We start from the raw sequence: 61,750 nt of genomic DNA, 5'->3' as shown, positions 1-61,750 counted from the left end.
GAGGGGCACAATCCCCCTTCGCCGTGCTGGCCACACTGCTGGGGATGCAGCCCAGGGATGTGGGTGGCTTTCTGGTCTGCCAGTGCACGTTACTGGGGCATATTGAACTTCTCATCAACCAACATCCACAAGTCCTTGTCCTCAGGGCTGCTCTCCATCCGTTCTCTACCCAGCCTGGATTTGTGCCTGGGATTGCCCCAATGCCATTACCCAGCTGGGCAAAAGCATGACAGCACCCCATACCGGGGGGACTGGGGGTCTGCCTGCCCTGCACCCCCAGCCCCAGGCTGGGCATGGGAAGGGGATGGCAGCCCTTCAGATGCTGCGCTGTGTTGGGTTGTGTAAAATGACTACAGCCAGGTATTGGACATAACCAAAGTTCTGGCTGGGAGGGCGGGATGGAGGGATGGATGGAGAGAGGGATGCAGGGATGGATGGATGGATGGATGGATGGATGCAGAGATGGATGGATGGACAGAGGGATGGATAGATGGATGGAGGGACTGATGGATGGATGGGTGGATGGATGGGTGGATAGGTAGGTGGATAGGTGGGTGGATGAATGGATGGACAGAGGGATGGATAGATAGATGGAGGGACTGATGGATGGATGGGTGGATGGATGGGTGGATAGGTAGGTGGATAGGTGGGTGGATGAATGGATGGATGAAGGATGGGTGGATGGGTGGGTAGATGGATGGATGGACAGATGTAGATTGCTTTGCTCAAGAGGTAGCTGAAGCATCCTCTTAGAAAATAGCCCGTGGGCAAATTTAGTCACCATGAGCCTGTTTGACTGGTAGGGTTGGGTCAGGATGAAATCCAGTGTATTTCTGTCTCAGTCTTCTGGAGCCCCGATGCAATGTGACTACAGCTTCATGGAATAATTCCAGTGAAGTTTCAACTCTGTCGGCATACAACTGTCCGTCTCCAGAAGATGCTGTGACCCCAACCATATTTAAAGTTAATGATTCAGCACTTCAGGCCATCCTCTCTCTCACCCATCTTGGCCCACTAGGGACTTGCAGACAAGCAAAGGACACAGAAAAAACTCTCTGTGCCAATTTCCTTGCTTCTCCGCAGCCAAAATCCCGGTGGCAGTCTTACAAAACCTTAACTGATGCCAGCACGGGAGAACATGGAATAAAAAACCCTGTTAAAAAGGCTTTTGGGCACGTGTGAATGTGAGTAGCGAGATGCAAATAGCAGGCAAGCTGTGTGCGGGCAGTTGTACTTTGCATTAAAACCTCCACCGTGGGCTGTAAGTCCATAAAACACCCCGGTGTGCCCAGTGGGAGGTGTTGCCTACTCAACATCCTACAAGCCGCAAGGACTGGGGGGTTGTTGGTTTTGTCTGAAGGAGTCCCTGTGGCTTACATTTCCCTCCCAGCACTGGTTCAACAAGGGCAAAGGCTCTGAACGTGCAGGAAGGACAAGCTGGAGGGAGTCGGTCTGGTGAATACATTAGCTTTTATTTGCTGGAAGCACTCACATTAAGTTTCTCCTCTGTCCAGTCCATTGTTTTCCCCAACTCTGTCAGAAAGTGATCTCTTCGAGATGTTCTAGTGCTCCATCAAACTTAGTCGAAATTGCCCAAATAATTCAAAATACATAGGGGAGGGCAGAGGCAGCGGCACACTGTCTCACACACAGCACGCATGCATGCGTGCCTGCGCTGCCATCGTATTAATCTTGTTTCCTTAGGAAACGAGCCTAAAAATAACCTGAATTTGATAATACATTCGGAAGGCTACAAAAGTGAGGCTGCCCCAGGGGAATTAGCAGGAGGTTCCCCACAGAAAATGCTCTTCTCGCTGCCCTTGGCATGGTGGCATCCCTGCCCCGGGGCGGGAGCTGCGAGGCTGAAGGGATGGAGACCTTATTTTGGGGTCAGCAGAGTTATCCTGGAGGCTGTGCACCACGGTGCTGAGAGAGTTGGGGTGGGAGGCCAGGACAGGCAATGGTGAGAGGAGGACAGCAGGGAGGATGCTGGTGCTGAGGTCTTGGGGAGCTGTGGAGAAAACATCGCTTGCTCCGCCTTCTCAACGCAGGGCTCCAGGCACGACGCAAATACATCAAGGTGTGTATTTACCCCGTGTCTGTGCCACCACGTCCTGGAAGAGCAAGTTCAGTCGATCTCCTCCGGCTTCCCTTTGGGCCAGAGCGGTGAATATTAGTTGGCACTTTCCTCTCCTGTTGGTGTTCAGATGGATTAGCCTCATTCTGCCTGAAAATTCCTGTCCACCATCATCTGAGCAACGGTCCAGCCCGCCGCAATTCTCACACCAGCCCCTGCGCTCGTCTCGTGCAACGAAGCACTGCTGCCTTCAACAGACCTTCCCGTCCAAGTGAGAACGCGCTGTGCTGCCTCAGCGCTTTGTCCTCCGCGTTACCGAGACCCCGGTCGGTGCAAACGTTTTCATGAGCTGAAATAGAAAGCACCCAGGCCGCTGCTGACATGTCTTGCGGCAACTTGAAGCGTGATCTCCAGAGAAGGGGAAGATGTTTGGCACCGCAGAAGCGATGAGGGGATCTGGAAACTCAGAAGAAGATGCCAAGAGGTTTTATAAACCAGCATTTACGAGTTCTTCCAAAAAAGAACCCAACAAGAATTTGGGTCCCTCTCTGACTTCTGAAGACTTTTTATCAACCGCAACAGTAGAACGTGATTCATCCATGTCCCGAGAGAAGGAAGGAATGGGATTAATGTGTGTTTGTTTGTGTCCACTCTGTTATTACACAGAATGTGGTCTGGTGATTGCAAGGAAGGCGCTGGCATAGCTTCCTGGCTGCTATTTCCAGCTCCTCATGTTTTCTGAGCCTGGACACCACTCACTTCACCTCATGGCGCCTCGACCTCCTCATCTGCAGACTGGGGGGTCCTGCCCGTTCTCCGCTCACCACGAGCATTGCGAAAAGCCCCATTGTGCTGCTCCAAAGCTCTTTGAAAGGTGTTTAAATATGTATTCTTAAGGGCTGAAAGGACTATAAACTTAAAATAAGACACGAATTTTCCCATTGCCTGATTATTTTTTTTTTCAGCTGAAAAAGAAAAAGAAAAAAAGAAATCAGTTATGTGCCCTGCTCTGATGATGGTCTTGTGATACATCACGTTGCAAGGATGTTGTCACAGAGAAATGATGCTGCTACGTCTGCTTGATCGGTTTCTTATCTAGAGATAACAAGGAGAAATGCGTCTTGAGGGAGGAATATTTATTCGAGGAAAAAATCCCCTATTTCATGTACGTCAGAAGGGTCCAGCACACAGAGGTTCACATTCCACTGTGCCACTGTTACGGTTCAGGAATGAGGGCTAAATGCGGGAATCCTTCACCCTTAAACAAAGCTGAGCTAGTCCTAAAACGGCAGCAGAAGCCCTGAGTGCAAGACTCTTATGGGGCACTGCGTTATTTTTAATACGTTCAGGTCCTTATGGCTGTATCACCATCAGTCAGTGGGAAAATTACCCTTTACAGCATCTCTGTTCCTCCCCCGTACTCCCTTCTCTGTCTCCCTCTTCCCCATCTGCATTTCTCCCCTCCTCTTCCTCTGCGCAGTGTTTCTTTCAGCTTTCCTCTCGCCATTCCCTCTCCATGTGCTAATGGAAACCCCACCGTGGGGTTTCCCAGTGTCAGTGACACCAGCAGAGGGTCAAAGGGGCTCTCGCCCCTGAGTGACTCATCCCACACAGGCTCCTACATGCCCATAAATCAGCAGCAAACCCCTGCTGGCATCACTGAGACGTATCTCCGGCTCTTCTCCTTCATCTCCCTTCTCCAGGAGCCCTACGGGTCCGCCGGTGGGCACAGACCACATGCGCACGTGAAGTTAAATCGAAGCGACGGTTCCTTTCATGGCTCTGCCTAACGAGTAGCCTGGAAACTTCAGCCGCTGCCACCTTCTATAAAAAGTGGTTAATCTTCTTCTGCTCGGTGAGGAGCTCAGGTGGCTTTGCAGTGCTGGGAATGGAGGGGGAAAGCGGCCACTTACATCAGATCCCGTCTGTCGTGGTCCCGTTTGCCGCTTCAGGCTGGCGTTTCAATAATTTACTTATGCATCTTATCTTCCCCAGTTTTAGCAGCATCTGCCAACTTGCACTACAGTTGTTGTGTCCTTTCTGTGACAGATAGGTTTGGACACAGAAGGAAAAAGGCTGTGCTTAGTGGTGGGCTTTAATTGGCTTTTCATTATGAAAGCTTAGACGTCTCTGGAGTGAGTGCAGTTAGAAATTGGTAGCAGGATGAGGACTAGGCTGCAAACTCCTCCCAAAATGTGGCAGTTGCTGAGGATCAAGGGTTTGGTTTGGTGTCATCCATGCCAGAGGATTTCCAAGGATCCTCCTGGGCAGTGATGAAAGCGGCATCATCACCGCTGACTTCAGGGATGATGGAAATACCGCACCAGAGATCCGTTTCCATCCTGTGCAGTATTTGCTAACGGTAACGAGAACACGCGTATCCATTGATCTCATTTCACCATCTGGAGTCAGGAACTGGATGGCCACTTTGCAACTGCTCATCCCTAAAGCAGATGTCTCACGCAGCGTTTTCTTCATGACCTCTTTCAAGCCGGTAAATTAAAATCGTGACGCAGGACCGCAAACGCCGCTGCACTTCAGGCAAGCACCGTCGGAGCAAAGCCTAGTGGGGAGGGGTTCTGGAGCAGGTTTGGGGATATTTCACCATGTCTTTAGTTCTCAGAGGTCGGGGGGGTTAGGAATGGCCTTGGCCATAGCAGAAGCATCTTCTGAAAAGCAGCAGAGCAGCTCCGACCAAGCGTGACGTGGGTACACTAAGCACTCCCAATGTTTCTCTGCCTTGCGCTCACTGTGATCACTCTGGAGGACTTTTCACAGAATTCACAGAATTCACAGAATTGTTAGGGTTGGAAGGGACCTCTGGAGATCATCTAGTCCAACCCTCCTGCCAGAGCAGGGTCACCTACAGCACGTTACACAGGACAGCGTCCAGGCGGGACAAGTGAGTTCACCTCCGAGTGAGTTCTCCAGACCAAATTCTGCCCTCAGTACCTGCTGCTAACCCAACCAGTTCGACCTTCTGCTGAAGCAGCCACCATGGCCTTATCTCAATGTCACTCCCCTGTGGGTACTTGGGCACTCTCTGCAAAAGCAAACATCATGCCCACTGTGTTTCTAGGACGCGGGTCATTTAGACAGTGAGCTGGAAACAACCTGGGCTATAAAACTCTCCACATACACATAGATTTTCATACACAGAGGATATATTTAGGTGCTGTGCAGTATGACCCAAGCTTGCATCATCCAACAGGGAGACGTGATAAGAAGAAGAGGACCTCAAGTCTAAACCGAGGTAGGTGGCAGGCGGGTTGCAGGAGGAACCTATGTCAGCCTCGTCGCAGACGGTCTGTTCCTTGGGCTCTGCCAACGCAGTGCCCCAGGGTGAAGATGCCATCTGGCTCGGCAGAGCAGCCAGCCAGCGGACGGTGCTGGTGCAAGCGGAGGGGGATAGGAGGATCTGCTTCAGCAGATAGGAGGATCTGCTTCACCACATGCCTGTTTTAAAGCCAACCTTTCTGCAAACCTGACTGGCAGATCGCTCATCGCATCCCAGATTGGGCTTGGGGATGAATCGGGGTGGGGAAACGTGGGGGAAACCAAGACATGCCAGCCCATCTGCCCTCTGAAAACTTGGACCTGGAAACACCCAGAGTTGCCCTGGAAGGGAGAGAGCTGTTGTGAATGTCTCTGGACCGCCGGAGAAGCCTGCTGGCCCTGCACGCTGAGCAAGTCACAGCAATAAATCCAGAGTACCCCAAAACAATCTCTTGTCTCTGCCCTCCCCATACTCTCCTGCAGATGGGAGGGCTTTTGACCGCCGAGATTTCCACATCTCCCAGCTTAGATGAGTTTCTAGTAATGTACCAATGCCGAAGATGAGGAAAAAAATTCTCTTCGCTCAACATGGTATGAGGACACCCTGCAAATCACAAAAGGACAAGAGGAGCGTTTTCAGCATTCCAGAAAGCTCGCTTTCAACCTGGGGTGCAAAGGAAATGGCTCAAACGCTCCTGTCTCAGAGAAGGGAGGACCGAGGTGGTCCTCCAGCATGGGCGTGCCTGAAAAACTCTATCTTGGAAACCAGACTGTAGCATCAAACTCCACAGCTTTGGTCTGTCTCTGCCAGAAACACCGTCTCTCACACGCCAACAGCAATGCAGTGTTGTAAGTCTGCCAGGAATGTGGGCTAGAAGAGTCCTCCAAGATCATCTAGTCCCGACCTGTGCTATCACACCAACCTCATCACACAAACCATCTCCTGAATTTATCAATTTCCACCTAGAAAGTGGCCAGAATTTTTACCGCCAAAACTCTTTTTAGTAAAGAGAACATGCTGAGAGCCTTCTCATCTCCAGCCTAAATGGGTGCATGGCTTGTTCTCTCCACTTCTTCTCATGCCACCATAGTCTTCCAGTTGAGACAGATCTTGTCCCTTCTGCCACAAGTAGCCTGAAACAGAGAGGGAGAGAGACTCAATGGATTTACCACTGTCATAGCTCAAAGACAAGGCAGGACCGAGACACAGAGGAACCTAGGAGCCATGGGCTAGCACAAGCAGGAACTCAAGGTGTGTTAGAAACATCAGGGGGCTCATTTCCAGCCCTTTTGGCAAAGCAGAGGGGATTTACTGCCTCTGTTGTGCAGATGGAGAGACCGAGGCACCGGAGCGTCAATGTGACTTTGCCAACCGTGGCAGCCAAGGACCAGTTTTGGAAAGCATGGCCTTATTCAAGCGCTATGCCGAGGAGAGTTTTTGGCCTGTTTTCCTGGCGACGTGCCCCGCATGCCTCATGACTTTGAGTACACGGGTAGTGCCAATGCTCAGCAGAGAGGGACAGACTCGGAAGAGAGATTTCCTCCTGCTTAAAAGGGCGTTTGCAGCACGGCATGGACTTCTCCAGCTCAGCTGCTCAGATCTGACTCCAGTTTGGGAAAGCTCTTCCAGTGAGGCTGGTTTTGAAGACCAGAGCCCTGCTGGGGACTTGGAGACTGCCAAGAGCTCTTCAAGGGACTGCAGCGTGGCATGGGGACAGAGCTATGGAAGCTGCCAGGAGAAGCAGGAGCTTTCAGAATAGTCTATTTAGCTTTTAAAAGTTGCCAGATCAGAGGAAGGATCCATAGGTGACAGTGAACACCACGCGGTGCTGCGCTCGAGCAGTTCAAAGCCCAGTGCCAGGAGAAGGCCATGCATGCAGACCTTGCCCCAAGCGACAAAATGTCATTTTATACGCGCTCAACATTTCCAAGCATGTTTATCTACTGCTGATTGATTGTGAGGGACAGGAACTGATTAGAGTCTCTCAAGGAGTCGCTTTTAAGCAGAAAATCTGGCTGATTCCCCTCCACCTTCTTCCAAGATCAACCTGGCCTTCAGATGTCTGATCCGAACCTGCCTAGCTCCCCCCACGTCATAGAATCATAGAATGGTTTAGGTTGGAAAGGACCTTAAAGATTATCCAGTTCCAACCTCCCTGCCAGGGGCAGGGACACCTCCCACCAGCCCAGGTTGCCCAAGGCCACGTCCAGCCTGGCCTTGAACACCTCCAGGGATGGGGCCTCAACAACCTCTTTGGGCAACCTCTTCCAGTGCCTTACAACCCTCAAAGTGAAAAACTTCTTCCTAAACTCCTGCCAGGAGGCTTTGGAAGTGGGGAAAGGAATCGTTTTCTTGGGGGGATGCCTTGCAACTTCGCTCCCTCCTGTCCAGGATACCCTGTGGGTATTCTGCGTTTTCCCCCAAAGCTTTTGCTGGACATGATGCTGGGTTTGCTGGGGGAAGCTCTCTTGACCATGCAACGCAGCTCAGTGATCTTCCACTTCTTCCAATCCAACTGTTTCTGCGTGTTTGTGTCTAACTGGCAGCTGAGGGGTTTTTTTGGTGTTATTTGCAGGCTTTGAAAAACCATAGCCCCTGGTTTGCCGCTGTGGCTAGTTTTAAGCAAGGTTTATGTGATGTGTGAGTTTCAGGAAGACAGGCACAGGCTTTGCTTAAGCTGGCCCAGGATTTACTGACCGCTGCTTGGGTTACCAGGGGGTTTCCAGGAGGATGCTCAGGAAGAGGATAACAGAGGACTGGATCCGTCTCCTGCAGGCTGAGGCTGCTGGAGCAGTCGCACCAGTCTATACACAGTGGCAGGGAGCAAAACCAGATGAATTGAACTGGGCCAGTTCCTGGGTGGTTCCCAGCTGAAGGTAAAACTCAATTCTTATATTCCCAGTTTAGCCAATATGGCAAATCTCTCTCTCTCTCCGCCCTCCTAGACATGGTTTAATCTAATTAGTCTGATTATCTGTACAATCTATCACAAAAAGCAATGTTATTAGCTAGCTAAGTGTGCTGAATTAACAGATATTTATTAATATTCATTGTATTTATCACCATCTTGCTGTGCTGGAACTATGAAAATATAAGGAAAAAGAGTGATGAAAAAAAAAAAAGAAAAAAGCCCTTCTCAGCTTATAACTCGTGTTGGATCAAAGCTTTATCTCATCTCTGTGTGTATCATACAAAGCTCCAACCACTACGAAATGCAGGTGGGGACACACACACACACACACAAAAAGACCATAAACAGCTTGAGAGAAGATTCTAGACTGGTGTTGTGTGAGCATGGGAGCCAGCCGGGACCACGACCGCCCAACCTGTTTGCACCGTGCAGACTCTTCAGCAGACGCATTAAAAGGAAAAGCTTTTACAAACACGGTTTGTTTTTGGTTTTGATTTTGGCTTTGAAGGGCTTCCAATATCTGAGGTCACTTGTTATGCACTAAACATTGAATTGCAGGACAAGGTACACCAGGTGGGAGTCTGGTTGTTGTTGTTTTTTTAAATTTTATTTTCTTCTTTATTCCCCTTTTAGAATTATTCTCCCAGTACCATACCGCCAAAGGCAGAAGACAACCCCACATCTCTCAGCCCTTCCACTCCTGTGCTTCAACGCCTGGACAATGCTTCCTCCTATAGGCTGTTGTGTTAATTTTCGGCGTTAGAGATTTGGCACAGCCTGCCGCAGCCGTAGCCAATTTATATAGTGCCCTAAAGGTCAAGGAAAACGATAAACTTAACACAACTTTGACAACACTGTCCATCATGGCACGGTTACACCAGTGGTGTGGCTGTGAGGAAATAAGTAACGATGGACAGAACTTGGCTAAATGCTCCCGAAGGTGGCCTCAGGAGTGGTTGAGACCTGCCCTGCACTCTCTGGCCTTTAGAGCCGGGCTGGAGGGTGACTGTACTGCCTGGGACCAGCTCCTCATTTGGTGGCATTTTGCCTTTAGGCAGCACCAGTTTGGGGAGCTGGGGGTGGGCAGGGGACAGGGTCTGGCCGTGATGGGGACATTTCATTCACCGGCTGCTTTGGGAGTGTTTATCATCTCTGGAGTGACAATCGACTGAAACATCCCAAGGAGTGAGATGGGGTTTATTGCCTTTTTGAGTTTAGTGGCGGCTCTTTCTAACTGAGGTGGGCATCCAAGACAGCAGGACTCACCCACAGGACACTCCTGCGTCCCCATTGATGGCAGATGTTTCATCCACCAGCCCATGCACGCAGGCTCTGCTGCCAGAGCGAGATGTGCTGTCCCCTGTGAATCCTCCAGATGTGCAGTTCACCACTGGCAAAGCTCTGAAGAGAGCCAGGATGGAGCCAAAACATCAGCTGCTTTCCCTGGTGGAGCTGAACCATGGAGGAGCTGTGGTTGCTCTCCTGCCTTCCCACCCTGAGGACAAACAGAGGGGGGTGCGAGGGTCACAGCTGTGTCCCAAAGGTGGTTTCTACCCTGAAACCTCACAGCATGCTTCAGTGGATGAATCCAGGTGCCTTGTTTTCCATGGCACAGATCCTCTCTGCCAGCCTGGGTACAGGAGATGATAAAACGGTAGAGCCTCACCTCACCCAAGCCCGAACTCTGTTTTAATTCGCCCTTTCCCCATCCAAACATTAGCTTACTCCCCTTTGCAAAATGCGACTTAAGAGCTGTTTTACAAGTGGATTTAACCAGAACTGAAAAAAACCCAAAGTGATCCACTGAAAACATGAAAGCATTTGTTCTGTGGCCTCTCCTGACTACATGGCATTGTGTTTCCATAGAGAGCACGGTGACAGCAATGGCCATGCCACCCCTAGAAGAGGTGACTCAGACTTTGCCCTCACATTACCTGCTTGAAATGCTCAGCTGTCAGCCCTGCCATGTGTTTAGCTTAAATTATTGCCAGAAACGGTGCCATGGCAATGCTAGGCAACCTGCACGCTAGCAGAGCTGGAAAAATCTGCTGCAAATAATGACGGTGTTTAACATTCTCCATCAAAAAAAATGCCAAAGTGTTTTCCAGACCCAGGTTGGTGCCCTCTTTTGCCCTTGCAAACGAAAAAGTGGGGTCACCATTTACAGACCAAGGAACTTCTTGAAGATCCCCCATGCAATCTGCAGGACAGGTGAGGGAGGAGTCAGGAGATGGACACCAAAGCTACTAGCGTCTCTCCTGCATCTGTGACGTGCCCACTCCACAGTCCTGGCTGGAAATAATATTTTGTCTTTTTCTTATTACTTCCCTCCTTCTGAGCATCAGAAGCATCATCCAGGCAGAAGCAAGTCAACACTCTCAATATTTAAGGGAGTTTGAGGAGAAACACGCTTGATCGCATCCCCCTCCAGAGGAACGCATCAGGCGCCGGGCCAAAAGCACAACAGCTGTTAAGGCCACAAAACTGTGGCCAAGGAAGCATGAAAAAATGCTGAATGGACATAAAATCGGAGGCAGGAATTTAAAGAAGCTCACTGTAATAACCCTGCAACACATCTGGCTGTAACATATGGCTTTACCCTCCACCGTCATTTTGCTAGTGGTCTGACTCCTGACATACCCTGTTGGGTGGACTTTTGTCTTCTCTCCCCCATCTCAAAGTGGTGCTCACCTCCCTCAGGAGCATTAGTCACTGCTGCAGAGTGACTAGAAGCGAAACGGACCATCAGGACCGCCGTTCTCATCCTACAAATGAGGACCCAGGTCACAGAGAGGTGAGCGATTTCCCCACGGTCACACAAAGAGTGGCAATGACGAGGAAGGAAATGTCTTGCCAAGGACATAACTGAGGATTCAGAAATGTGGTTCAGCACTGAGCAGAAGCCAAGATGTTTTGGAGCTTTTCCCGTGCACAAGATATGAGACCTCCTCAGCCTGTACGTTTCAGTCCTTGATGTGAACCAGGCGTGGTAAGGACCTGTGCCTGGCTCTTCTACAGGTACGTGAGTCTTTGTCACATCCAAACTGCTGAGGCACCAGCTCTGTAAGGGTGGAAGGTGCCCATTTTGAGAATTTCTTCCACTTTGAGCCCATGACAGCTTCACCAGGGAGATGTCCCTCAAAACTGCTGCTCCGACAAAAAAAATGTTTTGGTGTCCATGACTCAGTATTGCCATTTTCTTGGAAAACTCCCAGCCGCCTCAGAAAATGGACTGGGGCCACCACCTGAGCCACAGGACTCTCTCCTCCTTCCCTCATCCTTTACCCTTCATTACCTCTTCTCTCATAAAGCTCGTCCCTTGCTGCCAATAAAGGCTTGGCATCGCGTCCGACCTACAGCGATGCCGATGGCAGCAACTGGATGGAGAAAGCAAGGACAGAGGGGTTGTCCCGCTGCAGAGTGACACGGTTTATTGCCCTCTGGCATTGCATGGACCTACTGTCAGCAAATGGCAAACCGGCTTCTGTCAAAGTTTTACGCCGGCTTAACGAGCAGAAGAAAAACTCTGTGGGTGGAATGCTGAATATTTCATGTGAATGGTAAGCAATGAAACTCATTTTCCCATTAAGTAGCTTTAAGGTAGATGTTATCTTTCAGTGCAGCTGCTGTGCAGAAGGAGTGATTGCTTAGCTGGGAAACATCTTGGGTCACGGCTGGAGTATTGGCATCAGTCGCGGCACATCCGTGCTCTCCCCTTGCCACGAGAAGAAGAGAAACATCCGTCTCTAAAATGCAGCAGGAGTACGAAGGGGTTTTGCAAAAAGGAGCCAGCAGTGAAGGACGTGTGTTAGGACACGTATGTCCTGCCGGTGCATAGCGGTCCCTGGGATCTCACGACTCGCCCCTGTGCTGTTGTTGTCATTAACGTGGCGTCAGGCTGGAGCGGACAGCCCTCAGCATGGTGTAGCTCCTGCGTCCCCGGGCAGCTGAGTGCAGGATCTGCCTCAAATACTCTACAAACATCTGATTAAGAACTGCCGGTGGCCAACAGGGATGTCTGCATGGAGCTGGGAAGTTGGATTTTCGGTGGGCCTGGTGTCCTCCATCATGCAGACATGGTCCTGAAGGCAGCACCGAGCTGAAAGCATTGCAGAATACTTGACCTGCATTAGAAGTGCAGTTTTAATGGCAGGAAAACACCCAGATACTGTCGTGGTTCCTTAAAGCACAGCTGTGTTATGGAGTGGAGTTTGGCAGCGTGGCCTCCTGGCATGGCCTTGGCCCAACCCGCAGTCTGGAGAAGGCCAGGTGTGTGGTCCCCACCACATCTGGGACTTCAGAGTAAGGTCAAGGATCAAAACTCCATCTCTGGTGGAAAGCTGGCAGGTGGCAGCTTCAAGCCAAACAAAATTAGTTCAATATTGAGAATGTGTCTTCAAACCGTGGGACCTTTGCTAGAGGGTAGTGTGGAGGCTGAAAATGGTTTCAGAGAGCGACATAAGTAGTTTATGGGAGAAGGATCCACCGCAGCTGTGACACAAGAACAGGCTGTCACCTGATTAGGAAATCCTTAAACTGGAGCCCACCAGGGATTATCTTTGGGTGGACAGAGAAATCACTACAAACTTGCCCTGTTCTTTTACCTTTTTGGGGGCAAGTAGCCCCATCCAGTGTTGGAGACAGGATACTGGGCTGAATATTTTGGGACTCCTTCAGAGCTGAGGTCTCTGCCTTTTGAGGCAAAGAGGGTCCCCTGGGCTGGGACGGTGGCATTGACATCCCTGAGCCATTCTGGCTCCAGTTTAAACTCCTGTAGGGCGAGAGATCTGCTGCTCTTCTGGCAGTAGCCTGCTGTGTGTGTTTCAGCCTGGAGACGAGAAGGCTCCAGGGAGACCTTAGAGCCCCTTCCAGTGCCTAAAGGGGCTCCAGGAGAGCTGGGGAGGGACTTTTTACAAGGGCATGGAGTGGTAGGATGAGGGGGAATGGCTTCAAACTGGAAGAGGGGAGATTTAGGTGAGATATCAGGTAGAAATTCTTTGCTGTGCGGGTGGTGATCCCCTGGGGCAGGTTGCCCTGAGACGCTGTGGCTGCCCCATCCCTGGAGGTGTTCAAGGCCAGGTTGGACGGGGCTTGGAGCAACCTGGGCTGGGGGGAGGTGTCCCTGCCCAGGGCAGGGGGTGGCACTGGATGGTCTTCAAGGTCCCTTCCAACGCAAACCATTCTATGACTCTATGATTCTATGTCCTCACAGCTCGCCCAATCTGTTTTGGGGCTGAATAAAATACTCTGGGTCGGTACAGGCTCTGAGCACCCAGGTAAGGGGCACCAACTTGCAGAAGAGGTGGGGCAAGGAGCTGTCGAGGGGCAGTTACACCTCCACATTGCTTGCACTGGCTCTCAGGAGCATATTAGCTCCATTAACGTTACGTTAATGACAGGTTAAGAACTGGTTGGTTTTTCCTGCAGCAGACATCCGCTGCTATGTGGATAAGATGACACGTGCTCACAAACCACCGACGAAAGCATCCCCGAGGCAGAAGATGCCTGGAGGAAGAGAAAGTTTGGCTTTACATCCAGCTTGTTTGGAACAGCGTTTTGAAAGGGCATTTTTTCATTCCTGTCAAAGGACTAGTATACATGTTTCACTCTCTGTTGCTGCAGATTTTGTAGATGGGAATTTAGTGCCGATGCACAGTTTATCTTCCAAAGAGATATCGCACAAGGAGGGTGTCAGCGTCCCACTCTGTGCGCAGCCCTGGGCTCTGGCCAGCCGTGCACCCAGGCATCCCTCCAGGGCATCATCGGCCATGAAGGGTGCTGCCTCAGGGAAGAGAAGTGCTGCGGGTTGGGAGGAAGATAGACACAAAATAGAACCCCCCCAGTTCCCCTGAGGACATCCATGTAGCTCTTGCAGGTCATGGGAGACCTTTAGGACCTATGAGTCTGTCTGCTAAGATGGTCCAGAGACGGGTAAACGCCTCCCTGTTGTTATTTGGTCACTGAGGTGGGGAAGAAACCTCTCACTGTCAGCTGTGCTGTAGGCTTTCGTTTTGCTGGAGGCAAAGTGAATTGAGCACGTGGCTGCCCTGTAATCCCCATTCCCTGCTTGGGCTCACTCTGTTTATTGTTCGTGTTTACTCAGGGGAAAAAAAGAAAGAGTGGGTCCATAAACTACGGATGGGCTTATTTGTCCTGGTGCCAGTGGCGATGTATAGCAGTGATACAGCTCTCGCTGTGCTGGAGATAAATCAGGAGGAAAGGGAAGACAGCAAGGGCTTGCGGGGAAATAAGACACTAAGAGTTAACAGGGGTGTTTGGAGGCCCCGGAGCAGGCAGAGCCTTTTGGTGTTTCCCAGCAGAGTTGGGCAGCACCCTCTAGTGGGATCTGCACCGTGGCCGGCTCTCCGCACACATCCCCTAAAAACACACACGCCAGGGGAGGATGAGGATGTGCAGCCCTTTCGCCCACTAGCGACTTGAGGGTCCACTCAAGAACTCATCAAGCTCTGCTCACACAGAAAGGTGAAGGTCCCTTCAACATCATGACTCGTGCAGAGAGGTGAGGGATTGTGATGGAGATGCCAAACATGCTGGTCTGTGAATCACAGAGCAAAAATAGAATCATAGAATCATGTAATGGTTTGGGTTGGAAGGGACCTTGAAGATCACCCAGTGCCACCCCCTGCCCTGGGCAGGGCCACCTCCCCCCAGCCCAGGTTGCTCCAAGCCCCGTCCAACCTGGCCTTGAACACCTCCAGGGATGGGGCAGCCACAGCTTCTCAGGGCAACCTGCCCCAGGGGCTCACCACCCTCACAACCAAGAATTTCTTCCTAGTATCTAATCTAAATCTACCCTCTTAGATAAGAGTTGCCCACACTTGGATAACAAGTTGCCCGCACTGCCCCAGCCAAGTCCTTCAGCCCTCCTGTGCCTCTGCTCTCCCTGAGATGGTAAACGGAGCCAGAGGCCAGACCAGAGCACCCCAGGACTGCTCTGGGGGTGAAGGAGCCCCCCAAGCACCCGGGACGGGACCAGGGCTAATCATCCGGGCAGAGAAGGGGATTGGCCCCATTGCCTCCAGGATGGAAGGTCCCAAATCCTGCAGCTCCCCTGCATCCCTCTGCATGTTTCCTTGCTGGCTGCAAAGCAAAGAGACCTGGAGGAGTTGAAAATCGTCCTACAGGAATTTACCATTAAAGAACACGGGGCAAAATACCTCCCCACAACAAACCAGTGCCTCTCTTGGCCTGATTTATTTTCTCCATCGGCAGCAAGTGCTGGGTGCTGCGCTGCCGCCATGGTACTCTATTTTCCTGCGCTAGACTGGTACACACATTGATGTGATCTTCCAGAGAAGCAGCTGCCTATGCCTGGATCACGGCCAAAGGTTCCTGCCCTCTTGGGTTATCTCTAGGTACACTCAGATCGGTTTTCGTAAACTGTGGAGCCATTTGTCTGACTCGAATCCTGAAGCGGCGCGTTCCCCAGGGCAGTTATGTGTGGCCTGAAAAGATGTCGCTTTGTGTCTTTTAATGCTTTGCCTCTTCGGCCGCAGAGTGGCCTTTTGTTCCCAAGCCGCAGGGCTGAGTGTTGCTGCCACATCGACCGACAAATAACTTCTGGAGATTTTATGGGGTATAGAACAGAACAAATGGCCTTTCCTAAAATATTTTCTTTCTTTCATAAATCTTGATTATGCTGCTATATCCTTTCCAGACATATGAAACTGCTCTGAACCCAGCTAAAAATGCTGGCTTGGTGGTTTTGTTGTTTTTTTTTTTTTTAAATTTTTTTTCTTTAACCCACATATAATTCCTCTGTGGGAAAGACGACAGGGCAAGGCTGCACCAGGCGCCTGGCACTCTTCTGGGGATGGACAACCGTATCCCCCTTGGACACTGCTACCTGCAGCCAACTCCATCATCTCAAGGAGCAGAGGCAGGATAAGAAGGAGACATGCCATGCCTCATTCCTCGGCTCTTCCCAACTGAGAGGGAAGCTGGTTCATGACCTGAGCTCCTATTCCTCGCGGGCTGCGGGCTATTACTCCGCAGCCTGTTGCAGTCTGCAAGGAAGCCACCACGAGTGTGGGCCTCTTCACAATCCTGATCCTAATCCAGTGGCTGGAGAGATCAGCAGAAAGACGTGGAAAAGTTACAGAGTTTGTAAATCCGAGACCATCAGATGAAGTTAATGGGAGCCTTTGCGCTGACCCCGGTTTGGGCTCTTGGATTAATCTCAGGGCTTTCCGCAGTGTGGTTTCACCCAGAAGAGCCTGGGAGAGGTCATTTCTCAGTCTTTCTATTTGTTTTACCAGTTTCACCCCAGAAAATGGAGAGGGAGCATTCTTAGATCCCAAAGGCAGCTCATTGCCAGCTGTGCGCAACTGCGGACTGGGAGGGAAGAGGGGAGAAACCAGCTCTCTTGCTGGTCTAGCTCCAGCACAGCGCCTAGATTTATCTCCGTGTTCAGGAAAGCAAATAGAGAGCTAAAGACAAACAGCCACTTTGATTTAGCAGTGAGATTAAGAGCACGTTAGCAGGGCAAGAAAGAGTCTTCATAAAAAATGGAAGAAGAGCGGGCGGGTGGAAAGAGCAGTGAAGATGAAACTCCATGAGTTATCTAGGGCATGTAAGAAAACCACCAGCCCAGCAAAAATGTGAGAAGAGAGCACAGGGGGTGAAAACAGTGGGGAAAAACAAGGCATTATGTTTTATTAATCACACTATTTTATGTTTAAATAGCATCGTCTTACTAAGAAGATGGGTAGACACACGCATGCCGGTCTGGAAGATGTAGTCACCGAAGTCACGGCAGTCCGGCAGGTCAGGAGCGAAGGCCAGCAGGCAGGTGACAAGCAGCTCGTCTCAGGCCATGGTGATTACCATGTGCTAGATCTTGTCCATATACCCCAAAACCACACACGTGCACACGCACACACATGCACGCACCATCCCCAGCAGCTCGCAGTTTCATGGCACAGGGAAACAATGAGAAATCCTGTCCAAATTCACCTAGGAGGTGCGGGACGTGTTAAAATTCAAAGTTCACCCTCCTGTGTAGCGGGGCAGGTCCCTCCTGGCTCAGCGACGGGAGCCAGGGATGTTGAAGCATCGTACTCCTGCAGGGGACCCTTTAGGTCATTTATTCCTCCCGTCTTCTCCCTCTCACTTCCAAAGAATCAGGAGACCTACTGAGTTTGCAAGGTAGAGCACTGCAAAGCTAAGAAAGTCCAGCTCCGCAGCTGACCCTGCAATTTTCCTTCCTCCTACCCCATGCATGTCTTTTGACAGAGGCTTTGAGAATATCTTTGTTCCGTGCTTCACCGTTGACATCTGGTGCCTCGCAGAGCCTCAGCCAGACGTGGCCTGGGGCACACTCGCAATGCGTGAGAGCACTGATCGGAGGCAGGAGCCGCGTTACGCTGCTGATCGTCCACAATTGCAAAAGACTTATTGAAGAAATTAAGGATGTGAATCTCTTGAAATGTTTATGGTTTGGTCCTGGGGAGAGGAAAGGAAAAAAAAAAGGGGAAGTCATCAAATAAATTGTTTGCTTGGCACTTATCTTTCCTCTCCATCAAAAGTCAGCTCTCATTCTTCATCATAGCATCAAAGATCATGTTGTAGCACACCGTGCTTCCAACTGCTTTCCCTGGGAAGGAGGAAGATGGGTCAACTAGCTGGGATTTGACCCTGAAGTAGGTTAAATTCTTGATATTCCTGGTGGGTTCCCAAACTACTGAGCGACACTGGTGAAAGAGTGAGGGCAAACTGCATGAGAGAGAAGTCCTGTTGCTGAAGAACTTTGGAAAACTGAAGCAGAAGACCTGATGGGGACATGAGACCAGCTGGGAAGCTATGTAAAGACTCTGGAAAGTCTCCTCAGGAGGTCAAGGCAAGTGTCTGCCTGGGCTGGCAACATGACAAGGCAACTGGCCATATCCCCAGCCAGACCTCAGCAGAAAGGTGACCTTCCTGAGAACTCTTACTTGGCACAGGTAACCCACCCTGTTAGTGACTGACCACCAGGCATATGCTGCATGACTTATTCCAGTTTTACACCGTCGGTACCAGCCTAAAAATGGGATCACTCTGTGGAGGACTGGACACAAGTGGCTTGCAAAGCTGTAGCAGTAACTTTGGACAAACGATGATGTCTCCATGACTGGTGCCCATAATATTAAGAGAACTGAGAAGGAGGAGTTACTCATTTTTGGACCAGATCACTGCCCCATATTTCCTCGTCTCTAACTGAGTTTAAGAACTGGCAACAAAAGCAGATCAGAAGATGAGAGACACAGGTAGGAGGGGGATGACCTTGGCCTGGTGCCCATCTCGTTTGTTTTCAGGAAGCGGCTGCTGCTCTTGACGAAAGCCACATCCGAGCACGTGGCAGCATGGGGCCACCTTTCTTAGCATCAAAGGTGTTTTCAGAGGGTTGCTCAGCCCACTGCTGTCTGACTCGATAGGAAGAAGGTGCGAAGCGGATGCTCCGCTGCAAGTGGGGTAATTTCGGTCCCAGGGAGCAGGGACTTTCCATGCACCGGCTGATGGGACAGGACAAAGAGAAATGCCTGACAAGAGGAAGCCAGGAGACTTTAACCAGAAGCAAACCATGCCAATCCAGTCCATCCTAATATCCTTGAAGAGGTCAGAGAAGGAACTTGAAAAGGCAAATCCATACTGAAAAGTTCAGACACTTGACTTTTGCAACACTTGTGACAAATCATTAGGTAACCACCGGCTCCATCTGCTTTGCTTTGCAGCACGTCATCAATCACATCATTTTCACCTGACAAGGAAAATTGAGTGTCCCCAGGTGGGATCAGCGTAGCCCTCACTGACCCTCGGTCTCCTCCCGCCCAATGTCTCTGTTTAAGAAGGCAGAAAAAGGATCAGCCATAAGTTGAGGCAGGAAAGCTGGGGATGAGAGCAGGGGGAGACCTGGGGAAGGAGAGGGAGGGTAAAGATTTGCCCTTTGGTGAGTGCAGAGCTCGCTGTGGGGTTTCGATGGTTCACATCATTTGCAACAGCTGTTAGGGTGCCCTCAGGCACGGCAGCTTTCCCCTTCCCTCTGTTCTGTGCTCTCCTGCTGTTCGTTTTTGGAGCAGCAGTGTCCATGCTTATCTGGCCATCTAATGGTCCAGAGCAGGTCCTTCCTGGGAAGTCCTGGTTGCCACCTCTTTTTTAGGAGCAATGACAGGAGCTGTCCATTAAACATCAAAACGGTTGGGTATTCTGGGAATGCAGGCTGTTTAAGCACCAAAAATAAGATTTGACATCAAATGATGGCTACAAGTCCCCGCAGCGGAAAATTAAATAGCTTAAATTCTCTGCTGTGCCCTGCGGCAAAAACAGCTTTCTGTTCCCTGTTTTGGGAAGGAAGAGGAAAGCAAACTGCTGCAGATTGCTAATCTCGGCCAGGGAACGACAGTCAGACACTCCAAATGGTGTATGGTTTTGATTCCTTCAGCCTGAATGTTGAAATAATCAAGTTATTACTGCATTTGGAATTGGGTGGAAAAATTAATGCAAGGCACACTGTATTTCCACACTTGCATTTCCCTTTCGTTTATTAGCTCATTTGTAGACGCGATTTCCTAATTTCTCTTTGCATGAAAGCTGTTAGACACACCCCTGTATTTTTAAATGTAATTCATTAGGATTACGAGTTTGCAGCAATTGAGATTAATTGGTCGTTTGCATCACTCTTACAGCTGCTTCACCCCGTTTGCAGATGCGGGCAGGGAAGCGCGTGCCAGCGACGGCTGCCTTTTTCAAGGGTTATTTGGGTTTGTTTTTTTTCTTCCCCAGCCTTCAGAAGGCGAGACATGTACCCTCTTTGATTCCTCAGTGTCTACACCAGCCATGATGCTCGAAGGAGGTAATCCAGGGGAATGATCTGTCTGGGCGCTGGTGCCTGAGACTGCAGTGCCACAGAGCAGCTTTCCGCGAGCTCCCGGGACTGCCGGAGCGGAGCTAGAAATCCTACTGTAACACTTTCTTTCCTGGTTTAGTCTTGATTTTTTTCAAGATGCTCTTAAGAAAAAAAAACAACAACCCACCTCCCTGCTTCCAGTGGACCCGGGGTTCATGGGCCAAGCTGGCCTCTGGATGAGTTATTCTCCTCAACCCTGTTCATGCAAGGGAGGAATTTCCCCCCTTGCGCTCCCCGTAACGCCCATGAATTATAATGAAGGCGTGCGCCGCCGGCTGGGAGAGAAGAAAATCCGCTCCAAGATCGAGAAAAGCTTAAGAAGACCACTTTATGGAAATAATATGAAATCATGAATGGGAGCCCCGGCATAGCACCTTTACTGTCTCGCCATAAATGAAACTGTGTTAATGCAGTCCTGCTGTGTGGTGCCATCGTATTTCCCTCTCTTCCATAACGCTTGCCCCGTCTAATTCACCCTCCAGAGTGCGCATAATGTCCTCAAAGCTTGAAGACTGAATAAGGAGCTTTCGCAAAGCGCCAAACACAGCAGGCGTGTCGATCCAGCTTTACTTGGCCACGTTTGGCACCCAAACAAGACACCGGGGTATTAACTTGGTGTCCACAAAACCTCAGTGACCTAACCATGGTCGGTCATGACCCCACTTTGACAGACTGGAGAAGGAGAAGTGACCACAGCTCGCTGTGGGCTGTGACTCACCGTGTCCCCTGTACCCATCAACACCTGGGTTGAAGAGTGCAATTAAACCATTGCCACTTCCCAGTGACTGTGGCTTTTTAAGCCCTTATTCCGCCAGTTTAGATGTAGATGTAGAGAAGTATGGCATCCAGTACCTAAACTATCCAGTGCCTAAAGGGGCTCCAGGAGAGCTGGGGAAGGACTTTTTACAAGGGCATGGAGTGATAGGACGAGGGGGAATGGCTTCAAACTGGAAGAGGGGAGATTTAGGTGAGATATTAGGAAGAATTTTTTTACTCTGAGGGTGGTGAGCCCCTGGGGCAGGTTGCCCCAAGAAGCTGTGGCTGCCCCATCCCTGGAGGTGTTCAAGGCCAGGTTGGATGGGGCTTGGAGCAACCTGGGCTGGGGGGAGGTGTCCCTGCCGAGGGCAGGGGGGTGGGACTGGATGTTCAAGGTCCCTTCCAACCTAAACCGTTCTATGATTTTATGGGTATGCGTCAGCGGCATCAAAACACATAAGCTGGTGCAGAGGTTTGGGATAGAGCTTCTCGGTGAATGGTTGGGATTGCTCAGTGGGAGCAGGGCACACTCAGGGCTGCAAAACCTGATCCTGAAGCTAAATAGGAAGGCAATATGCAGGTTGCACCAGAGATGGGTCTGTCTGTCTTCGTCCTGGCTAAGCCCCCCTTGTGCAATTCAGCTCCAGGCACATGGTTCCCAGGCAGTTCCTGGCACCAGCTGAAAGCCAGATTACCTTTGATACCCTTCCAAGGTGTCAATGGTTCAAGCCCCAGGTACACTCAAGATCAAGATTTCTGCACTGGCACAGCTCCTGAAACCAAGGCTGAAGCCCCCATGAACTGGAACCAGGGCATTCCCTCCTCGGGTAATGGCCATGAAACTTCCAGAGATTAAGCAAACATGGAGCTCTCATTTACTCTAAAATATTTCCACCAAAAGAGTATATCAGGCTTCCTCCCCAGCTGAAGACCACATAGGATGGATGGAAGAACCAGCTTTTCCACCTGGGCCATGAGAGTGATCCTTAAGGCATCATTTGCAGCTGCTGCCCCACAGCTAGACCTTGACCCTGCTTCTCCATGCCACCCCCCAAATCCTCATTCCTAGCTCCTGACTCTGGCTCCTGTCCAGATCATTGCTTTTGGCTCCATCACGGACCTCAGTCATTTGCGGGACAGCATTTGCACCGAGGCCTGTCCCCAAAAGGTCCTTTGGCTTCACCAGGACCTGGCTTTTGGTTCATACACAAGTGTATCCCAAGGTGTTACAAGGAAACAGCACGAGGTTCCCTTTATACTTAAAGCTAATTTATGCATCATTATTATGCATCTTGCTTAACGAGGGTGCGTACTGTGTCATTAGCATCGCGTCTGACTCCTGTATCTCTTGCAGGTTTCTGAGACCTTTGGTTGAGGAAAGAGGAGGACTAGCGAGACAGCATCTCATGGAGGTTGAACCACAGGTGCTCTCCGTTCAGCGTTTTCACTCTCTTTAGCGAAACGGAGAGGAAATGGAGGGCAATTCCACCTCGCTTTGCTTTTAGTCAAAGCCTTCTCCGGCCCTAGCTGCTCCATGCTCTGCTCGCTCTCGCTGCACCTGGTCCCCGCGGCGTTTCCACCGGGGGTTTCCTGCCCTGACCTCAAGCCGGCAGCTTTGCTCAGGTTCTTCAGGCTTCCTGTTTTTCTCTTAAAGCTTTCATTTTACCAGCAAACTGTTTCCTGTTCTAAGGCGTCTTGCGACTGAAATCCCGCAATTTGTCCTCAGCGAGACGCGGCTGGTAAAGTCTTTGAACTTTTTTTTTCTAAGGCTCTCTTCCTTGCTGCCAGCTGTCTGGATGGGCGACGTGCACCTCCGCGAAAACTTCAGGAGGGTTTCACTGAGATCTTTAAGTCGTACAGGTTGTCTCCAGAATACGGGGCGGGGGTGCGTGTGTGTGTCTAACTGGGTCTGCGACAGACAGCTTTTCAATTACATTTGTGGGAAGAATTGCGCTTTCTGCATTAACTCATCAGGGAGCCGCGAGCCCTTCTATTACTTTGGCTTTCAATCATTTTCCTGGAGCTGTTGCTCAAGTGCTATTATAAACGAATTAGTGAGTTGGAAAGCAATAGTGGGTAGAACCGGTCGGGGCTGCGGGCTGCCATCCCGCCTTCCTCGCGAGGTGAGTGCCAGCAGAGAGACCGGAGAGCTGACGGGGATGGAGAAACCAAGGTAACCCGCCATGGGACCGCATTCAAAGAGATGCTATGGTGACAGAATCATTTTAGCAGTAAATTTCTTCTTTTTTTTCTTTTTTTTTTTTTTTTTTTTCTTGGTCACAGCCATGGTAGCAACAGTTTAAATAACTACGGATGTGATTTCAAGCTCGTTAGCTATGTGGCTGAGCTGAAAGCCCCATCGCTAAGGGGAGGGAGCTGTTGAGGGTTTCACTTGTTTCAGTTCGTTGCAGAGCAACTGGTGCATTTCAATAACAACAAATTTCTCTTAGCAAAACATTCAAAGTGTGTGTTCTAAATATTATTATTTTCCTGCACTCTATGTTTTCATTTATCCCTAATTCTTAGGAAAATATTTGCATTGAATGCAACCTTTGAGTTGTAGCCACTTTGCTTTTTCCCTCACCCCCTCGACCAAAGGCCGAAATAACTGTGGGTTGTTTCTGAGTGTTCATACATGACACACAGGACATGAACTGCCATCTCCTCCCTGGTGGTGCTGGGTTTGACTTACACTGGAAATACATCTCCATGAGTCTTAGGGGTGACTAAGAAGTTGTGTGAGAACTTTCCATTAATATTGTGGGCTAAAAAAAGGAGGTTGTAGCGAGGTGGGAGTCGGTCTCTTCTCCCAATAATAAGCGATAGGACAAAAGGAAATGGCCTCAAGTTGCAGCAGGGGAGGTTTAGATTGGATATTAGGAAAAAGTTCTTCCCTGGAAGGGTTGTCAAGCACTGGCACAGGCTGCCCAGGGAAGTGGTGGAGTTCCCATCCCTGGAAGTGTTTAAAAGATGTGTAGACGTGGTGCTGAGGGACATGGGTTAGTGGTGGGCTTGTCATTGTTAGGTTGATGGTTGGACTCGATGATCTTAAAGGTCCCTTCCAACCTGGACGATTCTATGATTCTACAATACTTTTTTTTTTTTAAAGCAGTTTGTGAACAAGCAATGCGTTCTTGCTAAAAACACTGCTTCTAAGATGACATAAACAGACCCTTTCCTTCTTGCATGGGGTTGACCTGAATCGGTGTATTTCAATACCTCAAACTGAATCGAGTCCTCTGGCTCCAGGGCAGCAGTGAGCTGAGCTTGGCTGAGCTCTCTGGCTGTTGCAGTGGCCATGTCCCATGCTCTTGGTGGGCTGGACTCGGGGACAAGGCTCTCCTGCAGCACCTGTGTCTGCCAGGAGACCCATGGTGCTTTGAGCATTGCTGTTAAGGAGACAGCCAGGAGAGGTCCTCTTGATTAGGTTGCTTTCTTACCGCACTTTCCTCGGCTGTAAAGTGGTGGTTGTGTTACTCTTGCAAAACGTCATGAGATGCTGCAACGTTTTAAAGCTGCCATTTCCTTAGATGAGTTTTAGTCATGCCCATCATAGCCATTCTTGGGCTGTGGAGAAGCACGTTCAGCTACGTAAGCAAAATGAGAGGGAGAAGGAGTTTGTTTCCTCTTAGACTATGAAACCAAAAAATTTTGCACTTGCTCAGCTGGCTGGAGCACCCGGGTGTGGGTGCACACACATGCCTATGAAGTGCCATGAAGCCCCGTCCAACCTGGCCTTGAACACCTCCAGGGATGGGGCAGCCACAGCTTCTCGGGGCAACCTGCCCCAGGGGATCACCACCCGCACAGTCGAGAATTTCTTTCTAATATCTCATCTAAATCTCCCATCTTTGAGTGTAAAACCATTCCCCCTCGTCCCATGGCTCCCCTCCCTGATCCAGAGTCCCCCCCCAGCTCTCCTGGAGCCCCTTTAGGCACTGGAAGGGGCTCTGAGCTCTCCCCTTTTTCGCCTTCTCTTCTCCAGGCTGAACCCCCCCACCTCTCCCAGCCTGTCCTCCCAGCAGAGGGGCTCCAGCCCTCCCAGCATCTCCGGGGCCTCCTCTGGCCCCGCTCCGCCAGTTCCATGTCCATCATCTCTCCAGCCTGTTTGTGTTTCACAGGAGGTGCTGTGCAGCCTGCGGAGACCACAAGCATCAGTGGGAGGCACACTCAGCTACCACTTGCTGTCGTGTTTGGGTATCACCATGGCTTCTCTTTGGAGCTCGCTGGAAAAAGACCTGTTCAACCCGCAGAAGAAGAGGCTGCTGGAAACCGTTCATGTCTGGAAGACAGGGAAGAAGAAGAAGATGTCCATTCTCTGTGTTGTGGGTGAGAATCCCTGGGCGGGGGGCAGGAGACAGGTTGAGCTGCAAACCCCAGGAAGTTTTTTTTGCAGCTCTGGTCAGAGAGTTTGGTCTCTGATGGCTCTTTTCTTTGGGAGAAGAGATGTGACCGCTACTTGGAATGTTGTATTGTAAGATTAAATGAAGGAAATCTTAATCCAAAAATAGGACCTGTGCCATGTCAGTATGGTATGTCAAGAACTGGCAACAAAAGCACAAGTTCCCTCTCCAACGCCGGGTGCTATTTAGCTGTCTAGAGAGAGCTGGGCTCTGCAGGGTTGTTCCCTCCACCAGTGTAAGATTAATTTATTTTTTTTTTTTACCATTTGCATCAGATCTGTCATTAGAGGTCAGCAACAAACCGTTCTAACACAACACAGCATTACACCCTCATTCTGTCTCTCCATAGTTTTGGTGAAAGTTTTAAGAGTACCCAGACACTTTTAGGATCCAAAGGTGCAAGTGCTTTGGGAAATTTTCCATTTCCATTGGTCTATGCTTTTCTAGTTGCTCCATCACTCCTGAGAAGTTGTTAGCATAGATTTTTTTTTGACAAACTTACTGGGGAGAAACTTTCCTGCCAATGAGCTTCTAGGCAGCATAGTCACCCACTACAGGATTAATTTCTGACACCCTTAGCCACAGCGTTTGACCTAAATGATGTTCGTAAACTCCGTCTGTAGTCAGTGGAGGCCAGGAGGAATGTCTCCAAGGGATGCTGTAGGCACCCTATAAGTGACATCTAAAATACATGAGTTACCCCTGGAAGTGTCCGTGTCAGCTTTCTGGAGATATCTAGCTCATATGGGAGATCTAAATTATAATAGCCAGAAAGATGTGCAGTGGGCACCTCCCAGATGAACCGAGAGGTGACTGTAAGCTAATTGGCACTGGAATTGATTTTTGATGGGGTGTGTTAGTGTGGGTATCGGTCAAACAATGCAGTGCTTTTGGACCCTCTTGTAGGGCCAGCAGTATGGTGTGTAACTATGGTAAATCTGACTGCACGAGGGCGCCCGTCACATTTGGATCTTGCTGAAATATTACTTGTGCCTTGTGTAGAGCACAAAGGCCTGGCTTAAAACTCATGGAAATTATCGGGAATCCCTCCATAGACTTCAAAGTACTCTGGATTAGACCCCGGAGAGACGTTCCTATATCTAAATACTCAATGAAGAGAAAAGCCCGTAGAAACCCCGTAGCATCTCTCCATACAGTCACAATGCCAAATCAGTGTCTGTGTGTCCATCTGTGCCTGTCCACTCACACCAAACTGTTGTGTAGTGGGCTAGTAGTAATATTGTGGGTTGGTTTGTTGTTTTTTTTTCTCCTGTCCCTCATCCTCAGTGGACACCTTTAGGCCAATGCAGCCGTTTCTGGTGAAGGTGAAGGTAGACCGAGGAGAGCAGTACAAGATAGCCTACAGGTGGCCTTTAGCAGAGCTGAAGCTGGTGGACGGCAAGACTCTCAATCAGGTAGGATTGATTTTCCTTCCGTGGCAAAGGGCAGAACTGATCATGGGGGAGAGATATGAATATGAATCTGGAGAGACACAGGCCAGAATCCATAAGGGGATTCGAGTTCTCTGGAGCTCAGACCATATCTTTAGATGGTGGGAAGAGCAGTGTGTGTGTGTGATTTCTAATATAGGAACGAACTGACCTGAATGAGGAATTTTGAGGAGATAACCGCCATTAAAAAAAAACCTAAAAGCCCTCTGCCTTCCCTCCATAATATAGGAACGAACTGACCTGAATGAATTTAATTTTGCCATTAAAAAAAAACTTAAAAGCCCTCTGCCTTCCCTCCGAGCTGTTTCCTAGAGTATGGTGAACTGAGGTCCCTCCCTGTCTGGTTTCTCCATCCCACATCAGTGCTTTTGGACTTCTGGTTTCCCTCATCTCTTCCCTGTGCCCAGGACGGTGAGGCTGGTGTGGTTTCCTCCCTCCTGGCTCATCCCTCTCTAAGTTAGGAAATGTCAGGCTGGCCAAATGCCCGACCAGGGTGAGCAGTGAGTGGGTGACCACACCACATGGACACAGGTTCCATCAGAATCAATGGGCAAACCCTCCTTATCCCTCAGGCAGAGGGTCTCCTGAAGCCCTTCGCAGCATCCCTCAGAGGCTGCAGACATGGCTGCAAAGCACTGCTCTTGTCAGGCCTCCAGCATTTGCGGAACACATTGTCAGGCCCATCTGTCGATCCATGTTGACAAAGCTTCTTGACAGACATTTGCATAGGGTATTTAAAGATTAAATGGAGGCATTTACTGAAAGAAGGATTATAGAGAGCTGGGGTCAGTGTGAGTTCTGCGCTTTTAGGGTGACATTAGGGTTTTGGGGAAAGAAAGCATGGACAAGATATTCCCTTTCTGCCTCCTGGGCTGCTAGAGTGCCGTTAAAGTTGTTATAATTAGTTTTTTTATTAATGTGAATGTTCCAGGGGCTTTGGCGAGGTGCCTGGATTTTCACAAGCGTAGAAATAAATGAGAAAAAGAACAGCTTTCCAGTTCTACATCCAGGACAAATAAAGTACATCTGCACAGCACAGCTGAAAGGAAAATCACGTTTGCAGGTTTGGTCCTATGGGTAGAACTGAACTGGTATCTCATTTTCTTACATTTTCCCGTGCAAAAGGCAATATGTGCTTTCCTCCTGCCTGAGCTTTCCCCTAGCAGATGAGCCTGGCTCCACCAAGTCTTCTAAACTGCTTTGGCTCCTGAGGAATTAGGATTAGAAGATACCTCCAGGATTTTCAGTCCTGTCCCCCTCACTTGCCATCCCAATGAGAAAAACTGATCATACTCTATCTTCAAGTGTTAGCATATTTTTGAATCCCCTCCTACTGGGAGGCAAGTAGCAAATTTGGATGTCCTGATGGCTAAAGACTTCTTATGACTTCCAGCCTGTACTTCTACCCACATCATCCCCGTTTGTGCTCGTGCCACGGCTGTCCTTTAGGTTAGACAGCTCTTCTCCTTTGCAGATGTATTTTTAAATTGTAGTCACCTCCCCTGTTAACCCTCCTTCTTGGAAGACTGACCCATTAGTGTCCTTTTCTGTGTTGACTTCTCTCTTCCCTTTGTCATGCCTGGAGCCCTCTTCCTTGCCTCTTCCAGGCTGAATTGATCTTCCTTGAACTCAGGCAGCCAGAATTGTCCATACCGTTCGTAGAATGGGATCTACTCACCAGCTGAAGCTGCCACACAAGGTCCCCAGGCAGAGGAGAGGCTGAAGCAGTGGGCTGCAGCCAGGACACGTTGACATCTCTTAGGGTCCCACCACGGAGGCAATCTCTCCAGTGCAGCCCAGTGCAAGAGTCAGCAGAGTCCCCTGCTGTTGCATGGCTTGGCAGGTCCATGGAAATCAAAACAAGAGCTCCTCTCTGTGGCTTGGCAGATAGTATGGACTACAGCCAAACCCCAGCTCATGGGTCGATGGTCAGTACATGCAGTACTTGGTGGTCAGGTCTGCTCTGGTGCGCTGGGAAGCCCTCTGGTCCCTGGCACCAGCAAAGTCCTGACGCTGCAAGTCCAGCGGTGCTTAAAGCTACATCTCCCTTGACCAAAATACCATTAATATTTATGAAGCGATTAACGGATGCCTCCCCGCTTTAATAGCTACTCATAAGGCGTGCGATAAACCACGAGCACTGTAAATGCCTCCCCCAGACATCACTGCTCCACGCAGGGGCTGCCGCCGAGCCTGCAAAGCGACGCGGGGGCGTGATGTATTGCTTCAAGGTGTTTAGAAAGCAGCCCTCAAAGTGTCGTAGGACTGCATCAATCCTCATAAACTCTGCGTCTGTTATGATGATTAGTATCAACAATTATAAGGGCGGCTTCTTAGTTCTCCAGAAGATGAGATCAGGCTGTGCTGCAGAGCTAATGAGATGGTACAGGAATGAGTTTCTTTCTGTGGGATATTCCCATTTCAGCAACCTTCCTTGTCCTCTCCACCGATACACCACTTAGTGGCAAATACTAAGTCTCCTGTGGCTGGAGTTCACCCTCCATGAGACTACGTCCTTTGGGCATAGATAGATGCAGCACTATTGACACTTACACGGATGAAAACAACCTGGGGAAATGCCGAGGGTGCTCCTTCTCCAGTCCATGCTCCTGTTATCTCAGGTGACCTTCCCCTGCCAGGAAATGGGGCAGCTGGGAGATGCCAAGTGAAGCACGTGTGATACCACAGTGCTGCTGGGGCTGTTTCAGGACTGCCCTTGTGGAAGCCTGTTTTGGGTTTTCCTCTGGGCGTTCCCAATTCTGGAGTGAAGAGAGGTTTGAGATTTCATGTCAGATGAGGGTTGCAGAGGGGAATATCTGCAGTGGGATGCAGATATTGCATATGGGTGGGTGCTGGGCTTACCCCGAATGCGTAACTCCAGTTGATTCGATCTCTCTCGTTCAGCACATCATTACACTGCAGAGCTTATTGCCACAGGATGCTGTAGATGCCAACGCTATGAATAGGTTCAAAAAACCATTAGAGGAAATCGGGGACAGTAGGTCCTTCAAGGGCTGTTAAACACGGTGCTGGGGGTACAACCTCTGGCTCAGCGAGCTGATGGGTCGCGGGCTGCTGGAGGCTGGCAGGGAATCCTGCAGGCAACATAACTCTGGACTTGCCCTTTGAATGCTGCTTCTCCCAAGCACCTGCCACTGGCCACCGTCAAAATTCATCAGTGTTCCCATCAGTTCCCAACACCTGCAGTAAAAGGTGAGGGATTTATATATATATATAAAAAAAAAAAAGATCAGTGTGCTGGGACTGGTTGATTGCTTGGTCTGACCCACTATCATTGTCCTGGTGTCCACTTCCAGGGTCAGAATTGCTGTACATTCTTTTATTTTTACCATGCCTGTGATTATTTGCCAAGTGCCATGAACATACCCTGTTGCTCTGGGACAGCAACAGAAGTCCAGGGAAAGATGTCTATATCTGCAGGAAAGAAACCCGAAGAAGGATTTGCTGTTAACTAGAGGAATTGCCTGCTGTCAGCTTGGCAATACAGAGCTTGTCAGGGAATTCATCGATTGAAAGACCTCAAATCAAACTTGTGACAGCAGTTACCCTGGCCGTGGAACGGTTGGTGTCCATCACACCGGGTGTTGTGGGGATATTGGGGGCAACAGCCCATTTTAGCCCTTCATCAGATCTGAGTCTGACTATACCTGTGCAGCTCCACCGAAACCAGTCTAGTCATCGCCATGATGTGGCCGGTAGCACTGGTTTCCCTGGGGTCACCTTCCCAGCTGTCCAGCCAGGCTTTTTGCTAAAGTGGTCCCAGGGAGCTGTCAGCATCGTCCCCCTGGTTGAAGGGGATGAGCAGAGAGAGCTCTCTCCTAACATCTAAGCCCTGTGCTACTCTCCGTGGGGCTTCGTGGGGCCACCCAAAACCCCAAAGCTGGAAACCGCAGCGCAGAGGGGTGTCTCCCTCCCTCCATCGCCCAGGAGGTGTTCTTCCTCCTGGTGTTGGAGCGTGTCCAGAGAAGGGCTACAAAGCTGGTGAGGGGTCTGGAGGACAAATCTTATGAGGAGCAGCTGAGGGACCTGGGGGTGTTCAGCCTGGAGAAGAGGAGGCTGAGGGGAGACCTTATCACTCTCTACAGCTACCTGAAAGAGGGTGTAGAGAGGTGGGGGCTGACTTCTTCTCCCCAGTGACAAGTGACAGGACGAGAGGAAATGGGTTCAAGTTATGCCAGGCGAGGTTTAGATTGGATATTAGGAAACATTTGTTCACTGGAAGGGTTATTAAACATTGGAAGAGGCTGCCCAGGGAGGGGGTGGAGTCGCCATCCCTGGAGGTGTTTAAAAAAAGGGTAGATGTGGTACGTGGTTTAGAAGTGGTTTTGTCAGGGTAGGTTAATGGTTGGGCTTGATGATCTTAAAGGTCCCTTCCAACCTCAGCGATTCTATGATTCTATGGTGCACAAGGTGTTTTCACAACATCAGTGCCTGCCATTAAAACGTGCTGCGAACCTGTGCCGAGTGGATGCGGTGTGGTGGCATCTAACTGACATGGTAATTAACTGTTGACATCTAGGCAAGCCTGGATTTTGATCTGCATTTCGATAAGGTGTACAAGTGGACCGCTAGCAGCTTTGATGAGAAGAAAAACTTTATCAGATGCTTGTGGAAGCTGAGCCACCGATTCCTCGCCAGCTCTATCACATTTTTGAATGTCCCCTCCTGTGCAGCGGAAGGTAATTAGTTTCCTTGTCACACTCAGAGTGGTTTGGGTTTTTTTTTTTTTTGCATCATCACTATCATCGCTTTTAGGAACGGGAGGTGAATAAATTTCAGACAGTGAATGCGGATGATGGGAGAGGCTGAGGTGGGTACCAGTGAGAGGGAAGCAGGAGGATGCGTGTTTTGTGTATCTGGAGGTACAGCCGTCTGGTTTATCCACTGACCCTTGCCATGGAGACACAGTGCTTGGCTGGGAAGAAAAATAGATGGACAGTTTATCTTCTCTCCAGAGATGTTATCTGCTCTCTGGGTTGGGGATGGAGAGCAGTAAAGTGTTGGTAACGTCAGGCCAGGGGGAGACTGGCTGCCTGCCTGGTAACATTCCCCAGCAGTGTACCAAGAAATACAGATATATGTGGATTTAAAAATATGTTTTACTCTATAACACATGACTATCAATGTATTTGATCAGAAGAAGCCTGTTCATCTATGAAATTTGTCTCAGCTTTGTAAAACAAACATATCAACCTGCCCCAACGCACCATCCTAGAGAGGTGAGCAAGTGAAAACACCACCGGAGCTCAAATTAAGTTTCAAATGTCTGTTTTGTCCCTCGTACAAAGCTGACCCTTTACCCCATCCATTTTCTTTGCTCCGTGCCGTGATCTTATTCTAACTCACCAGCAGACTGAGACCACTGGACTCACGTCACGTGGACTCAACGGGACCCCTGGGGCTAATATTAGCAGGGCTAATAAAACGACATAGCTAGAAGGCTTTGACGACCTCTACGTCTCCTCCTGTCCATGCAGGGAGACAAAGACCTCAAGAAGACAGGAAAGACACTGCGGAGACTGAGAGCCAGGAGGAGCTCAGTGTGTGCCAGGAGGAGCTCAGTGCGTACCAGGAGATGACACCGAAGGAAGCGGCCGATGTGTTGAAGCTGATGGAGGAGTACGAGCCCCTGGTGAACAACTCTGTGGCCTTCGCAGAGCAGCTGAGCAATGATCTCCATGTGCTGGATGAGGTGAGGCCAAGGGCTGTGGCTCAGCCAAAAAGAAGGTGCCTGGAATGAGTCTCTGGGCATCGGCAGCTCTTTCGTTTGCTGCGAGCACTTGATCTGAGAGAAAGTCATCTCAGTGTGGTGCTACTTCAGCTCAAAATGCATCTCACGTGCAAGGAGGACACTGCTGCTCCCCTCCGGGAGGGTCAGGGTTTGTCCCTCTGTGCACTCTACCAGCAGCCACCCACCAAGTGTCTGTCTCTGATGACCTTAACCGCCCTCAGAGGTTGGCTTGAGCGGTGGCCCTCCAACAGGCATGGGGACTGACCGGCACGGGGCAGATGAAACCCGCTGTCAGTTTTGTAGAGGAATAAAACATAATAGTGACACAGCCCCGGCTGCAGGGAAGGGTACGGAGCCCAGCTGCATGGGGACACGGGGCCAATAGGGATTATAATTTCGGGGGGCAGCACAAGTGTGGGTGAGGGTCTAACTGCAGGGCAAGATGAAGTGTGGAGCTCCAGGGCTGGCTGGGGGAGGTGGAGGAGACCGGGGAGCTCCGGGATCTCCTTCGCATTGCGTAGAGGGTCTCTGTGTCCCACGCAGTGTGGTTTAGGACCATCATTTCTATAGTGCAGAAGAAATTTGTCTTAGGCTGTTGCCTCTGGCCCTTAGAGCTAGGTCTACAAGCCATGCCTTCAGCCAGGTCGGCAGAAATCCCACAGCCTTAACCACATCTGGAAATGATTTCTAGGAACTGTCCCAAGGGGAAAAAGCAGTGATGATGCCCACGCCGTGTGTCTTCCCCCTCCCTGCCTGCATAGGGACCAGGTGTCCCACGGGGAGGGTTCGCCTGCCGAGTACCTCGGGGCACCGAGAGCTCCCCAGGCTCCTGCCAGGTCCACAGCCACATCTGCAGCCCATGGAGCGCCTGGTCCAGCGTGGCCATCCACAAGCAGGACACGCAGAAACAACAGGGACGGGTCCTGCCACGTTGCCATGAGGGCTATCACAGATACATCAAAAATTCTTATTATTTCAATCTGGGTTCTTTTTTTTTAACTTAAGCACAAGCCCTTTAGTTACCCCGGGAAGGGGAGAGCAGAGAAAATCTGGGTAGGAAGGATAAAGGCTGCTGAGTAGGGAGGGAAGGGATGAAAGCGCGTGTAAAAAGTGGGGGGTGATGAAGAGCAGAAAGGGTGGTCTGACAGGTGGGGATGTCTGGAAGAAAAGGAAAAGGCCAACAGTGATCTCTACAGAAGGAAAAGCAGCAGCGAGGGGGAAAGAAAAGAGGAAAAAAAAATATGAAATAGAGCTGGAAGGAGATAAAAAGTAAAAGATAAACTGTAGTGGAAAGGGCCAATGAAGAAGGCACACATTATTTTCAGACTAGTGATCTTTATTTACTTTATTAGTGTTGCTGTATTTTATTCCATTTCTGCGGAGGATAACTTGTTTCTTGGAGTGCTGGAGCAAAATAATGAGATAGCCGCTTCGAGCACTTATCTTATGCTAATATATCTGGTGCCAGGATTTTGTGGGTAGGTAACCGAAGAACAAAGGGGAAAAAAAACAGGCCAAAGGAAATATCCTAAAACACACAAGAAACTGCAAACCCTAAATCCAACCTCCTTTAGCTCCAGTGTTTGCTGTATTCCCAATTTTTATTTATATATGATTTATTATGCTTGGAAACTGAGTAGTTAATCTGGAAGACCAAAATCCCGAGGTCTGCTCCTGCTCGCTCTCAGCAAGTCGTACGGACACTCTGCGACTGTTTCCCAGCTGTAAAATGCCCTATGAGAGTAACTAATAAATCTCAATTAAGTTCTTTGAGATGAAAGGCGCTGCCGAACACATCGTTTTAATGCCTTCTAATGAATGAATGTCACTTACTGCTAATACAAATTAATTAATGAGATGTTTCTCTTTCTAAGGTTTAATCTGTGATATTAAGTGTTATTAATACCGGCAAGTTAGACCAGCGCACGCATATATTGAAATGTTTTTCCCCACGCCCCGGAGATAACACCGTGTCCTCCTCTCACAATACTAATGGCCCTCTGATGGCTTCTGGGGATGGCAAAACACCGTCACCGGCAGCGAGAAAAGCGCTTTTCTGCTGCGGAGGGAAGGAAAGCGCAGCCGGGGCACCTGGCAGGCTGCGAGCTCTGATTTTTACATTGGTATTCCTACGTACTCGCAGGATCCCAGCACCCGCTGAAAGGCAGGCAGCTCCCGGCAGCTTTGTGCCTCTTCCAGCAGCAGAGTTATTACCCACACCCGAGCGGCGATTCTCCGGAGAGCCCTTTCTGCCAGCGGTGGCCCTGCCACTGTCACCGGTGATGCTTTGCTCTGGGCAAATCCCCGTGGGTCTCTTAAACCCTAATAAGACAATCCGAAGGCGCGGCGGCGACAGGCTCGCAGGAGGTTTATGGCTGTAATTTCGGGACATTTAATAAAATGTGAAGCTCCGGGCAGGGTCCCCGGTGTGCGGCTGGAAAGCAGCAGTCCGGGAGCGGGGCTGTTTGCTCCCTCGCATCAGCCTGCGTAGGTTGGTTGGGCTCCGGGCAAAAGGAGCATCGTTGGGGCTTTTGGAGATGAGTGTCTGCCCAGCCATCAGCCTAACACTGCCAAACCCACCACTAACCCATGTCCCTCAGCACCGCGTCTGCCCGTCTTTTAAATACCTCCGGGGATGGCGGCTCCACCACATCCTTGGGCAGCCTGTGCCAGTGCTTGACAACCCTTTCCATGAAGAATTTTCTCCTGATATCCAATCTAAACCTCCCCTGGTGCAACTTGAGGCTATTTCCTCTTGTCCTGTTGCTTGTCCTGCATGGACCACCTCTAGAGCTGGAGTTGCTGAACTCATCTTTACGGCGACAGCAATGCAGGTGGAGCTTGAAGAAGAGAAAGTCCTTAACACAGGGACTGAAAGTCCTTAACACAGGGACTGTAGATGCGCAGCATCTGCCGTGCTTTAAGACACATTCCTAGTTTGGAGCACGGGGTAGGTCCAAGCCACAGTGACCTGAGTTGGGTTGAGAAGACTTTGCTTCTCTTCCTCCTGTAATTTCCCACCAGCGAGCCGAGCACAGGGCATGCTGAGGGGGTGAAGGTACTTTTATTGTCCTACTTCAATTAATGAAAAAGACGTCAGATAATTGAAATATCAGCGAAGACAAACTTCTTTGAAAGCTTTATTAATGGAGAGAAAAATAGCAGTCTGGAAGCCTCGTGCCTCCCAGGCCTGTGTCTATTGATTGTTTTCTTTGATATTCTGCATGGTACATAGGCCCTGAAAATGATACAATTAACATTTGGAAGCCGTTAATCTCTAGCGGAGCTTGTCAGCAGCAATTAGCATGCCGTTATGTCTCTACCACCCGTCAAAACAAACGCCCCAGATCTCCCTAGGCAAATTGCGCCTTCAGTTTCCATATTAGGGACATATATATGTGCATGTCTCATGCATGATTTAACTGTTTATTAATTCCACTGCCAGAGCAGCTCAGCTGGGTGACACCCTGGCAGCAGTGGCGATGCCCGGAGCTGTGCTAAACGTGCTGTGACAGGCACTTGGCACGGCCATGGTCTGCATAAATGCGTCGGAGCCAGACAGAAATGGCCAGTGCCTCAAAGCTGGCACGTTTGCTTACAAATATTGTGGAATGGACACCCGGGTCCTCAGGAGGCTTCGCCAGTTGTGGAGATTGAGGGCTGGAGACTCCACGCGGTCTCCACTCGGGTCTTTCGTAGTGCACAGAGGGAAAGGTGGGGTGCAGAAGCCAGCAGGGCTTGGTACCTTCTCCAAACCTACAGAGACTGTATTCTGCTCATGGTCGGATTTGCCCGGCCACTCTGCAGGAACCTCTTTGCCATGGCAGATGAAAGTCCTCTGAGCATACACCGTGCTCAGGGAAGGGTTTTTTTCTGCCCTGGCGCCTGGGACTTGCAGATGGTTGCTGATACAGAGTTCAGCCAAGTGCAAAGATAAGACATTGACCTTGTGCATGTAGTGATGCAGGACAGCTGCGTCTTGCACGTTGTAATGACAGGGTCTCTGCTTTGACGTGGGAGGGTGAAGGTCAGGATACTTGACTCTCAGATGGTGGTGGTCAGTCCCTACGACAGTGCTGAAGCCCTCTGTTTCTCCATTTCTCAGGCCAACCTTAGAGCCATTATCTCTTCTGAGAAGCAGGTGACACAGCTGATGAGCTCCATTGATGAGGCCCTGGCAGAGGTGGCCAGAGTGGAGGAGACCTTGCAGATCTACGATGAGTTACTGGGAAGCGTGAAGCAGCAGATGGACCACATCCACCGGGAAAACTCCTTGCTACATCGCATCGTTTCCAACAAGACAAAGCTGATGGATGAGATCCTCTTCCTCACGGTATGTGGATTTGCAAAGGCATACATCTTCAGCCTGTTGAATCTGTAACAAAAAAACTTTCAGTGAGCTCAAACACTCCGAAAACTGTTATCTGTCTGCAAAGGCTGCAGAGCTTCTCTGGCCTAGAAATGAGGGACTTTGTTATCTTGAGAATATAAGGATGGCCACACGGCTGGGATGGACTACAGGTGGATGAGCAGCAGATATGACATGCAGTACCCTCGCTGTCATCCAGTGCTGTAAGAGGGGTCCTTGAAAGTCCTTTATATGGGCAAGATGAACCTCAAATGATGTAAGGCCAAGGACCTTCCAGATGCAGCTCTGCAGCCTTTCACTTGGGAGGCTGTGGTCTGCCTTTCACTATCAGCTTTTGGAACCTTCTTCTTAGGTGCTCAGAGGCTGCTGGGGCAGTGCTTTTACCCTTACACCCAAAGCACTGAGATCCTCCCAGCCTTGTCCCTTCAAATTCAGTCTGGTTTGTGGGGTTTCTTGTGGGAATTCATTGTCACTGAGGGTAGTTGCTTTCTTCCTCACTTGATAGCTTTTGGTTTATATCGTGGCACTAGGGAAAAACAGCTTGCATTAGTAGATAATAGTCATTTCAATAGCCAATAATGATTGCCCAGGAATACTCAAGCACAGTAGTTAACGAGCAATTAGAGCCAGAGCATGCAACACCTGCCCCTGGTCAAAGCATGCTCCCATCAGCGCTGATAACCTCACCTGCAGAGAAGCTGCTGGGGACCTTGAGTGGGTCCTGAGGCAAACTACATATCTACCACGGGAGAAGCATTCTGGGGGCTCCTGGTTGCCCTGGAGAGGCTGGTTGTCTAGGGAACCTCTTGCTGATCTTCCTACTGATGGGACTTTCCCTGTTCCTTTTGTCTCCTTTGCTTTCTTTTTTTTGCTTTTTTCCCCACCCTTAAAGGTAACTTAACTGTTAAGTCAACGTCTGCCAACAGCTGTGGACTTGGTGCACATCAGCCTGTCTCAGCATCTGTGGAATAAGGAGCTTTTCTCTGTGGTACCTCACAGCCAGTGGAAAGGCTCTTGATGAGCTCTGGGAATATGGGGAAGGCAATTATTTACAAACATAACATACTATAAATGCAAGAACTGTGCTGTAACAGCACAGCTAATCCTCGCTTCCACTGCGTATGGTGACCTCTGTGCCATTGCCCTTTTCATTTCTGAGTAACTCAAGCTGCAGTTCCCTTAGCTTTTTCTTTCTCCTCCCCACCACTTTGCTGCCAGCAGTGATCCCAGAGGTGCTGGCCCTTTGGAAACCCATGCCAAGGTTTCCTAGAGCTTCCTATGGAACTGCTGTAGTTGCTACTGTGCAGACCTTTGTTTTTGGTGGGGACAGTGCAGTTTGGTCTTCTTGATGGACGCTTGCAGCCTGGCAGCTGAAGGGAGCACTTGGCTATTTCAAGCCAACACCCTTCTGGATGGGCTGAGAAAGGATGTGTACATCCTGGTACAAGCTGGATGTGCTTGTACCTGTTCTTTTCTGGTTTTGTTTTCAGACCCACCTGGACCTCAGCAGGGAACACTGTGATGCCTTGAGCCGGGCGGATCTTTCCAGCCCCAGCAGAGTGAAAGCCTGCATTGCTGCAGCAGAGGCTTTGTCTGGCTGCATGAACATCCAGATCCAGCCCGGTGAGTGGGGAGCAGAGATTTATGTCTGCAGACAGCAGAGCCACCGGCTCACTCACGACCTATGCTGCACACCCGGCACCGCTCCGTGCTCTCCATCCCCTGCAGGTGCCCCTCAACCCCTGAAGCTGGAGAAGGTGTTCCCAGGAATTAGCTCATGCCCTTGTTGGGCAGCCCTACAGGCTGCCTGGGCAAAGTAGGACAGAAATCGAAGGCAGGCATGTACTTGGGAAGCTCAGCAGCAGCACTGACCTGGGGGTACCTGGGGTGGAAGGTGCAGAGCTACAAATGCGATTTCCCTGCAGCACACCTGGAGCTGGGGAAACAGGCTTGCGGGGTCACTTTTCTTCTGGAGATGTTGCTGAAGCTTTCAAAGTCTTCAGCAGCTTTGCCCAGAAGCACAGTCAAGCAGGGCTGGGAAAGCTGATGCAACATTACCTCTGAGCATCCATGGAGAACAGCAGCTGGGGGGAGGGATTTACTCCGTACCTAGAGAAATTGAATCCATGCTGCAAATGGCCAAGATGGGGCATCCACACTCCACCAGCAGGCCTGCAGGCACCTCCCTCGGGACCAGGCGCTCGCTGGTCCAGTTACATGAAAGTTCAGGCAAACTAATGGCAATATCTATATAATTCTTCTAAGTACTTGGACACGAGGCATCGTTGTCTGCCATCTGTGTACAACACCTCTTATAGTTCAGAAAGGAACTGGTGGAAAGACATGTTTAGAAATTGTGGTCTCTTGGGGCAAGCCACTTGTCTGTACTTGAGCATGGAAAAATGATAATTTGTCGTAGCAGTACCCACTGCGGGTGTTGTCGGAGACCTGCTGGTGTACAGGGACTTGATTCTGGCATGAAGCCCCATGCTTTCCTTGTGAAGAGACTGGGTGTTTTTCCTTGGCTGTGGTCAGATGGATGGATGCTTTGCAATTTTTTTATTTTTTTAATTTAAACTCCCTCCCTCCTTTCCCTTTGTTGGCTTTTGGGTGGTAGTATTTATCCCAGAACTTAATCCTTGAAGACCTGTTTTATTTACCAGTGTGCTGAGGGATGTTGGTCTGCAGCCGTGAGAGCCCATGCCGCTCCATATCACAATATTCTCTCTTTTTTTTTCCTCAAGGTTACCGGAAACTGCAGTCCGTGGCTGAGCAGCTGATCATGTTTGAAACACTCAAGCAGAACTTTGAAAACTCTTTCATCAGTCACATTACGAGCATCTTCGAGCTGCAGGTGGCTTTCACTTGGTTCAGGGACAGGAAACGGCTACAGAGATGCTGAGGGGACTGGAGCATCTCTCTTATGAGGAAAGGCTGAGGGACGTGGGGCTTTTTAGTCTGGAGAAGAGAAGACTGATGGGGGATCTTATCAATGCTGATAAAACCTTCAAGGGAGGTGCCCGGGGGATGGGAACAGTCTGTTTCCAGTGGTGCCCAGTGACAGGACAAGAGGGAACGGGCACAAACGTGACCATGGGCAGTTCCATCTCCACCTGAGGAGGGCCTTCTCTGCTGTGAGGGCGGCAGAGCAGTGGCAGAGGCTGCCCAGAGAGGTGGGGGAGTCTCCCCCTCTGGAGCCATTCCAAACCCACTTGGACGCCGTCCTGTGCCACTGCTGTAGGTGCCCCTGCTCTGGTGGGGGTGGCACTGGGGGAGCTCCAGAGGGCCCTTCCAGCCCTCACCAGTTTGGGATTCGCTCTTCATGTGGCAGCTCAAAATCCTGGGAGATTTGAATATTCTGGTAAAATACTACCAGCAGTATAGAGGATGACATCGTAAGAGGGTTCTCCAAACGTATCTCCCCAAAGAGGTCTTTTCACGTGCCTTCCCCCTGCTGTTGCATCCCCCACCCCAGCCCTCTGGTTACTTTTGCAGGCACACAGAAGAAATCCAGCCCAATTCTGTGCCTATCAGGCTATCGGGTTCCCTCCCATGATGGTCATGAATCCCCTAGTCATGAAGATTTTTGCTTTAGATTTTCTTGTTTTGCTTTGGGGGTGGTGGTGGTTGTTCATCTGTTTGTAACATAAAATCCCAGGATAAAAGCCGATCCTTTGATTAACATCTTCAAGTGCTTGTCTTGCAATTTAAAAGATACGGTGGAAATACCTCTGTGGGGAGAAATCTGAAAGGAAAACATTACTCTTCCAGATTTCATTTCATGAAGAGAAAAGGAGCTACTTCCAAATCCTTAGCATTATATCTTTAAATCTTTAGCATTTACATTCAATCATTGACTGTGGGAAGGGATGTGACTGGCAAGGAACTGAGAGGGAACTGTAGGATCTCCATCCTTGGAGATTTTCAGACCTTGACTGGATACATCCCTGAGCAAGTCGCTCCACCTGGACCTGCTCTGAACCTGCTGAGCTCCCACCACACCTACATGACTCTGAGCCTGTGGGTGCGATGTCCCAGACCTGCTGGGCGCTGGCAGACGGGCTGCGTCGACTGCGCAGCATCCGTCCTCTCCATTGGATCCCCCCCAGAGGCATACCCCCTTCCCAGTGCTTGTGGGGACACTTTCCAGCGTGCTCTTCAACAATGAGCTTTTCTCCTGTGTCTGCTCCTGACCACTGTGCTCAGCCGGAATATCCCACACATTACTGATGGGCCAGCTCGCTCCTCTGGGCTCCGAATTATTCCGTCATGGGATTAAAACTAGAGTTCAAATTGATCACACATGTTCTGCTTTAGCCTTTAAATTTGCTTCTCAAACATATTCAGAACCGGAAATTCAAGGGAATTTATGAAGAAATTATTTTCCAGAGCTTTTCAAGACTGTTTTATTTGACTCTTTCTGCTGTTTCTGTTGCTTTAGGGTAATGCTCCGATCCCTGCTCTTGGTCAGCCCATTAACAAGCTCTCTGCGCCAAACCATGGACTCCACCATGAGGAACTGATGCCCTACGCCCCGCTCATGGCCTGGCTGAGGAACGCCAACCCAGTTCTGTTCTGCGATCTCCCCAAGGTACGGCTGAAATCCTGAGCAAATATTGCAAACGATCCCCTAAGAACAGATTAGTCAAACAGGTTGATTTGTGGTGAGAGCTTGGTTTCACCACACCTGTACCACCCATGAGCTTCCAGCATTTGGCCCTTCTAGGAGAGTGTCTGGCCAATTTGGCCACATGATTTTGGACCTCTGTGCTTCACAGAAAGCAGTCTGGGACTTGGTGGCAGACATTGTGTTGAAGGAAAAGGTCTGAAATGCTAAAATTTGGTCTTTTTGCTTTCATCTGGACATTCCTGTACTGAATGAGAGTGATAAGCACTCAATGAATGTGGTTAATCTTGCATTTTACTCAACGCTGCTTTATTTAAAGGGTTCTAGGGAAGGGGCATCTTAAAACCCTTGGCCTATTCTGTTAATAGGGGCATTAAGTAACTGAGATGGTTCTTTTTATATCACTAAGACTCGGTTTCTATTTTTCATGCTGTTTTTTGCCTTTCCGAAGGTCTTACACGCCAAAACCAATCGGTCTATTTCAGTTGCCATCTACTGACTTTTTTTTTTTAAGTGGGCAGCAGAAGAAAAAGCTATGAAATGGGCACTGTTCATACAGAGATGAGGCATAGCAGGAATTTCTGTGTCTGTCTTGTCTTTCCAGGTCTATGCCCAGAACCTCAGCAGACTCTATGACCGGGAAATCAAAGCCCTTTTTGAACAAGCCAAAACCTTCTTGTTAGGAAGAAGAAAAGGAAGTGAGTGATTTGCAAAGACGACTTTTCTGCTGCTGAGCAGTGATTTATTTGCAAGTAGGGAACAGGGCAATCATCCTCTGTCACAGGCATCTTCCCCACGTTTTGTGCCATAAATTTACTTTCTCCTCCATGGGCTGGGTCTGCAGCTGGCTGTAGGTGACGAAGCTGTCCCTGCCTTACACCAGGCAGTGTTTGTGTGCCCTATATTATCTGGTTTTATTTAGCTGCTGCTCAGAGCTGTACCTTTTGGGCACTTTCCCTTCACAGTGCTCAGAAATGATGCATGGGTGGCTGAGCTCGTGTCCTGAGGAACCACAAGAGAAGGGGACGTGGGACTGCCTGGCTGATGGCTGGTCCCTATTTCACGCAAGCAGAGCTGGGCACAGTCTCCTCAGACACTCTTCTCCCTCTAAAGAGATGGCACCAAGCCTGCCCCTGAAGACACGAGTGTATTCATAGCAATATTTGTGAGAGCAGAATGATTTCATAGCGAGCTGACTGTGGGGCTGTGCTGTCCCAAGGTGATCGTTTCAACAGAAATGGCTGCATCTGACTCAAAATATTCCAGTCAGGTGTTTCTGAAGATAAAAAGAGAAACTGATCTGTCTCCTCTGGAAGTTTTTGATTGCGCAGAAGTCACATTTTCCTTCAGCAAAACAAAGCACCGTAATGGAAAGTTCCATGCCAGCTTGGCCCTGCTTGAATGTCAAAAAACACTTCTCCTGGTGTGTTTAGTCTATCAGAACACTAGCGCAGCTCCTTCCAGCTCTGCACCTACTTCATCACTTGTGTCCAGATCCCAGAGCCAGACACGAAGCCCGGGGAAGGAAAGGGGGCTGGTGGCTGAAGGATGCTGGTGAAGGAAGGAAAATGGTATGGGACCACGGGACCAAACCAGGATGGGCGGTGCTGGCAGCGTACCCGTACCTGCAATGAAGCACACAAGTCCTGAAAAGAAAGAAGGAAAATTTCACCGAAATAGTCTTTTGCTGCTGGAAAGAAGAGGAGGAGGAAAGGAAAAACACTCGGGCTTTTTCTCCCCACTACTCGTCATTCTCAAAAATTTATCCCCTTTGAAGGAAGAAAGAGACAGTAGAAGCTCGGGTACTAATCCTTAATTAAAATGTTCCTTTTTGAAATTTTGCTAGAAATGGAGAAAGCAAATGCCTCTGGGAAAAACCTTTATAGTCATCAGAAACCTGTTTTTCCGTGCCAGAATGATTTGCCATGCTATGGGGTCGAGAGAGGGGAAAACAGGGATCAAAATCTCTCTGCTAGTTCCAGCAGAAAAGTAGTGACATGATAAAAAGGGTGAAAAATTAAGTTGTATAGGGAAAGTCAATAGGACATTATTACTCTCTCGTAATTTAAAAACAAGGTAACAGGCAATTAAATCAAAGGGACATGCTGAAAAGAGATGATAGGAAATTATTTGTGTGCAATGCCGTTAACCTGTCGTATTTGTTGCTACAAGCTGTCACTGATGCTGGAGGGCTTGGGAAAGCCTATAGCAAGAAGATAACAGGAAAATAAAATGAGGTGGTAATTATAATCCCAGGAGAATGCTGAGATACGGACTTTCTGAAAAAGGGTAGCATTTCATAAGAACTGTAAAGGAAAACACTTCTCCCACGGAGCTGTTACACACGTTGTCACCCTGAATGTCCTCCTCCCTCCTTGGGGAGGTCCCAGCGACCCAGTCGTGCTTGAGCACTCGATGCGTTGCTCGTTGGATCAGGGCTACCCACCCTTCGAACGCTTCGAACTGCTGTGGTCTGGGCACCAGGGAGGACACCAAGGTTCAAGCAGACAGTGATGGACTGGTGACCACCAGGAGTTCTGTGGATGATGTTGGCCACCGGGAGGATGTGTGGTGACCACCAGGAGGATGTGTTGGCCCAAGTGGAGGGCCCCGAGCAGAGCACAGCACCGTTCCTGTGCTTCCTTTCCAGCTCATCAGAGATGCGGTGCCTGGGGAAAGTTCTCCTCGGGGTTGCTGTCAGCCGCAATAATATATTTGGACAGGACACGGCACGGCCAGCTCTCGTGGCTCTCCAGGGCTTGCTTGCTTGAGCCATCCCTGCGTTACCGTGCAGCCGGCGCTGGGTCTTGCCCTTCTGGAGGTCCACCACTGCCCACCCTACTTGGGAGAAGGGCTGTGCGCACCCATAATGCAGTCATGGTAATGAGATATTCTAGTCAGGACCAATTTGCTTCCAGTTTCCAGGTGGTTTATGCCTCACTCATCCGGGGACCGACTCACCACATGTCTCCTTGCGCTCAGCCCGGCAGAGAGGGCATATGGTTGCCTCACCTGCCACATCGGGTAAAACAAATAGCTATAAAAAAAAAAAAAAAAGATAATGTTCCTCTCACACCCCATTCTCCTCCATGCCTGGACACAGTGTTTCCTGGGGAAACGTGCTCTTTCTCGCTTGAAAATAGGAATTCCTGATAAGAGGTAATGAGCAAACCGGCAGCGAGCAAGCCTGGGGAATTAGCAGCTGGGAAGCAAACTCCGATCTGTGGTTTATAAGATAACGTGATCAAGTGCCATTTCCCGAAGAAGGGTGATTGCTTTTATTTAAACAGAAGGAAACAACAAAGATTGTGTGCAGGATAGAGAGGCCCTGGTTCCTTTTTCCAAAGTGATTGATGGTCTCTGAGCAAGGGACCTTAATTCTGCTGGGCGATAGGAAATAAAAACACCCAAGTTTGTCTCCTCCGAGAGCACAGCTGGGTCTGCTCAGAAAACTATTAAAATGGGGGATATTGCAGGGGCAGAGATGGGTATTAAAGAGGCCCTTTATGAAAACGGACTTGTTAAGTCAAAAAAAAAAAAAAAAAAAGATAGCGTAGGGTATGTGTTGCAGCCAGTCTGCCTGATCCCCTTTTGGTAAATGTACCTTGTCTATCTTTAATGCCTATGTGAGTCCCATAAAACGGGAGCAATTAAAATCCCAGGAGAAAATGCAGTGTCTGTGAAAGCCGTTGCAGTGATAGAAGGACACCTTGATGGCTACGAGACTGTTACTGTGCTCTTACAAATCACCGCCCTGTTGCTGGTGTTGTTCCCGTGGCCGGGACGAGATGAGATGAGCTTTGCTGGTGCCAAGGTGTGCTGGCACCGTGCTTTGGTCCCTGGGGTGAGAAGCGGTGTGGGACAGGTAGGAAGCCCCGGGCCTGGCTGGGGGTGCTCAGCCCATCGTTAAGCTGAATGGTTGGAACTACAGCTGCCAACCACATCACTGTAGAGTGCGATTAGTAATAGTGGGAATTTGTAGAAAATTGTATCCACGGAGCTTCTGCCAGCTGCAGAAAGGCACCATCCCTGGGGCTTGGGGTGCCACCAGTCGAGATTCACCCACCTGTTCCTGGAGAACCTGGGGGCAAAGCAGGAGGGAGAGCATCACCTCCCTCCGGAGGCATTGACCTCTTCTTGGCTGAGCAGAGTCAGCAGCGCCGTAGCAATGCACGCACGCGTCCTTCTGCTGAAGGAGCTCAGAAGCAGCGGGCGCTGGAAGCGAGCACGGCCTCTCCCAGCTCCTGGGGACCTTCGGAGACTTCCGCTGAAACGTTTTCTGCAAAATTGGTTGGTCTCAAGCTGTTTTGCAGGGAAGGTTTGGCTTTGATGGAGTTCCGCAGGAACCTCATCCAAGGCCTTCCCTGACGTTTCACCTGCTCCGCTGCTCCTTCAGGGAGCTGCCGCATGGATGAAAGCCCAGGCTGCAAGGACACTTGCCTGATAACATCCCTCATCCCTGCTTTAAAATGTCCCAGGCTCGTTCTGGTTCTCCATGCCTCTTTCTTTCTACTGATTACCACGGTAGTGAATTTTTAGGGTTGATTCCCTGCCCTCATAAAGGGTTATTTATGTTGATCGCTTCTAAATATACCACCTGATGATTTATTGCCATGTTTCAGCCTTATGGGAGAGTTTAGAAGGCAAACCCCAAGCTGTTTATAATTAATTGTGAGCCAATAATTAAGTCTTTTCTCCTCATTCTCCCATTCCCTTTCCCACACTAAAATTTACAGGCTCGTAAAATCCTTTCCTGTTTGCTGTGGGGAGACATTTTTTTTTCCCTGGTTTTGCCACTTCCCAGCACATGAAATTATCACCGCCCGTTGCGTAAGGGTGGGAAAAATATTATAAAGCAGGTTATTAATTTTCTCCATGGTTTTAGCAAGGCTGAGGTCACAAGCAGGGCTGTCTGTCATCTCTCATCCCTGCTCAGCATGTAGGACATCTGACAAAGCCTCTCCAAAGGTAACAGCCCTGCAGGTAGTGGCTCGGATAAGAGTATTTTGGATGTTATGAGAAATGGAGAGCTGGCCTGACTCACCCGGGATGTCTGGGGTTAGTGGAACAATACCAATTTTTAGAATTAATTAGGAAATAGTATGGATGTTTCCCCACTGATTTCTCTCAGTGACTATAATAGTATTTTTTTTTTTATGCACATTTCAAAGAAATTTTTCAACTTTTCCACCGAAGCCAATCACCCAGTGAAAACGCTGTGGTAAAAGCTGGTAATGTTTGAAGAGTATATTAATTTCTAGGTGAATGTTTATAATTTTAACAGCCTAGGTTTTTTTTTTTTAAAAAGCCATCCCTCCCCTCCTGCCTGGATATTGTTTCATGGCAATTTCCCACCAAAACTAAGCATCAAACATTTTTTCCTGAAACTCCTGCAGGCATTTTTGCCTATTTATACTCTTATCACCTAGGATTTTTCACTTCCCAGTGCTCAAGAGTTAGTACTGAGCACTAAATAGCAATGGGTGAAGCACCACAGACAGTGAAATAAAAAAGGGTAATGAAAAAGAGAGAGAAACAGATGAGAAGGCAGATAAAAAAAACAAGAGCAAAACTTGCATCCCCCCATATATCTGAACCCAACAGGAAAAGGCCAATTCACACATAAGATCAGACATAAAAAAAAAAAAGCCATTTAAATCTGTTAAAATGACCAAAGCAGCTGGAGAGGCCAAGAGGGACGGAGATGGCTAACCACCTACCGACATACTGTGCAGGTCTTCAGGAAAGCTTAGAGAAGCCGATGGTGATGGGGAGCAGGCAGCAGCCTCGATGGAGTCTCCCTGGGAGCAGAGGCGGCCAGGAGGACACACCGAACAAAGGCAACGTCATCAAGGTAAGGAGCCGAGGTTTTCCAAAGGGTTCCCATGTCCCATAGGGGCTGTGCCAGTGCTGCAACCCATCCCATGGTCCTTTCTCTAGTGCTGTGTACCCGGAGCAGAAGCAGAGATGTTCTGTACTGCTGACCTGGCTTAGATGTCACTTCAGGTGGATGTGGACATCTACTCTGGTGTCCTCAGTGTGTGCTAAAAGGGTTTTCTAACGTGCCTGATGGTTTCTAAGCAGATGTTGGAGCAGGTGCTGAGAGAGCTGCAACCCCTTTGCACCGTGGAGCAGAAGTTCATTGAGAAATTCTTCCAGCTAAGCCAGGATGCTGCAGACCTGCAGGTGCCCGAGGTAAGCGTGAGGACTATGTCCTCTCCAGTTCCATTAGCCGGTCCTCCCTCCAGCTTGATACAAGCCTCAGCAGGCACAGTGGAGTGGCTGCCCACCTCTCTCAGATACCTGAGCTCTCCTGGGCTCTCGTCCTCTAGCAACTGTCAGTGGTGGGGAAGCTCAAGGCCTCCTCATGACAGAGAAGAATGGGATTGAACTTAATTGATAGCTCCAGCAAAATCACAGGATCTCTAAGCATTAAACCCAGGACTCCAATATGAGGCAGCAGAAATGAAAACCCCACTTTTCCGGGTTTCTTCTTGGGGGGGGGGGGGGGCAGACAAATCATAATTTCCATCCTATTCTTTCTTTCAGGCGTCTGCCACCAAGGGAGGAGAGAGCATGGCATCTCCAGAGGACTCTCCTTGCGCCAAGCCTCAGAGCCAGTACGTGGGTGATGAGATACAGCTGGGCATGGTCTGGAGTGTCCTACAGGAACTGCCTGAGGAACTGATGGAAGGATTTTTTTTCACTCCTGACCATCCTGGTGTCTACCAAGTGGTCTCAGGTTCGCACCCTGGAGGCACCGTAACTGGGCATGCAGAGAGGCCGAGCAGACCCTACTGGTTCTGCCTCTCCCCAGCACAGTGTCTCTGCTTCAGGGTGGATCAGAAAGCGAGGTTTATGTTTCATGGAAAACCCTATGTTTTGATTGGCTTTATTTCCTTGTTAGCAATGTCATACAGTGAAAATATACTGTGGAACAGAAATCTTACCAAAAACTGTCAGCATAAAAACACTGAAATGTTTCGTTTGGGTGGGAAAGCGGGACATTCCAACGCCCTCCCACAAGGAGAGATGGTGAAGAGTAGGACAATGACCCAAGCATAAACAGGCTCCGCTGCAATACAGAAGGCTTTGATTCTTTCTGCAGCTTTGCCCATGCCTCTGCAGCTGGACACAGGGCCAGTGCCCCTCCCCATTTCATTCTTACTTTTTTTTTTCTTTTCTTTTCTTTTTTTTTTTCTTTTTTTTTTTTTTAAGATCAGAAGAACCTACAACCCGGCTGCTGAGCGAGGTCTTCAGTTGCCTGGAACCGGAGCTGAGAGGATTTCTAGATGTCTGCAATAAGGTCCACTCATTCGGCTGCTTGCAGGTCCTGGTTATCTTGAACGACTCCGTCTTTGAGATGTGGGGCTCTTCCTCGGCTCTCCCCTCGTCCTTCCTCAACACTGTCCTGGGCAACATGCTGCTCCTGGCCAAGAGCAGCTTCAACAAGTGCATTGTGAGTGTCAGTAGAAGCAAGCCCAAGTAGACCTGAGTGATGTTTGACCTCCTCCAAAATCTTCTAAACTTCTAACATGATCTTCATTGAAGGCAGTACTGGTTTTTTATCAGGTGGGGGTCTGGCTCTTTGGTTTTGGGAGGACTTAGACCCTCATTGCATCACCAATTGGGTCTGTATGAAGGAGGTGGGAGACAATACACCCGAGTGCCATCTGTGCCTCCTTTTACCAGGATGGTCAAACCAAAGGGGTTTTCCCCATAAAGAGTACTGGGAGGCTGTGGGAGTGACAGCAGCATGTCAGATGGTTGGAGCCAAGCTCTCCTGTTCTCCTGCTGGCACAGCAGGACATGCTCCAGGACCAAGCAGCAGGCAGGGTAGTGTAGGGGGTTGAGAGCCCATCAGAATTGGTCAAAGAACCTGGCCTGGAGTCCCCTGAGGTTGAGGAAAGCCACATATTGACATCAAACTCCGTTAATGCCAAGACCTGGAGCAGCAAGTCTGCTCGTAAACCAGCCTGAGAAAGGCAAGAAGGGGCAGTGGTGAACACCTCTGCCCTGTGAGCTGCGGGTCTCTGTGTGGGGAGATTGCAGCACTGTGTCTGAGTGAAGGACCGCACAGCCTGGGACACCAGGTTCGCCAACCCCAGGAGAGCAGCTAGCCCAGCTTCACGTCCAGCCTCAAACAAGAAAGCTCACATATCTTCCCAAAGAAGGTATTCCAAATGAAGAAAGTAGTACACACAACTAATTACATTGCTTGTTTTCTGGCCTGCGCCTTAGCACGCCATAAAATGAGTCTGGGGCCACGTCAGACCTGAGAGTGCTGTGTCATGTGTGTTGTTGCCAGGGGACTTTGTGCAAAGAGATTGAGGAGGCAAAGATGCCCAGCAAGATGAAAGGCGGGATCCTGCCCTCCGTGAGCCGCTTTGAGGAGTTTGTGGACTTCTCAGAGGAGGTGTTCAGGACAGCTCGGCGGAGAGGGGAGCTGGACAAGGCACATCTCAGGCTGGCCGGCAGCGTCTTCAGCAGCAGTGAGTACACAGGCTGGCGCTGGATGTGTCGGTCGGGCAAACATAGACCTGCAGCTTTGGGAGTTAATAGCAATCAGTAATGCCACCAGAGCGGGACATGTGCAGGCTACCCACCTCCTGGGCACTGCCTGGGGCTGGAACTGCCTTCACTGAGCAAGACAAATTCAGAGAGTGTGGTGTGCTGGGTGCATGGTATCTGCCGTGCTGGGATGGTCCCGGTTGTGACAGGGCTGAGACACACGTGCTTAGCTTTGAATCTCACATCAACCTCTCCTTTCCCACCTCGGAAGGAGTTGCTCCTCACTACAGATCAGGCTCGTCTACTTACAAGTGCAGAGGTCTTGGGAGCAGTGGCAGCCAAAGCGTAACTCCCCCGAGACCACCATGGTGTATTGATAGGGAGAGAGGGGTTGGGAGAGCAAGGCAGGTATCTTGCAGTAGAACCCTGTGTTGTCCCAGCTGGTGCCCACAGCTGTTTGTCAGTGGAGACACCCCACTTCACAGCCTGGAGAGGACCTGAGGGGCTGCAGAAGTAATAGCTCCATGTCCCCGAACCACAGATCACAGTTCAGCCTGGAGAAGAGAAGGCTCCGGGGAGATCTTATTGCGGCTTTCCAGTATCTAAAGGGGGCCTACAGGAGAGCTGGGGAAGGACTTTTGACAAGGGCATGTAGTAATAAGACGAGGGGGAATGGCTTTAAACTGGAAGAGGTCAGGTTTAGATTAAACGTTAGGAAGAAATTTTTTACTTTGAGAGTTGTAAGGCACTGGAACAGGTTGCCCAGAGAGGTTGTTGAGGCCCCATCCCTGGAGGTGTTCAAGGCCAGGCTGGACGTGGCCTTGGGCAACCCGGTCTGGTGGGAGGTGTCCCTGTCTATGGCAGGGGGGTTGGAACTCGATGATCTTTAAGGTCCTTTCCAACCTAAACCATTCCACGAGCCTATGATTCTATGATCACGAGGTGGTGTAGAGAAACAGCTCTCATCTGCAGATAAGCCTGGGGTGGCCCACTGAAGAGCAGCTCATAAATCCATGGACACAGCCCCCTCCAGGCTCCAGCAACGTTTAGAGCGAAGCAGGTGAGGTAGCAAATCAAGCTAATGAACAGGGGTCAGTATTTGTGCTGTGGATAATTACTCCCTCCGGTACTGGAAGAAGTCAGATGGCTCAGATGAGACAGCCTGATGACATGTTTTGTGCCATGAGTGAGAAGGTCCCCCTCTGTTCTGTATGTACAATGAGCTATTCATGCTCTTGCCCTCTCCAGACCAGCTGGCGAGTGGCTGAGCTGAGGCAGGCTGAGCCTGTGCCACGCTGACGTGCTGCTCTGGCACTCAGATTTGGACAGGGCTGGACTTGGATGTCTCTGCACCCTTTTGAGTAAACCATTATTAAATGTCATGACCCCAAAGCTCTGCAAGGCAAAGTGGTTGAAGAGCTGAACAACCTGTGATGATGGACACCTCTTGGTTAATCTCCCCACTGGTGACCAAAGCCTGACAGCGTCTGCAATTCCTGTCCCTCCTGACCCAGCCTGCAGGGTCTTCTCTCCATACCTGATTTGTTTCTTTCTTTTAAGTCAATAGTCTGTCCTCGGCAAACCTGAAGGTGAACACAGATATGGTCATGATGGAAAATTTCCACCACATTCACTGCTTCCTGTCCCAAAAGAAGATCGATTGCCTGGAGGACAAGAAGAGAGAAGCCAAGCAAAGGTATAGTGAGCACATGGAGAAATATGTCGTCAAGTACCTGGGCCAGCCACTGGAGAAGCTCAATGTGAGTACAAGATAAACCGAGCCTTGCCTGGGCGTCAAAGGGCAACTGCACTTCACAAAATCATGAATGAACTGGTGTTCAGATCACCCCTTCCCAAACCCAGCCTGGGATTATGTTAGCGTGTTGTCACGTCCCCAGAGTTCTCACACCTCCTCTGACCGCTTGCTGCTGGGTTTCACCGTGCAGCACAGCCGCAGCGAGAACAGGGCTCAGCAGCATCAGATGCTGGTACCAGCTCTGCAAATCAGCCTCCGTCCAGTGGCGTGAGGACCCCTTCAGACCCCCGCTCCGGGTTGCGTGCCTGCCTCTGGCAGATGCTGGTTTCTTTTTGCACAGCTGCCTGGAATAATAAGTCTAACACAGCTTCACGCTTCCCAAGCGGCTGCTTTGTTAAATGAGCTAAGAGCATCAGGCTTTGCTAACTCAAACAGGCATCCCCCTTCCTCCCAGGGACCATGGCTGCTCCTGAGACCCCTCCTCGCTCGGCTCCTTCTCTCTTCTCACTGGCCTAAAACGTCTCGCAGACTGAGATCAGCTTGAATTATTTATAGAGCCTGTTACTTCCAATTTGTTTCCCGTCTTTGCTGTCAAACATCTTGTAGGTTTGACTGGAAGATCAGCTGGGTGTCTCATGCTACCTGCAGCCCCGCTACCTTAATGGCTTCAAACTCTTCCTCTGTGAGGGAAAATATAATTTCACTGCTCACAACAAAGCAAAGTGAGTAACATGTGAAGGTACTTGGACTGCACTCTGCTCAGGGATTTCCAGAGTCCTGACGTGGCCTTCTCTAGCAGACCACACAGCTCTTCAGGTTTGAGCACAATTCACTAACATCAAGAGAAGTTGCAAAGGAGCCTAAGTAACGTAGGAGCCCATTTCTGGTTTTGAAAACAGCTTATACATTTAGGAACCGCTTTCCCTCTGAAAATCCTTAGGATTTAGGGTATTTCTCCACAGCAAAATTGCAGTGGATATACCCGAGACAGCAGATTATTGGGCTGTATGAAAAGGAGGGTAGATGGTAGGTTGAATGAAGTGATTATTCCCTTTTTTTTCAGCCTTCATTAGACCAGATGTGGAAGACCATGGGCTCTCAAGCAACAGCCATGCTTGGGGTGGGACATGTGGTCCTTTTGAAACTCCCCCCTATAGAACAGCCTTTTCTGCTTTCATACAACATCCTGGAAGAAAACTTGAGTTTTGCTTTACACATCTGCAGATTCTGGGATCCCCCAACACCACCGCTGGCTCCAAACCCTCTGCAGTGAGCAAAGCTGTATGAAGCACCAAGGAACATGAGTGGTTTTTCCATCAGTTCCATTGCTCCATGGTACTGCAACCCTTAGAGATGCTGCTTGCCGAGCAGGGAGGGAGGAGAACTGACAAAATTCCCCATGCCTTGCTTTCCTGGAGGATAGACAACCTCCAATCCTTATTTCCACTGAATTAGACATGGGAAGGGACCTGAGGAAAGCGGTCAGGTTTCAGCCCTGACGCAGGAGTTCCGCCTTAGGACAGTTCATCAGTGAATGTCTCCTTGCCTTTCCAGCACTTCTTTGAAGGGGTGAAAGCCCGTGTGGCTCAAGGCGTGAAAGAAGAAGAGGTCAGCTTTCAGCTGGCCTACAGCAAGCAAGAGCTGAGGAAGGTCATTGAAAAATACCCTGGCAAGGAAGTAAAACGAGCCCTTGAGTCCCTCTACAGGAAAATCCACAAGTGTCTCTCCCCAGAGGAAAATCTTTTGCCGGTAACTGGAGTGTGATGTGGGTGTAACACTGTGATGTTTTGCAGGGTTCAGGACTGCAAAGCATGTATAGTTCTCGCAGGCTGATGGAGGGAGCTGATGGTCTGTTTTTCCCCAGGTGGTGTGGCACGCTATGGAGCAGGAGTTCATACGTCAGTACCAAGAGTTTGAGGATCTGATCCAACACTGTTATGCAGGGTCAGGGATTGCCATGGACTTCACCATGGAGGACTTGCTGAGCTACTTCAACTCCATCACGCTGTCCAACATGTAGAACCAATCCGCTCTGGATGTTTGTCGGGAGCAGCTCAGGAACCCTTTGTCTGCAGCTACACCTTTCAGGAGCTAAACTCAAAACTCTTCCCAAAGCTTAAGTTTGATACATGGGGGTCCCATCTGAAACTTATTGCCAAAGTGCCTCTGACTTGTCGGTCTTAGGTTAGATCTCCCTTGGGGAGGTGAAGTTCCCAGACCCAAGCCCCAGCTTCCCTGCTCCAAGAAACCATTACGCAGCTAGTAAAAAAGCCCTCCCAAACCTCAGCTTTCTGCTGAAGCGAGTGCCCGCGATGTACCTCTTCAGCAGACCACTTCCTAGTGCAGCTGACTCATGAAAGGCATCTTTTCTCCAGGAATTCTCTCCTTTTTATCTACTCTCAGGTTTCACAGTGAACCTGTGCTAAAACAGCAGGGTTACAACACACTGAGACACCTGGATGTGTGTAGTCTTACTATATTGAGGTGTCAGAACACGCACCATTGCTCTACCAGCTCTTCCGTAGAGACAGATAAAAGTTCAGAGTTATTAACATTAAAAGTTTTATTGCTTTTAGCTAAGAACAGATTTACTTGCATGTAAACTGGAGGGAAACAAATGCTACAGTTCTAGAGATTCAGACTGAAGAAAAAGAAAAATCTCTAACTCTGCCTCGGGCCCCAGAGGACCTTTTTGGACATGTCTGTTTGCAGGAAGGGGTGTCCAAAAAGGTGCCCAAAGCTGTGCACATCACCCTGAGCCTCCTTTTCTATTGCTCCTTGCTACACGTTGGCTGTGTATGGCGCAGAATGGCACCTACAGCTCACACATCTTTTACTAGTGGGAGGTTGCAGCGCTCCCAGGAATAGCAAATGCCTCACGGGGCACCGAGACACCAACATGTTGCGTGGTAGAAAATAATCTTGGGGGCAAAGAGGTGAAGAGGCGCGTCGTCTGCTGCCGGGAAGCGGGTAAGCCTGCTGCAGCTGCTTGCAACAGCTCTGCTTCTCCAGGGATATCCTTGCTGCTTCTGAGCAGTAAGTCATCCTGGTCTGAGGACCAAGCTCAACCGTGTGCTTCAATAGAGCACGTTAACACATCTTTCCCTTGCAAAGGAGATTGAGAGCACCCTCAGTAAGTTTGCAGTCAACGCCAAGTTAAGTGGGAGTGTTGATCTGCTTGAGGGTGGGGGGCTCTTCAGAAGGATCTGGACAGGCTGGATCGATGGGCTGAGGCCAATAGTTTGAGGTTCAATAAGGCCAACTGCTGGGTCCTGCACGTGGGTCGCACCAACCCCATGCAGCACTACAGGCGTGGGGCAGAGCGGCTGGAAAGCTGCCCGGCAGAAAAGGACCTAGGGGTGTTGGTCAACAGCCAGTTGAATATGAGCCAGCATTGTGCCCAGGTGGCCAAGGCGGCCAACAGCATCCTGGCCTGTGTCAGGGATAGTGTGGCCAGCAGGACTGGAGAAGGGATTGTCCCAATGTACTCGGCACTGGTGAGGCCCCACTCTGAGTACTGTGTTCAGTTTTGGGCGCTGCAGTATGAGAAGGACATTGATGTGCTGGAGCATGTCCAGAGAAGGGCAACGGAACTGGTGAGGGGTCTGGAGAAGAAGTCTTATGAGGAGAAGCTGAGGGACTTTGGGGTGTTCAGCCTGGAGAAAAGGAGGCTGAGGGGAGACCTTATTGCTCTCTACAACTACCCGAAAGGAGGGTGTAGAGAGGTGGGCTTTGGTGTCTTCTCACAGGTTACAATTGATAGGACAAGAGGAAATGGCATCAAGTACTTCCAGGGGAGGTTTAGGTTAGACGTTAGGAAAAACTACACTGAAAGGGTTATCAAAGACTGGACCAGGCTGCCCAGGGAAGTGGTTGAATTGCCATCCTTGGATGTATTTAAAAGCCATCTAGATATGGTGTTCAGGGATATGGTTTAGAAGTGGGCCCGGCAGAGTTAGATAACGGTTGGACTTGATGATCTTAAAGGTCTTTACCAGTTATAATGATTCTATGACTCTATGCTAGACGGCTAAAATATCCAGGCTCTTTTTCCGGGATTTTTCAAGCAACTCGGTGTAGTTGGACTTCCAGGTCCTTTGGGTCAAAGTACACCTCTCCAGGGAGCAGTGCTCAGAGCTCCTGTTTCTAATCTCGTTGCTTCCCCCCCCACCCTGTTCTCCCGTGACGTTGCTGCTCGCACACCTCAGTTCCGGGCAGTAGGAAGAAGACGGCCATAAGGGAACCGTCCAGCACCGTCTTGCCCGGCTGTTCATCCTCTCTCGCAGGTACTCAGCCTATTTTTGCCGTCCAATTTCCTTGCCGTTGTTTGCTGAGGGGCTCACGTGGGAGGGGAGGGTTGTACCGGTGAGGTTGGCGAGGCAGGAGGTGGGAGCTGCAGGCTGTGACATGAGGGTCCTCCAACTTGGGAGCCCCCAGGAAAACTTCCTGGGTGGGAAGGACTTTGCAGAGGGACTGAGCTTGACTTGCTCTGAGGTTGTTACACACCAAACGCTGTCTGCAACAGGGAGGAGCAGTGATTTTCTGCTGCCTCTGTTAACGGCTTCCCCTCTGTAGCTGGTGCAATCACTGGGCACAGTCCAGGTTTTATGCTGACCTTGCTCCTCTCCCAGCGGGGCTTTGAGATCTCCTCTTGCCAGCCATTTCCCATGCACTCTGCTGCAGAAGGGCAATGCCAGAGGGTATGAACCCAACATAAGAGCCAACACCAAGAACCGCTGCAAACTCAGGCTACCGAGTCCCCCGTACCATCATGCTACATCTCCTTGGACCTCTGGCGTCACCCTCACCCTCTGCCTGCTGATGACGTCCAGCAGTTTGAGGGCAAATAACAAGGCAAAAAGGGTTTGGTGGTGTGGGCTGTTTTGCTGATCTGTGCCACTCTGTGCTGCATTAGTGTTGAGAGGGTTTATTGTTTATTTTCCACCTCTTTTTCTTTTTTTTTTTTCCCGAGAGGCAGCAGGAGTGTTGGGCTTCCCTTGCACAGGGCTGTCAGTGGAGAAACTGTTGAGGGGCTCAAAAGAGTGACTTGTCATTTGTATCAGGATTTGGGGCTTTTTAAAAGCAAGAAGTAAAGGTAGCTAAGTAGAGGGCTGTTACCAATTTGAAGGAAACTTGACTCCATTCATCATTGAGGGGCTTGTCACAGCCCTCCTAGTTCCCACCGCCGGGTTTTCTGAAGGTAGAATCAAGCAAACAAAAAATGAAATGAAAACTTCACAGGCACCCAAAAATATCATTCAGGCCACCGGGGCCAAATCCATTTCCTTCTCACAGCTTGGTGCAAAGGTACTCCCAGGCTCTGGAGAAGAGCAGGAAGATCTGCTGCCACTGAGTTAAGCAGCCTGAGCTCACTTTAACTGCATGTAGATGATCAGGGGTTCAGGGACCATCGGAGGGTCACGGGAGTCATCATAGTGGGATCATCAGGGATCCTGCTCTGGTGCAGATGGGGCTGAAGTGAAGCAGAGATGTCACAAGTAGGTCGCCAAAATGTTTACAGCACTCTTAATTTTCCTAAAAGTGATTGTCCTCTGCCAAGCCACCATGTCACAGTCCCAGAGCCCTCAGCCTGTTGTCCCTCGGGCTGAGTCCCACAGTGCAGCCATGCTGGTGGCAAGTTCCCATCCTCTTGGCGCTGGTCAGGGCCGCAGTCCCTATCTCATGGTCCATGTTTTATAGCTACATTATATAGGCACCAGGAGGGATTCTGTCCCCTTCCTGCAAGATAATAACACAGCACCTTTCCTTGGGGACACCAAGCAGCTGCTTCAGCCCTGGTGACCTCTTCTCCCAGGAAAATTCTTCCCCCAGAGACATTTCCTACTGCACTGCCAGGACCCAGCTTGTCTTCAACTCTCTGTCTTTGCTCCACCTGGGTGAGTGTCTGCACCTGGTCATGAAGAAGGTTGGGAAGACACCAGAGGGAGTTGGAAGGAAGGATCAGACACATCGTCCATCCTTGGTGCACACAGGTCTTTGCGCATTGGGAACTCAGCATCTTGGTGACATCAGCCCTTAGTGAGTTCACCCAGCTGGTCCTCCAGATCTAGCCCCAGGCAGGGGTTCTGACATGCTCAGGTCCCACCAGAGCAAAGCCGGGGTTTGAGGCCCTTCCAGGGAGGAGAATTTATTGCTTCTGTACTTGTGCCACCTGCAGGCCAAAAGAAAACCTGTTTGATCTCCGTTCACAGTTTGGTTCACAGCCTGCCTGGACCATTTCTCTGAGCAGCTGGATGCTCCTAACCTTCACCTTCTGTGGTTTTGCGTGCTAGCTACCAGCCCTGAGATGTCCTGGAAGGACGACTGTATGAATCCACCCCCATGTTTCATCCAGCGCCTGGACCACCTTGTGTTGACTGTGAAGAGCATTGAGGACACTGTGGCCTTTTATTCCAAAGTCCTGGGCATGGAGGTGGTGACTTTCAAGGTAACATGGGGTACAGGCTCTTCTCAGGCCTAGTGAAGGTGGAACTGTAGTTCTGGGCCAGTGGCTGGTCCTTGTGGATCTCTGATAGGGTCTCTGGGGCATCTCCTTGAAGTGGGGATGGGAGGACCAGCACAAGCTGCAGCCCATCAAGCTCTGAGTTTTAACAGAGTGAAGCTGAGTCAGAGGGAAGTCCAAATCATGCTGCAGAAGGAGTCAAAGTGACAAAAAAAAAAAAAAAAAAAAGGTTCTTTGAAAAACAATTTCTAGGACCAAAGGAGGAGAACCCTCAAACCCACATATCCTCTAAAGATGTCTGATAGGCTCTGGTTTTGATATTTCCATTGGCAAAGAGAGGAAAAGATGATTAACATTTTAAGAACATCCCTAACTCCTCTCCTGCCCAAGCTTCAGGCCTCTTGGCCTGTTTTGGATGTACACATTGCACCTTTTTAGCTTTCAAACTTATGTCCTCCTCTCCTACCCCATCAGGTATCTTAAACGTAATTGCACTCACATCCCAAGGCTACAGTGAGCCTCAGTTTGTTCTTCAGGTGGGCCCAGATGCCAGGTCAGCGTCCATGGGGTTTCAGGACTCAGCTGCCATATGAGCCTGCAGAAATCTCTTCGAGAGTCTGCAAAGAAAAGAGATGCCATAACCTCCTTCCTCACTCTCTTCCCACTGCCTCATCTTTGTTCCCACTGCAGTGTCCACCTGTTCATTATTTGTGTGGCTGCCCCACAGGCAGGATGGAGATTGCCCAAAACAGAAAACGTATATCATTACGGTATGGAAGTAGCTGCATGTGGCTGTAGGACTTCCTTGGGTCACTCCACATTTCCAGGGATGTCATGGGAGCCCTGCAGCGGCCAGTTCTTGTCTTGGGTTGCCACAGCAAGAGCCCAGAGTTAGCAGAACTACAGCCAGGTCCCCGGGACTTTTAGGACTACACAGGCGAGCGGATGCTGAAGGCTCCCAGCCCAGGAAGTCTCATTGCACTTTGATTCTTTTCTTTGGGGACAGGGAAATCGCAAAGCTTTACGTTTTGGCAACCAGAAGTTTAACCTGCATGAGGCTGGGAAGGAGTTTGAACCCAAGGCTCGGTGGCCGGTCCCCGGCTCTGCAGACATCTGCCTTATCACACAGGTCCCCCTGGACCAGCTGCTGGATCATCTGAAGGTGAGGAAGGTGTAGAGCTTGCACAGGGCAGAGTGACCCCAGGAGGCACAAAGCCAGAACCTCCCAAGTGACACTTTAAGGGTCTGTGTTTTGGGGAATGTCAGAATTGTCTCATCCAACAGCTCATGTTTTCAAGGCCGGGGTGGGAGGAGCGCACATCGCCCTGATAAGACTACCATAAGCATTAAACCCTGCCCTTATATATCTTCCCAGGCCTGTGGGGTGATCATTGAAGAAGGTCCCGTGGCCAGAACTGGTGCTGTGGGTCCAATAACATCCATCTACTTCCGAGACCCTGATGAGAACCTGATTGAGGTTTCCAGGTACAGCACAGATGTGACTGCAGTCAACAGAGGGGAACCCTAACCACAACCCATACTCTGTGTCCCAGCAGGAGAAAGGATGCAGAGGCCAGGATTTTGGTGGCCAGTTTCAGGTTCAAGCTCCCGTTTTGCAAGCCCAGGACAAGTCTCAAATCCCAGCCATAAAAGTAGGGCTGTGTGAACCTTGAGAGCTTTCCCAAGGCAGCCTGCTCAGCTCTCACTTTTACACAGTTGAAGATTTCTGTCTGCTTTCCTCTCTATCTGCCTGCTTGTCTTGACTCAGGCTGGCTGGCACTGGTGGCTCTCACACCAAACCAGTGGTTTAAATCCAGCTCTGACTGTTGAAACCTGCTTTCTGCTTGGGAACTGAGAACTTGGCCTCAGTGTCTGACGCAGGAACTGCTCCTGAGGCTGAAGCTCTGTGCCTCCTGCTCAGCTCTGCATAAATAATTATAGGATGCCTGTAACCCAGGGTGGGAGAGTGCAGAGATGAGATGGCTGCAGAGAGTCAGTGAGTTGACCCAGATTTATGCAGGGATGAGGGGGAAATAAGGTGCTAAGAAAATGCTGGCATCAGGCCGAAAACATTGGCTGGCCCTTGCAGCCCAGCCTGGTTGCCCTGTTTTCCCAGTGAGGCAGCAACAGGGTTTTGCTTTGGTCCTTTTACCAGCTGCATGTGTCTGGCCCACACATCCCAGCTGCCAAAGGAAGGATGCAACCTTATACCACATCTGGGAGGGATTTTCTCCTTCTTTCCATCCTGATGCATGACAAATTCCTGTGAGCTGTTTGGTGCAGTCATTCATTTTTGGAACAGCAGCCTCCTTGCAAAATTTGATTTCCTCCCCCATGGCAACATGTCCAGAGCTTGAGAGACCCTCTGGACCAGGGAGAGGAAAAACCAACACTCTTGCCTTCCTCTGTCCAGAAGAAGCATCCAGAGTTGCTCCAGCAGCTTTGGCATGGAGCTGGATGCATGGCATGGAGGGATGCAGGGCTCATCCCTGTGAGGAGGAAGGTGTGCCAGCAGAGCTGGGGAAGAGGTCTACCTACCGCAGCACAATCTGCTCTGGCTCTGACTGATGGCCCTCAATTACTTGTGGGGCTGTCCTAATTTTTCTTCTTTCTTTAATTATTTAAAAAGCAGTTCTTCAATTATTTAAAAAGCATAAAACAATAAAGAAGGACTTGGAGGTGTTCAAGGAGTGCGGTTCCTCAGCTGGCCACACCGTGGTAGCAACGTTATCATCAGGGAAATAGTGCTGGAAGGCAGGGAGGACTCTTCCGACCTCTACGGTCAAAATTCTCCCTAAAATTGAAATAATCCTTGAATTGTACTAGTTTTTGGTTTGTTTGGTTTTTTTCTGCTGGCATTTCCTGGGAAACCCCGAATTCTCCATGTTGCGAAAAAAAATGCAAAGCCGTATAAAATTCCGCTCCTCAGATTATCGAAAGCTTGTGCCGGTGGTGGCTGTAGGCGTGAAAGCTGCTCTGAGCTCCAGTTGAACCACTTGTGGGAACTAAATACATAAAACTGCCGTCGGAGAAAGCCATAGGCACCTCGTAACCTTTACCTTGTGAAGAGAGGCCGCGGGAGGGGATCCCCCGGGATCAGACCTCCCGGGAGGGACCACCCGAGGAGGGACCCCCATCGAGGAGGCACCCCCAGGGAGGAACCCTCGAGGAAAGACCCCCCGAGGAAAGAACCCAGGGAGGAGACACCCCGAGAGACCCCCAGGCAGGGGACACCCCGAGCAGGGATCGCCAGGGAGGGAATTGCCCTGGAGGGACCACCCGAAGAGGGACCCCCATCGAGGAGGGACCCCGGGGGAGGGACCCCCGAGTAAGAACCCCCCGAGGAAGGAACCCAGGGAGGGGACACCCCGAGCAGGGATCCCCAGAGAGGGGAAGCCCCTGGAGGGGCCACCTGAGAAGGAACCCCCAGGGAGGGACCCCCAGGAGAGGGGGACCCCCGAGGAGGGCCCCCCCGGCAGCGGAGCCCCCGCGGCC

At 50.0% G+C, this 61,750-nt stretch overlaps 2 protein-coding genes across 2 annotated transcripts; both read left to right on the top strand.

The window, feature by feature from the left end:
* Positions 1-25,128: 25,128 nt before the first annotated feature.
* On the top strand, positions 25,129-53,812 carry LOC104282710 (exocyst complex component 1-like). The gene is made up of 17 exons (XM_009880827.1): positions 25,129-25,252; positions 26,614-26,741; positions 31,318-31,477; positions 32,276-32,490; positions 36,635-36,862; positions 38,389-38,521; positions 39,643-39,752; positions 41,340-41,489; positions 42,130-42,223; positions 47,261-47,379; positions 47,610-47,720; positions 48,075-48,145; positions 48,744-48,984; positions 49,834-50,017; positions 51,597-51,796; positions 53,347-53,541; positions 53,657-53,812. Exons 1-17 carry the CDS (start codon positions 25,129-25,131, stop codon positions 53,810-53,812), a joined length of 2,619 nt encoding a protein of 872 aa, XP_009879129.1.
* Positions 53,813-58,099: 4,287 nt separating this feature from the next.
* Positions 58,100-59,783, top strand: GLOD5 (glyoxalase domain containing 5). Its single transcript, XM_009880826.1, has 3 exons — positions 58,100-58,240; positions 59,262-59,417; positions 59,631-59,783. Exons 1-3 carry the CDS (start codon positions 58,100-58,102, stop codon positions 59,781-59,783), a joined length of 450 nt encoding a protein of 149 aa, XP_009879128.1.
* Positions 59,784-61,750: the final 1,967 nt, after the last annotated feature.

This window comes from Charadrius vociferus, unplaced genomic scaffold (genome assembly GCF_000708025.1).
Source record: "Charadrius vociferus isolate BGI_N301 unplaced genomic scaffold, ASM70802v2 scaffold573, whole genome shotgun sequence".
NCBI classification, from domain to species: domain Eukaryota; kingdom Metazoa; phylum Chordata; class Aves; order Charadriiformes; family Charadriidae; genus Charadrius; species Charadrius vociferus.
The sequence above is the reverse complement of the archived record's forward strand: the minus strand, read 5'-3'. Positions and strand labels throughout refer to the sequence as shown.

Coding starts and splice junctions, on each gene's coding strand:
- LOC104282710 (XM_009880827.1), top strand. CDS start 25,129: ATGGCTTCTCTTTGGAGCTCGCTGGAAAAAGACCTGTTCAACCCGCAG. Junction 50,018..51,596: donor CGGCAGCGTCTTCAGCAGCA/GTGAGTACACAG, acceptor CTTTCTTTTAAG/TCAATAGTCTGTCCTCGGCA. Junction 51,797..53,346: donor AGCCACTGGAGAAGCTCAAT/GTGAGTACAAGA, acceptor TTGCCTTTCCAG/CACTTCTTTGAAGGGGTGAA.
- GLOD5 (XM_009880826.1), top strand. CDS start 58,100: ATGTCCTGGAAGGACGACTGTATGAATCCACCCCCATGTTTCATCCAG. Junction 58,241..59,261: donor TGGAGGTGGTGACTTTCAAG/GTAACATGGGGT, acceptor CTTTGGGGACAG/GGAAATCGCAAAGCTTTACG. Junction 59,418..59,630: donor AGCTGCTGGATCATCTGAAG/GTGAGGAAGGTG, acceptor ATATCTTCCCAG/GCCTGTGGGGTGATCATTGA.